Source organism: Phyllostomus hastatus, unplaced genomic scaffold (genome assembly GCF_019186645.2).
Source record: "Phyllostomus hastatus isolate PE091 unplaced genomic scaffold, TTU_PhHast_1.1 phas_scaffold_46, whole genome shotgun sequence".
Taxonomy (NCBI): domain Eukaryota; kingdom Metazoa; phylum Chordata; class Mammalia; order Chiroptera; family Phyllostomidae; genus Phyllostomus; species Phyllostomus hastatus.
Genome location: NW_025334032.1, coordinates 35,716,582 through 35,788,670, shown reverse-complemented (window position 1 = coordinate 35,788,670; position 72,089 = coordinate 35,716,582).

Below are 72,089 nucleotides of genomic sequence, written 5' to 3'. Positions count from 1 at the left end.
CATTTTTGTATCCGTTAGCCATCTGTATGATTTCACTGATATGATATCATATGTGATTTCAAATAGCTACCCAAATCTTTGCTTATTAGAATCAGGCTATTTATTTATTTTTGCTGTTGAATGGTGGGAGTTCCTCACATAGTTCGGATATTAACCCCTTATTAGGTAGATGGTTTGCAAATATTTTCTTCCTTACCACAGGTTGCTGTCTTGTCATTGTGTTGACTGTTTCCTGGCTATACAAGAGCTTTTCAGTTTGGTGTCAGACCACTTCCCTATTTTGCTTTTGTTACCTGTGATTTTGGTATCATATCCCCCAAATCTTTGACAAGACATTGAAAGAGTTTCTAGGAAATTTACAATTTCAGGTCTTTAATCCTTAAATCCATTTTGAGTTGGTTTTTGTGTACGATGAGCATAGGCTAAAGAGACAATTTCATTCTTTAGCATGTAGAAATGCACTTTTCCCAACACCATTTATTGAAGAAACTATCTTTTTTCCATGTATTTTTGGCATCCTTGTTGAGGATTAGTTGACTGTGTATGCACTGATTTATTTCTGGATCTTCGAATCTATTTCATTGGTCCATGAGTCTATTTTTATGCCATTATCATACTCTTTTGATTATAATTGCTTTGCAATTTTGTTTGAAATCAGGATGTGTTATGCCTATAGCTTTGTTCTTTGTATTTTACATGTAGACAATTTTTATTGTATTTATTTAGCATATCATCATCATCATTATCATCATGATTACAATAATAATATCAATGACAAGGAAATAAAGTGAAAATAAATTTGTCCAATAACTACTTTGTCAATTTCAGGTAAGAAGGCTATGTTCTTTTCATCTTTCAGCTACATTTATATTATTCCATTAAAGGAAGAAAGTTACTTGACATTAAAGGAAACATTAAAATAATTAGAGGAAGCCTTACCAAAAGTATGTGATTTAGAAAAGATATCATCATCTTTTTTAGGTAAAGGTTTTTAATCATTCTCTTCATTTCTGGAAAGTGTCACCAAATCATACAGTGATATAGTTGAAAGGTCTCAACAATTTATAGTTGATAGTGTAAATGCACCATAATAGAAAGCAACATAGGAAAATAATATACTTTTTTTGCTTTATATAACTATGATACTAATAATATAGTGGCACTTTAATGAGACAGTGCACATTAAGTGGAAAAAGTTTTGACTTTCATACTATATTATTTGTTGTGTTAACCTGTAAAACTATACATATTTTTTTGTTTCTGCATGGTTGGTCTCATTGCTATTGATTTAATATGTCCTGGTATTTTCTCTCCATTTCAAACACTATAAATATCACCTACATGTTAAAATTTCTGTACACAGTCACAATCCATTACTTTGTCAGTTGTTTTAGTAAATGTGTCTTATCTTTTTAATTAAACCCCAAGATCTTGGAAGCAGAAACTCTGTCTTGTGTGATAGTGTCTCTGTAAAACTTTGGAGGAGAAAATTGAGTGAATCATTCTTTCGTAAAGCTATTATGAAGTAAAAATATTGCAGCGTGATGAAAGCAACATTAACCTGGAGTTTCTACACTGGAGTTCAAGCTCTGAGCATGCCGTTTCATCAATTTCGATTAGAGCTGGGGATTCAGGCCAAGCACCCATTTCTCTAAACCTTAGTTTACTCCCTTTTAGATGGGGTGATTTGATCAAATGATCTCTAAAGTTTTCTCACTTTTAAAATTGCATTAATTTTCAAAAATGAAGTCTATTTCAAAATAAAGAATAGTTCAAAATCTAAATTTGCTCAAATAAAAGGAGAATTAAGTTAAAACATCACTTCATGTCTTTTTAAAAAGATTTTATTTATTTATTTTCAGAAAGAGGGGAAGAGAGGAACATTAATGAAACATTAATGGTCATTAGAACATTAGAGAAACGTTAATGTGTGATTGCCTCTCACACGCCCCCAACTAGGGACCTGGCTCACTACCCAGGCATGTGCCCTGACTGGGAATCAAACTAGCAACTCTTTGGTTCACAGGTTGTCACTCAATTCACCGAGCCACACCAGCCAGGACGTCACTTCATGTCTTATTCATGTCTTTTCCATGTGTTGACATTTACTGCGTATGTAGTAGATTATAAGATGATTCATCTCTAGGACGATTCAGTGCCTTAGGATATATTCTTGGTAATCTGCCTAATGAAATTTGACTCTTAGTAATATATGTCAAGTAAATTCTTTTGTAATATGATTTTAAATTTTCAAATAATTAATATTAGATGAATACAACAGAAGACAGAAACAAATCACATGCTGATCAATTTTAAAAAATACTTTTAAATCAACTTTACACAGGAGTCCTTAGAGTTTAGCCACCAAAATAATAAGCATTTTATCAAATCTCTGTCTTTATAATATGCACTCTTCTAAGAATCATGGCTTTCTAATTACATTCTCAAAGAGCCACCATACAGGCTATTAAAATTCAAACTATAGCGAACATAGCCGGAATATAAAACAAGCGCAAATCGTCACAGATCACCTACATCCATTTGCACAATGCATGCATTTTACTTTACAATTAACTGATAAATTAGTGGAAATAATATTCAATGTCTCATCATTCAAAGAAAAGGAAAGTTTGCCTTCGATCTCCAAGGAAAGCATTTCCCAGATAGTGTTAATCTCTAACATTTGTGCTATCAAAAGACCTGTAATTTTATGTTGCCAGCTATTTGACATTTATTTAGGATTTATTTGAGGATTCTTTGATTGAAAAACTGCTTGCAAATTTTGACATTTAAGTATGCATTTAAGCTATGTTGGAAGTGACATTTGTAGAAAATACTTTCTGTTTGAAATAGAGTTGAGGTTAGGGAAGGTCTCCCTGAGGCCGGCCATGAGCAGGGACTCCAGTGAAGTGGGGGTCACCCGTGGGGACATCCAGGACACACCCATTGTTGGTGATAAAAAAAAAAGGGTGGGAAAAGACCAGGAAGTGGGTCTCTACCTGTTGAATTCAAGCAACAACAAAGAACAATGTAGCAGGGGCAGAGGAACAAGGAAATTTGGAGAGGAAGCCAGAGGTCCGATCTTTAAAATGTTAGGTCCGTAGTTAGATTTGGTTCTAAGAGCAACGAGAGACCACTGGAGAGTTTTAAGCAAAAGGCAGACCTAAGGCTTTAAAAGATGCCTCTTCCTACTGTCGGGGATCAAGGGTAGGAACAGGGAGAAATATTAGTGTCAGGTACCCTTAAAACATATTTGTGTCCATCTGGGTCTTCTGAGAAGCAAATGCCAAGCAGGATTAGGTGTTGCAATATCTATCTAAATAACTGTAAAGGTAAAGGGGCAAGGAGAGCCTTCGGACCACAATACTAATACGATACCTGGGAATGGAGAGGGGAGGCCTGACACCCTCCAGGCTGTAGCATGGGCCTGAGAAGTTATTGGCCAGCACAGTGAGAGTCCCTTGTAGAAGCTGCTGTTAGAAGAATCCTATGTCAGCAGGATTTAGCCTGGTCGAGTTCCCTTTCCCTGACTACTGAACCAGGCATTGGAAGAGCCAGGGAGAGCAGTGGCTTCATCCAGACTCAAATATGGCAGCTGGAGGCTGTCAATCACTGTGCTTCTGGAAGGGAGATCTAATCAGCAGACTTCCATCCCCACTGCAGTGTGGATGCCTTGGACGAGGGTAGTTAGTAGTAGTGGATGTGGTGAGGTTTGGTTAGAGGTCTAGTATATTTTCAGGAGAGAAAGAACAATATTTACTAAAGGATAGGATGTGCATTGTGAGAAACTTTGGCTTGAGATCCTGGATGAATGGTTGTGACAATTCCTGAAATGGAAAAGCTTTGGCAAATGTGGTTTGCAAAGTCAAGGAATGAGCAGGGGGTTGCAGAAAGCAAACTCTTCAACACGTTAAATCTGAGATGATTATCATGCATGCAAGTGGATAAGGTGTAACAGACAGTTGGATACATTTCATTGGGTGACTGTTGGGCTGTGGTTATTAATTTAAGAGCATAAGTGGATAGATGGTTTATAGGATATAAAGGTTATCTAGGAAGTGAGTACAACTGGAGAAGAAAACAGGATAATTCATGAGTCCAAGGTACTTTATAACATCTGTAAATGAAATAAGAAAAAAAGGATTTAGCAGTACATTAGACGTGGCCAGACTGAAGGAATGGTGGTATATATTAAAATTGAGGATCTGACTCAGAGTTTAAGCCATGCCAATGAAAAAGAAGGGGCAGACTTGAGAAATATCTGTGTAGGACTATATGGGCGAGAGAAGACTTGGAAGAAGGAAAGAACAGTCCATTTAGAATACTGATGAGAGTTTAAAGGGTTGATGACCTCAAGTAAATCATTGAACGTAGCAGCGTGGAGGTCAGCAGTGACATTGACAAAAGTGGCTTCAGTGAAATGGTGGAGAAAAACCTTATCGGTGAGAATAAAGGAGAATGAGAAGGAACAAGTGGCGACCATGAGCATAAACACTATTGCGAGGAAATCTGATTGAACAAGAAATGGGGAGTCGTACTGCCAAGGCAGAGGTTTTCCTTTTAAGATAGGTGATATTGCAGCATGTTTAGAAGCTTCTAGCAGTCATCTATTAGAGAGAGCGAAACTGATGGTCCAGGACAGAAAAGGGAAAACTGCCTGAGCAAAATTCTTGAATAGATGGAAGGGAATGGGACCCAGAATATAAGCGAGACTGGGCAGTTCATCTATTTCAAGCAGACTCTACAGGTGAGACCGGATGCATTTAAACTGGTTCATCTGGCAGTGGAAATTGGTCAAAGTTCTCCTCTGACTGCTTTGAAATTTCTCAGTGAAATAAGGGTCCAGGTCATCATCAGGGAGAGAGCTGTGGAGTAAGCATGCTGGAGGTTTGAGAGGGCGAGTTATGAAAGTCCTTTAAGAGGGAGGGACAGCAAATTGAACAAATAAAAGTAATAATGTTGAAGAGTCCTGAGTGTCCACTTGAAGTTTATTTCCTGGCATTTAGTGTGAGACCACTCAGCATGGGTAGGGTTTTGCCCTACTCACTCCCATTTCCGCGGGTGTTGACAAGGACTTGGCACAGGTGGTTTTGAATCGTTGTTGCGGTTTTGCTAGGCAGATGTAACACAGGGAAAGGGCAAGGGAATGGAGAATAAACGTAAGGGAGTGATTACCATGATGGATGTGAGATTGAAGCTGGGTGTGAAAGAAATGAGAGCATGAAGAGTAGCATAAATGAAATATGGTCTTGGGGGTTCAAAATATTTGGCATGGAGGAATCAAAAAAAGGGAGCTGGACAGCAGGAGGTTGTTTCAGGGAGTGGCACTCTTCACAGTAAGACTGTCGAGGAGACGAAACGAGTTTGCAGCATGCAAAGGCGTCTAGGACACAGCCCTGGGAATAAAGGGGAAGGCTAGATTATTGGAGTCGAGGGAGGGTGAAGTCACGTGGCGGGGCAGGAAATTGGATAAGTAAATGTGGTAACACTGTTGAGGGTCCTGGATATGGATAAGCGTTTCTATATGAATAGAGAGACCACCAAGAGCAGTGATGGTGGGAAAAGCAGCAAGCCAGAGGCCACCTGATGGAGAGGATGGTACACGACTAAGAAGTGTGACAGCGAGTCTAGTCTCATGCCATAGACTTGGAAGGAATCAGAACTTTGAGGCAGGAACCAGGGAAGATGGCCCTTAGGTGCCCAGTGATATGTAGAATATGAGAGGGGAAAACGACCTTCCACGGAGAGCGTACTGGTGTCCTAAGACTATTGTAGCAAATGATCACAAACCTGGTGGCTTAAAACAACAGAGATGTGTTCTCTCACAGTTCTTGAGGCTAGAAGTCAAGTCAGTATCACTGGCTCCAAGTCAAGGTGCCAATAGGGATGTCCTCTCTTCCGTGGCTCAGGGGAGAATCCGATTCTTGCCTCTCATCATCGGGTGACCCCCAGCATTCCTTGGCTTGTGGCCGCATCACTCCAAACTTTAAAGCCTTCCCATCTCACGCTGTGCCATCTTTGTATCATTCTCCTCCGTGTGTGGTCAAATCTCCCTCTTAAAAGGATATACGTGATTACATATAGAGCCCATCTGGATAACCCAGATAATCTACCCATCTCAAAATTTTTAAAATAACTGCAAAATCTTCCCCTCCCCATAGGTTAAGGTCACCTACAAAGGCAGATGGACACCCACCTAAAGTTTGGCTTGAATTTCTAGACTGATGACACCGCACACACACCAAGAGGGTATGAAAACGTTTACTACCTACAGAACTGAAGTTTGGGGAGATCAAGTGTGAGATGGTCAGAAACAAGGAAAGGAGACTGGCCTGAGTCATTACCCTGTTAAGGGGTTGGGGTGGGGGTTGAGTGAGGGTTTCTGTGTGCGAGAAGGGGATTGTTTGGTTTGGCTCACTCACCGGCACCATAGGAGGAGCACCCAGATTGTTATCAGCTTTTCCAGATGTGGGCACAAGTAAAAGAATGAAGGGTGAGGCTGAAAAGCTGTCAGCAAACATTTAAAAATGAAATCGAGCCCTCATTACACTGTACAAGGTCACAGTCACAGGGTTCAGGGTTTAGAATGCAGACAATGCAGGGGAGCAGTATGATTTCACAGCCTGCCACAGGGGATTCTGCAACATGTCCTCTGGGGCGATCTATATTCAGGTGCAATCAGAAATTGAAGGAAATATTAAAGAAGTTAGTGCTCGATGGGATGTTTAACTAGATGCCAAATGAACTGAAGCCTATTTGTCTATTTTGTTCCTTTTGTTCATTGCTTTGTTTCCCATTTGTACCACAGTTTCTGTAACATAGTTGGCATTCAGGAAGTATTTTGTGAATGAATGAATGGAAATTAGACATCATTTCTAACATCAGACATCATTTCTAATAAGCAGAACTCATTGGAAAATTAGCTGTGCTTTTGCCGTCATTTGGACTTAAAATGTAAGCATCTTGGCAAAGTACAGACACATTAATATTTTTAAATGTTGTAGAGTAGAGGAAAGAGGGAAGGAAAAAGTTTGGAGGTGGCCAATCGCTTTGTGGAATTGGCAAAATATGCTCACCCATATGCTGACCTGGTGAACGAACAATGCGTCTTTCACTCTGAAGGCCAGGTCTGGGATCCTGAAACAACACCTCCGCCCCACCTGACACGGCTGTGCTCCTCTTACCGTTTTCTGGCCCCGTGTCTCCACACAGAGGGCTTCCTTGTCACTGTTCTGATGTCCCAGTGACGCTGAACATTGTATTTAATATATCCTACAAAAAGAAAAACTCCCCCCAGAAGTAGTATGGAAAGAAAAAATATTTTAAAAGCTATTTGTAAGACATTAACTGAAAGAGAGAAAGAGGGAGGTGAGGAGAGAGAGAGAGAAAGACAGAGAGAGAGAATGAATAATAGAGATACAGTAGCAAAGACTGTAGCTATCTGGTGTTGGACCCCTGGAAGTAAGGAGAGGAGAGAGATGACTAGTTATAACGATAAAGCAAAATCAAAGATGTTTCTTTTACATTCTCTTTTGACTCTCTAGAGAGTAATTGCCACAGAATATAGCCCCTGTCTCTTTACATTTTCCCCCACTGGGCACCAGTCTGCTACATGTTCCCCTCTGTTTCTTTCCTTTTCAGAAATATCCAGGAAATGAGGGATCCGTCGCCCTTAGCCAGTGGTTTACACCAGTCCTGAGCCTTGTGAGATGGCCCATCTCGAATTCTTCTTATTCATTGACTTATAACAAACAAGCGCCTAGCAAACAAGCACATCATCTCAGACATCCCTCCCCCAATATTCAGGGAAAGAGAGAAAGGACTGTAGCACTGTCAGTGAGCTATTCGCCACATCCGTCTCGTCTTCCCACCCTGCTTTTCATGATGCCACGGTTTGACACATCCAGACCTGATGAAAGGAAGAAGATGGAAGTCGGAGAGGCTTGCACAGAACTCTCACTTTCATCATCTGATGGAAAAGGTTCTGACACTTCTGGTTTTGTTCTCCCATCAGTGTGCACCTGTTTGCTCAGGTGAATGCCTTGGTCCGTAGGTCAGGCCCGCACTCGGCCGGGGTGACCAGAGAGAAATGTCCTCCAGGGCTCGCTCAGGGGTCTGAGCTTCCTTCAGGCCCTTCCAGGTCGCAGTGCTCTCTCTCCAGTCCTGCTCTGCCCTCTCTATCAGTTCGCCACGATTCTGGATCTGCTCGGTGTGCATTATCGCCTTTCCCTTTGCATGTCGGCCTGCGTGTGTGTGCGACAGCTTGGGGTTACCTGAGCTCCGGTGTTACAGTACAAAAGGGGGGGGCAAGGGCAGCCGAGGCAATATACTATTACCCTAAAGGAACCCCCCCAGGCCCGTTCTGTCCACCGCCAGAAGAAAGACATAGCTCAATGCCCGAGATTCGTGAAAAGGAAAGGAATTTATTATTCATTTGAAATAACACAAACTAAAGTTCCCCACAAATGCACACAGTCCTCCCAGCACTCCCCACGTGGCAAAAGGGAGCACTTTTAAAGCCTTGTGGTCCTGACTCTCACCCAAGCCTCATGATTCCAACCGAGACACCAAAGCCGCGTGGTCCTAAACAGACTCGTGGTCCCAAAAAGAGAGACGCCCAATGGCTGCTGTGCCTCCGTTTAAATCCCAGCGCCAATCTTCCCCTGCAGCCCCATGTCTGGCTCCTCTCACAATTGGCCACAGCTGCCCGCATTCTGGGCCGGTGTGGCCCTGTGGTGTGGGGCCAATCATCTCCAAGCTCTCCTGGACCCTATTACAAATCCCTATGTGGGGCTCCCCTCTTGGCCGCACCCTGTTGCACCAGCGCTGGCTCTCAAGTCCCGATCCCCTGATTCGTCTGGCATTGCGGGTGCGTGGGGCGAGGCTGGGGCAGGACTTCTCAGGAGCTGTGATTCCAGGGTAGCAGCGATGAGGCCCACTCTGGGGAAGAAGCAGGAGTGACGCGGCTGCACATGTCCAAAGGGCAACGGTCCCTGCAATGCGGTTCTTTGTGGGCAGCGCTCACAAGTTTCTGCTCTTACACTGTTGTATGGGAAAACAAAGTCGCTGCAGATGGTCATTTCACAATATAAAATGTCCTGTTTGTCCTGGTCTTTTAGTGTGCTTTGACCACTGGCTATGGACAAAGATTTTGGCTACTCTATTTTTAAACAACAGTCTAACTATCAATTTAATGGCGCCAACGACCATCAAAACAAAAAAAAATTACACAGTAAGTCTGTCTTTCTCTTATAAAGGGAGTCATTTCCATTTTATTGTGGTACTACGCACAGAATTTTTTCCAGTGCTTTCGTGACCACCATTCATACAAGGGGGTGGATCGAGAACGCAAAGGGAATTTTGTTTTCACTGTTTTTGCTTTCACTGGGGGAACACGTTTCATCACATCACTTTTCTATTTGGAATTTTTGTAGAACCAAGTGGACCAAGTAGACAGTAATGTCTTTCTAGAAAGAGAAAGGGAGGCAGCCTCCTGCTGGTGGTGAGTAATCTGCACACGGGAAAGCAGGCACACCAGTTGGCAGGAGAGGAGGAAGTTTATTATACCTGGATCTCCATGAAGTGTTCGTTCGGGGAATTTTAAAGTGCTTTTTAGTAATACTTGTATGAAATAAAGAGAAAGGGAGCATGAAAGAAAACTACATTCATTAAAAAGTAAGGAAACAAAATGTCCCTTCACTCCAACTGGATATTTTAGGGCAAAATTATATGATTAAATTGTACCAGTGGAAGTTTGGTTTAAAATCTCACGACCTAAGATGGATGAACAGTTCCAGGGTCCTAGGCTATGTGGCAGGAAAAAACAACAAATGACAGAAAACCAAAAACGTCTAATTGCACCAAAAGAAATGAACGCGTATATTGTTGTCGTTAGTTGTTGGGTGTTTCTTTTAACTTAGCAAGGAACTAAACTTGATTTTAAAAAATAGCTTTATTATAAGGTGTTAAGAGACTATAAATTTGAAGTTCGATTAGACAAAATTAAACTACTTAACTAAACTATCTTAATAACTTGGTATAAATGTCATAATTTTCTAAAATTAGAACTCTAACATAATGATTTGAATGTTCTTGGTTCTTACTGTAATTTACGACTTGATTGCCATGTCATGTAATGGTATCTACCCCTGTATCTCTATCATCTCTATCTATCATCTATCTATCTATCTATCTATCCATCTATCTATCTACGTCTATCTATCCACCCATGCATCACTGAGCATCACCAAGAGTTACCTCTATACATTTTTAAAATTTACTCTCTTTCTACTACAAAATGTTTGCTTACTTTGACAATTTCCTCTTTTTATCCATCTTAGAAGAGTTATTGATCTTATATTTCAAGAGTAATTCTTCCATCTAAGGCTTCCAGACCTTCCTCTTTCACCACTTTAGAAATCTTGTCTAATTATTTCCTCCCTCTTTTGCACCTTATCTTTTTTATACCCGGGGTCTGGCTCTCTTTTCTGCCTCACCACAGACTTTGTGATAAGCAGCCTCCCCTGCCTCCACTCTCCCACCGTCGAGTCCCAGAGGAGCCACAGACAGTCTGGCTTGCAACATCCATTGTCCCGAAATCAAAGTCACGTGCTCTACCCTCATCCTAAGTTGGAGACTTCGAACATGGCCTCCAGAGCCTGATGGACTACACTGTCATCCTGGCTCCCGCACTTGTAATCTAGGAGTACCAGAGCAATTGATTTGATCTTTCTCGCTTCTGTCACTTCCATCTGTGCCCTAGCACGCATATCACGATGGCCAGCAGGACCTCAGTTCTGTGATCTAGCCTAGCACTTCAAGTTGCCTTTGGACATGTTTTCCTGAGTATTTGAACCCATAGTAATCTACTTTCGACATGACTTTAACTGATCTCAGCCTTTCTCCCTAAGGCTTTTAGCCTCTATTCAAAAATCAGTTTGAGTTACTTTCCTTAAACCACCACCAGCTCAAATTGTATCCTTGGTAATAGCTGCCTCCAGACATTTTTGATTATGCATCCATTTTAGTAAAACTTTTTTAAACAGTCAGCTCTAATGTAGCAACATGCATTTATACATTTCATACATATTCTATCATCTCTCTGTGTATTGGATATTAGCAATTAATTTCCTTTTGTAGGCTGCATGAAAATATGTTAAATTTCTAATATGTTTTCTATATCCCAATTGTCTCCTCACTCCCTGAAGGATATGTTGGTTGTTTACAGGTTCTAAAGGGGGAGTGAGGTAATCAGGTTTGCCTTTTCAGTCACTCGTTCTGCCCAAAGTGTGGAGGGTAGAGTTGAGGCAAACAGGGCTGGTGAAAGGAAGACTCAACTATTATTTGCAATGGACCAAGCAAGAGAAAGTGAGGATCTTATTCCAAACAGCCATGGACACGAAAAGGAAGAGGCATATTCGAAGACTATTTAGGAGGTTGAATTGGCAAGACCTGCCCACTGCAGGGGGGTAGGGAGCAGATCTGAGAGGTGGGGATACAGGGATGGAGAAATAAACATGTACAAATTTCATTTGGGTGACTAGGAGAAGAACAGTGGTGATGTTTAATGAGACTGAGACTTTGGCGGATAACTCTGTTTGGGGTTAAGAAATGAAACTCATCCTTAAATAAATTTATTCCTTTCAAGTTACCCATAGTCTTCCAGCTTTTTTTTAAATTTATTTTTGGCTATATAAATAGTATTGTTTTTCTTTCTTTTCCAAATCTCTACATTTTGGCCCAATCTGTGCTCCTTGGTGAATACATTATCCTTCTCTTGAAATACAAAAATCCTCTTTCCTACCAGCCTTTTTTTGTTATTTATAATATGTTTTTAATTCTAATTTTATGGATGGCTTTTTTTTTCTAATATATTATATTTTAGGCAGTACAGGCTGTTACTTTTTAAGAACAAATGACCTCATAGTTTCATAGTAGATTACTAAAAATAAAGTTTGTTTCTTGCTCATGTAATTTCACTTTATTTCATGTACTTTTATCCCAGAGTACATTACAATTTGGGACCCAGACCAAAACTACCATTCAAGTGCCAGTGGTTTATTTTATCAGTGAGCCCAAGAGAACAAAAAAGTGAGACAGGGAGGAAAACAAAGGCTGAAAAGGCTTCATTTTCAAGCAACTGATCACCATTGACAATGGGAATTTAACCTCCCTGTGGAACTCCAGGAGTCAGGGCAGAAAGTGCACCCGAGCACCCCCACCCCGGGCTCAAGGGAGTTGGGCGATATTTACAGATCAATTCCCACCCGCTATTGGTTGAGGCTGCAGCTGTCAATGTTTGTCCTCCAGTGTTTCAATTCCAGAGTAAAGTGACCAAGACGGCCCAGAGTGAGAAAAAGCTCCCTTTCAAAACATGTGTGTACTGACACTTTCAAGTCAGAGAGGCGTGCACTCGTGTGGTAGGAATGAAAGGATATGGAGAGAAACCCTCTAACTCTGTCAGGGAATAACCAAATAAATAGGAAAAAAAATGCTATTGAGTTAAAGTTTAATAATTTTCCCACTATTTATTTCAAAATGTAGCTAACTCCTCCTTTTGTGATCTACTTGTGACAGCTAATGTCAAAAATGTACAGCATACATTAGTTTGAATTATGTATTTGTAGTCACGAGAATGCCCCTTATTATTTATATCTCTGTATTGTCCCCTGATCTACCCCTGACTTCTCTTCATATGAAATCTGACTTGTTTGTGAAGACCCACCTCAAATGATATATTTTCTACTTATGCTTTTTCTAAACTTCAGTCAAAATCAATCACTTCCTACTGGATAGGATTTTGCCCATACTTTCATTTTGTCATCTTATTATATTGTATGATGATTTGTAACTTGTTTCTTAAAGCAATTGTGAATATCCTCAAGATAGGAATTTTATCTTACTCATTTTTACTCACCCTGCAACTCTCCCTCAAAAAAGGTTTGCATGTGTAACAAGCAAATACATCAATAGACACGGCTCTGACTCCCTTGTAATAAAATTTATCTTGCTTTGGAAAAAATAATAAATGCCTCACATTTCTTAATTTACTTTTAAAATTTTCTTAAATGTGTTTTGATACAGGGCATTATTATTATATATGTTAAGGAATTTATAATACTGTTGTATGAGCATCTCCTAATTCTTTTAGAAAAAATAAATTTTGAATTTCTAATAAATATTACAATGTCCTTGGGCAGAAAACAGGGATGAAATTAAAGGTATTGTTTATTATTTTAAAGACTAAGAAGGTCTAATAAAGAAGTGTCAGGAGTAGCTCATAACTTAAGAACAGTCACTTCAAATTATAGAAAAGAATGAACTGCCCTGGCTGGTGTAGCTCAGTGGATTGAGCATGGGCCTGTAAAGCAAAGAGTTGCCGGTTCGATTCCCAATCAGTGCACATGCCTGGGTCATGGGCCAGGTCCCCAGTGAGAGGTACACGAGAGGCAACCACACATTGATGTTTCTCTCCCTTTCTTTCTCCTTCCCTTCTCCTCTCTTTAAAAATAAATAAATAAAAATCTTTTTTTTAAAGAATTAACTATGTTATCACTTAACCTTTTATATGAATAACAAAATGATATAAATAAGAAACTTGGAATATTTGTAAGCACAATATTAACAAACACTTCCTGTTTGCTATCTGCATTCTGTTAAAATGTTTTGTCTCTGATATATACATATGTGTATATATATATATACATATATATGTATACACACACACACGTGTATATGTATAGCTCATGGCAAAATTCTTTTAAATTCTGCATAATTTAGAAAGCAAATTCAATGTGTGTTGCAGCAGCATTTTCCTTTGAGACAATTTGCTATAAGAGGAATTTCACTGCCAAGTCACATGCAACAAGTAAGTTAAGACTTGTTAAGACTTGTTAAGACTTGTTAAGACAAGTTAAGACTTGTAAGTTAAGTAAGTAAGTAACAAGTAAGTTACAGAGCATTCTGTAAAGTTAGTTTTGGATATAGTCATTGAGGCTACAGTGCCATGATTAAAGTTCTAGGCTATTTTGCTAACATCTTCTTAAAAGCAGCTTCGATTGTTCCTTTTATAGCAGAGCTTGCCATTTATAAAAATGTGTATCAACCTTTCTTTTCTATGATGCAGTTGGTCAAGGTTCATGGCCAGAACAGACCGCCTCCAGAATTTCTGCAGGTGGTCTTTGGGCCGCAGCAGAGCTCTGCCGGTGGACTTGGTTTTCTATGTTACAGCTAGTTTTACTCGTCTTGAAGCAGAACTGCATGTGCTGGTCTCGATTTTGATGAATGAGGTGTGGTACACAGATGGAGAAAAGGCAAATATCTTCCAAAGCCAGGCCTCTGAGATTCATAAATTATTTATAAAATACTTCAACGTGCTCTGCAGCGGTCAGGGCCAGCTTCTAATATGGAAGCGAGAGCTCTTTAATCACACCCTTCCCCTCAACAGAAGAGGATTGGCACTACGCGCAGCACAATGAGCCAAGAACCGGGTAGGCGTGGGACGGCCTTCGAGCAGAATCTCCTTCTGGCGAGGAATCTCTTATCATTCACAGGCCTCGAGAGCTGGTTGCCAATTTCATGAACCTACATAGCAATAGCAGTGACATCTTAAATTCATCTAGCATTTTCTGTATGATATCCTGCAAATATTACCAGCACTTTCTATAGAGATTTATAACAATAAGTACAGTATGGGCACCCACCATACCTATATCTTCCATATCCAAAATCTACCACCATTTTCCTGGGTCAAAAATATGTACATTTAAAAATTGTAGTGCCAAGCCAGTAGTCAAAGTTCACTAATAGCATGTTAAATTTGAAAAATATAGTCAGTGGCTGCACCATTGGCTAAGAAACTGAAACTTCAGCATTTGCTAGTATGGAAGTGCTCTGGTCCAAATACACAGATGGGCCTAAATAATCAGATTATTCCTTACCTTACCTAATATTTACAAATTTTATTCCTCCATGAGACAAGTTAAATCACCAGTGTGTCCATGCCATAACTGATAAGCTACTTAGACTTTCCAACAGCATGCATAGGAAATAAATAATCTTTGCTGACACAGATTTAAGTCAATTTTTAAATTGTTGATTGCGGAGTTCAGGTTTAGGCGTTGTATTGCATCGGTTTACATTTAGACTCCTTTAAAATGTTCGTTTGAGTGAAAGCATATGGAGAAAACTAATCAATAAACATACAGTTTATTGCGTAATGGTTTTAATAACCCTTAAGAGTTAGGTTTTATTAGGTGCACAATCTGCGGGCACAGGAAAGCTTTACACTTTTCTGCTCAAACAACCATGAGGAGTAAGAGTTCCTAGGAGGCGACGGTGCACAGCTGTTCTGTACACCCTAGTGAGCTGGGGACGGGGACAGGGCGTGAAGAGTTAACTTCGCCTTATCCTTGTGGACCTCTCCTGGAAGTTCAAGTACTTGTGGTGACCCAAGGGGCCGGAGAACGCCTCCAACAGAAAAATCCTCCTGCTACCAGAAGTCCCAGAAACAGTTATGGCTCCAGGACCACCTGGGATGTCACAGCCTGTGGTTTATTTGGGTGATAAAAGAGAATTACATCAGCTTCTTGAGGGCAAGGGCCTTGTCTGTTTGTCATGTGGAGAGGATACTGTCCTGGCATTCATGTGGCTCTGAATAAATATTTGTCGAATGGACAAATAAGCAAATGAATGCTATCTACATGTTGCTTTTTTTCATATATGCCCCTATGTTGATTTTCTGATTAATTCTCATTGATATTCTTGAACTCACAAATAATCTGGTATCCTAAACTTTGAGAATATGTATTTGTAATGTTATATTCTTTTAAAATAGGGTTTAATAAAGTACTGTATTTTTTTTAATTTATTATTTTAGGCCATAAACATTTTTTTTCTGGAATTGGTCCATTTGCCTAAAAATTTACACACCATTAGCTTAGCACAGTGATGATTAACAAGAGGTTATTTTTGCCACCAAGGGGACATTTAACCATGTCTGGACACATTTTTGGCTGGCACAACTTGGGGAGGAGGTGCTTGCTACTGGCATTCGGTGGGTCGACGTCAGAGACACTGCTGCACGTCCCACAGTGCACTGGGCGGCCGCACAACCAAGACTCCTCTGGCTCCAGGTGCTGGTACTGCTTTGGCCTAGCAGAACTCGGATGCTATCCAAGGAAACAAAGGTGCGTTTGTTTCCTATGGCCGCCGTAACTAACTGCCGCACCACGGGTAGCTTAGAACAACAGAAGTCTATTCACTCCCACTTCTTCAGGTCAAAGGTGTGCATCAGGGTGCTGGCAGGGCCACCTCCCTCTGTGGGAGCATCCTCCCTTGCCTCTCCCAGTTTCCAGTGGTGCCAGGCGTTTCTTAGATCCCTTAGCTTGTGATGCTATGCCATGTGGGACCTTGCTGACACGGGGGAGGGATACTTGCATGTCCTTGAAATCAAAACGTTGTCTGAGACTATGTAGTCCAGCAGACGTGACCCATCCCTCTCTCGGATACAGTCCCTCCATCGCCTGGAATCATGCAAATGCAAAGCCTCTCTCAGCTTCTTGCATGAAGTTAACCTACATGACCTAGTCCAGATTTCTCTGCTCATACGTTACCTTTCACTGACTTTTTACTCCGTGCATTTACTCCATGTATTTTCTCTACTGTTCTGATTTTTTAATAAATTAGTTAAAATGTTTATTATTTTGTTATTTTTCCCCAAAGGAAGCCTTCGAATTTTTTAAATAATTAATGCTATCTTATGTCAGTTACAAGTTCTGAAATTACAAGCTATGACATTTCTTGAGTGTAGGTTTACCTCTGTATCTTATAGATTTTATATGCAGTTTAGATTATAATTCTTTTAAAGGTGTTCTGCAACTTTTATTGCTTTGGCTCTTAGTCATCTAGGAACACAAATATATGTTTTACAGTATTTTTCTGAGTCTTGTTTTTTTTTATGTCATTGGATTTAATTAGATGATATTGTTCTCCACCCCCAAACAGACGTTACATGTATATTTCCACAAGGTGATGTGAGATTTTGCTAATGGTATGTGGTAGAACAGATACCTTCAAAGAGAAAAAACAGTTACAAACCAACAGAGTTCAGTTCGTACACTTTTCTTCTAACCTAATAAACTCAACATTTGACATCACTGGGATTTTGAGATGTACCCATCACTCGCTTGTCCTTTCCTCCCGAAGCACCTGTTTCAATGCCTTGTTTTATCACTTTCCTTTAATGAAACCCAGTTCTGCAGCCACAGATCTGCCAAGTGCCAGCTGCCAGCATGGTCCTTCCTGTGGTCATCTTCGTTCCACCTGCTCAGCTCCTCTCTCTGGAGACACCCCAAGCCAAGGTTATCACCCTCTCGTCATGCTTCTCCTTTCCCTCCATTTGAACTCTTTTTGTCCAGTGGGGGTATTTCAAATGTGAATGGCTTTGGCCGCAAAGCCCCAAGTCCTCCTCCCCTGAAAAGCCTTTCATCTGCATCCTGCAGGGACTGGTCCATCCTGGGCGGCACCGTGGCACCTTCCTGCGTCCGAGTCTGAGTCTCCGCTCTTCAGAACGCACCCTGCCACCCTCACATCCTAACTGCAGAGCGCCCAACAAAAACAGGTATATTCATTTCTTTGTTGGACTGCCCCTCTGTCTCCTAATCATTGCAAAGGGGAAAAGGAATGGTCAGTCTGGAAGTACATACATAATTTTTCCCTGGCTTGATTTTAAAATATTAATTCCAAGTTCTGCAGGAATTTGAGTTGGGAATGTTGCTTCCTGCATCATAACTCTCTTACCATAAGCATCCCTCTCTAGAGAAACTCTTGGGAGGCAGTGCGGTATGTTGTAGAAAGAGTGTACTTTTTGAAATCAGGTTGCTTTGGGCTTAAACATGGGCCCACCTCTCACCAGCTGTATGATCTTGAGAAAACTCGCTTTACTTCTTTGTCTGCAAGAGGAGGATCCTGTCTCCAAGTGTTGTCGAAAGGATTAAATGAGAAAAATGTTTTTAAATTTCCTTGTAGATCAGAAGCACTCCATAAATAGTGACTGTTTTATTATCATGCAGATGTTCAAGTTTGCCAGGCTATTTGGGGGTTACATATTCTGTGATTCAGGACTATTTTCATCCATTTACTCTGGGTAAACTTCCCCAGAACTGCCTGAGACCCACTTAGATACTGTTCAGCTGTTCTGGCTTTTAAGGAGGAAAAAAACAATTTAGATTTTTAAGAAGTATTGGCTCATTTATTTCTCCTGTTTACTCTCCATATCTTAGGGGAGACCCCACAGATCCCTCATCTACAGCTGCAAATAACCACGTGATTCATCGCCGTGTCTAGAGAGGAAGGGAGAGGGCTAGAGACTTGGCGGAAACCAGGGCTTCCTGGTTTGTTTTTTTTCCCAGTGTTCCTCGGCACCGATTCTTGTGAACAATCTTGAGGGATTTCAGCTTCACGCTGAATATTGGGTCCCGTTATAGTGAACTAGGTCCTATTCCACTAAAAGGTTTCATCTTCTGATTTCAATATCTAGGATGCTAAGTGGCATCTATAAACCCCAGTTCAGAATGTAATGAAATTGAAGATGACCTTTTCCCAAATGAGTCATCGCGATTGTCACGGCATTCGGAGAAGTCGAAGAGCCACATACAAGCAATTAGTAGATGGGTGTGCGTGTGAGTGTGCATGGGTGTGTTTAATTGAACATTAGATATGCCATTTCTTTAAAAAGATTCCCATCTCTGTAAACATTTTCCTGCCTCAGGATTGAAAGAGGTTTAACTCATTTCCTTTTAGGGCATAACCCATATTTGACACTTTAAAATAGAAATACCATTTTTAAAAAAATACTCTTAGTTTTAGTTCTTTAAAGAAAATTCTGCTCTTTGGAACCTAACTGGTACTATTTTTTTGTTGTTATTGTTGTTAAATCCTTACATTCATCTTTGGTATTTCCATATTTTAGAAAGCATATTTGAAATTTGAAACTGTATTTACTTCAGGTAACTAATTTGCCCTCACCAATGAATGAATGAATAGTTGCTGTGTCCCATGTGCTGGTTCAGTATTTTTGCTGATTTCTTTTAGGAGACTTGGGTATTTTCAATACTGTGTACATGAGATACACTCATGTACACAGACTTATTCATCGTGTCTTTCCAGGCAAGTCCGGAGCCTTATATTTTCTCACAGTCATGATCACTGTGCCACGGGCTCACCTCCCTGTCTTCTTCAAAAGAGCTGGCCAGATCTTGACTGTCACGTAAGATTTATTGTCTTTGAACCACTACCACTTCTCAGCAGCTCACACCCACTGACCTGTCTGACTCACTGTCCCCGGTGCTGCCTGGAACTGTGTGCTCGGACCTGGTAGGCTGTAGCGAGAGTCCATCCATTCCATTTTTGAGCTCTAACTTCTCTGTACAACCCCGTTTAATCACGCTGGCAAATATCTGGGGTAGCACTTAGCCCTGAGGGGTCTGTAAGGGAAAGTTCTAAATGCGCTCGGATTAGACACCCAATAACTCAGAGCTAAATCTATGAAAAGGTTCAGATAACACTTACAATTTGTAGGCACTGCAGAACTGTCGATGTTAAATAGAGAAAGACAAGCCATCTGATGGTATTCTGAAATCGTAGAAAGCTAAAACAGTCGACACCCAAATTCAGTGTCTCTTCCCCTTGGATAAAGAGTCAGACTTGCATAGTTGCAATTTACCTCATTCACCAGGGGTTCATTGTTCTGACATCTAATTAAGTTGATAAGCCACAATAATCACTGAAGCAATTGTTTGCCAAACATCACTGGCAAAATAAACTTAGCTTATACTTGTGATTTCCTTTATCGTTTCTATCCAGAAGTGGAAACAAATAAGGAATAAGAAACTGAATATAATTTGAATTAGTAAACTCAAGTGTATATCATAATTTGTACCTGTCTAATAACCACTGTGCATTTGCTTGTTTCTTACTTTCTGTGTGTCCATAATACTAATTTTAGGAGGCTCACATTGTTACAGTTAATTCGATTTTGCCCATGTGTTCTTTTGACAAACTTGCTATCCACTTCAAGTCTTTATGAAAAGAAATGGAAAGTGTCACCTTTCAAGTCACAATACTTTCGTTAAAATCAATCTTTGTTAAAACAAATACCATTTGAAAATTCAAGCAACATACAACTTGAAAGCATTTGAGTAAAATAGCTTCAATAATGGATTTTTAGCTTAACTATTTCAAGACTTCTCGTGCTTATTCAAGGTAGACTCTATAGGCAGACAGTCTTCTTGAGAGGAAGAGTTAAGCCATGTTTTGTGCCCCTCTGAACTTAAAGTGTTTTTTGTGACTGATCTCAATAAGATTTTTTTGAAGGATTATATTCTTCCAAAAGCAGCCTGTGCAACTGAGGTACACACACACACACACACACACACATACACACGCACTCATGTAAATATGTAAATCCATTGAACTCTTCTTTCCAAATTCGGTAATTTTATAGTAGCTGATTTGAAAAATAAGTCAAAATTTCTGAAATTCAAATGACTTTCTATATGTTACCCATTATTTCTGTAGACTCAGTGGTCATGACGCTTCCAAGGCTTCCCGTCTCCCCTCCCTCCAGTCCCGAACTCGTACATGCGGGTATGTAGCTTCCAGTCAGCCTGACGGCTTTCAGTTCCTAAACGACAACGCGGCATCTCCTGTATCGAGGGGATCTACTCTTCAGGGTTTCAGCGCCAAGGGAGGGGCTGTGTGGCTGGACTGGGAGTGTCCTCTTTGTCCTCCAGGCCGTCATTATGGATACATGGGGACACTGCTTTAAATGCATGTACTCATTCGGTCTTCACAACAACATTCTGAATTTGCGAATGCACATTTTTAAATGAGGACACTTGCCCCAGATCACACTGCTCAGTGGAGGGACAGGGATTATACCCAAGGCCATTTGGACCTAGAATCTGTGCATTTAACTATCGTACCATGTTTCATGGCTGGATACTGGCCTGTTGTCTCAGAACCTTAACACAAGGACTCTATTGGATTTCATCTCCGTTTCAACCAGGTTAGGTATTTAGTTATTATTTTCCATGCTGGTTTATGGATGGGGCCTTATAGGAGCATGAAGTGAATTATAAAACAATAAAAGAGGAATTAATTTCCTTTAAAAGTATGTTTTCTGTATATAAACATACATACAGGATGGGCAAAAGGAGGTTTACAGTTGTGAGTACTCAAAACACAGAGTTTATTCATGTATTATTATTTGTTAATCATTACACTAGATATTTATATTATAACTATAAACCTTCTTTTGCCGACCCCGTATATATATACACACATATCCAATATATGTCATGTATGTTTATATGTGCTAAAACATGTATATACATGCATGTATATATCTATACATGTAGATATATATACCCACACATACACACAAATGCCCTGAATTTCCTGTACCCATTAAAACTCTTACAATTTGTGTGCTTGTTTAGGAAGAGAATAGTGAGCAAGACCCCCAGAGGAAGACCACTGTCTGCACGGGCCCCTGAGTCACCAAGCGGAACCCTCTGGCATCACAGTTAAACTTCAGGGTGAATGTTGAGTCCCCTGTTTTGTGCATAATGTCCTGGCAGAGTTCAACAATGCAACTTACTTCAAAAATACTCATTGAGCACCTATCATAAGATGGCGGATTTCACCCCAAGAGTCCAATGTAGGAAGACAGACAGTAAACACAATATAAGATAAATTATAAAGAGTTTTAGAAGGCAATGAGCACTACTGAAAGAACATAGGAAAAGGTAAGGAGGAAAGAAACTACAGAGTTGGGGATTACAATTTCAAATAGGGCGGTCACTTTAAAAACATTTCTAGAGTGTCATAAATGTATTTGACGACCTTTGAGCATAAATCTGGAATTCTAATAAATAGCTGTAAAGAAAGAAATGAAAATTTAAAGTTAATATATTGGGAATATTTTGAAACTTTAAATTGTAGCCGGGGCACTAGAATACCTTATTTTCATAAAGGCTCCTGCTCCATTACGTTTTCAAGGGGTAGGCTAAAGGATGTTTAAACCTTCAAAAAAACAGCATGGCTCAGTAGAAATAAGGAAGCGATGCGCCCAGTTCTCGAGAAACAGAGTGGAGTGCGGGAAGAACAGGGCCCTGAGCCAGGGCGCAGGGCAGGGCCTGTAGTAGATGGATTGCAGCTACGGCTATAGTTTGCTCTCTCCTCTCTGTAGCCACACATGCACGTGGGAGAGCCCTCTCTTGCAGATTCCAGGACTGGATATCTGATTGCTTTGAAGGTGGGACATTAGCAAATACGATTCCTGCAGAGACTTGAAAAGTGCTTGTACATTCAGGCTTGCTTAGTGCTGTTCTTAGAGTCTGGAGACCACTAAGCAAGCAAGCCCTGACAGTGCTCTGGAGAGTGACAGACATTCGCCCCCAACTCCCTGGATAACACAGATCGTCCACCAGATATCTGGGAGGCCAAGCTTTTTCAGCTGACCCATGAGCTAGCCAAGGTTATCACAGCTGCTCCAATGGGTCTACCTGGGCCCAGAACTGCCCCGCAAAATCCAGCCCAAATGGTCTACTCAGAAAATAATGAGCTAAATAAATGGCTGTTGTATTTTAAGCCAGTGAGGTTGTGGTGGTTCGTTACACAGCAAAAAGCGAATTGATACTTTAAGGCTGATAACCCATCTAAGATATTTAATCCAAGAACTACTTAATCTTATTCACAGGATTTTATATTTTCCTTTATGTAAATATTTTATAGAGGCCAACTACTTGCTATGTAAATAAAATGATACATCATTATGAATACATTTTTCTTTCCTATGTAGACAACAAGCAAACACAACTGTTTTGAAGTCCTAGGAACATTCACAAATCCTTGGTAGGTATGTATCACATTTTCATTGTTGTGTCTGGGTACCTTCTTCCCCCACTACCTCCAACACGGTTACCTGCCTCATGTACATCTCTGGAATACACTTGTCAACTATAAGGAGTGAGGCTGACAGTTACGCTTGATTATACAGAAGGAATACATAGTATGAAAATTGAAATTAAACATGCTTATTATAAGATGTCATGATTATTTCTATACCAGAACTAAATTGAATAAAATGCCTTATTGATTTGAACTGAATTTCAGTTCGTTAAGGTTGGTGCGAGCCACTTTCTGTCCAACAACATTTGAATAGAAAGGCTTGCAGGGCCGATGGCCTATTCATTGCAAGTGATTTTTTTTTTAAAAAAAGGAGTCAATAAATTACTTTTTACTACAGAGAAATTTCTGCTTTATATTCCAACAAAGAGTTGAAATGCCAGCAGCAGTTGAGGACTAAATTACGAAACACTTATTTTATCACATCAGAATGTTAATGCCAGTGCTTGATTACAACCAGCAATCCAACTACATGAATTTGGACTGCAAGGCACACAGGCTTTTATATTCATTAGAAAAGTTATTGATTCTGGAAAGTTACTGCTAATAAAACTACACTCTTTTTTCAGTCCAGTTATATGGGCACGGACAGATTATTTGATCAATGACATTGAACAAGAAAAGCACTCATGGCCTCTAATCTCTTTTCCTTCCCTCCAGCATTGTACAGTGGTCCCAGCACCAGCATATGGGGTGAGTATGGGTCCCAGGCTGGCCCTATGCGGGCTCCTCTGTCTACGACAGACAGTCCTTGCTCGGCTTCCCACAGCCATATACAATTTTGGTAATACAATTGCATGGTGTTGGTAAAATATTAAGCAGAATCTCAAGTAAAAATGGGAATAAAATTATGTTAATAAAACATTTTAAATTTAGACAAAAGTACTTTTTCTTGTGATTTGGCTTCAGCAAAACTGTCTGTGAGATATGTAGTTGTCAGTTATCATCTATTTGAACTTCTATGATAGTGTCTCATTGGTAAAAAAAGAATAAAAAACAAAAAACAAGATATAGTTCCACCGTTTCTATAAAACTATTGCTATAATAATTAATTTTAGTCAAAGAATATTGTTCCACAGATTTACTGAATGAAATTTTAATAAAGAAAGTTAATTAATATGAAAGTTGTAGTTACTTTTCATGTTTTTTAGAAAATTTGGTGTTAGCCATTCTATGGGTATTTGTAGTTCCACTTAAATATTAGAATCATCTTGCTAATGTTCACAAAAATCCTCCTGGTATTTTGATTAGAATTGCATTAAATTTATACATGAATTTGAGGAAAATTATCCTTTTAAAAATAACGAGTTTTCTAACACATGAACAAGGGTATCCCTTACCATCTGATCGGAAGTTTAATTTCTCTCAACAATGTTTACAGTTTCCAGTGTGAGCATTTTTCATAACTTTTGTTGAGTTTATCTGTAAACATTATTTTCTATGTCTTATACAAGGTATACTTAAAACTTAGTTATTTGTTGCTAATATATATAAACTCAATTGAGTTTCATGTTGCTATTGTATCCTGTTAAATGTATCTTGTTAAATTCACTCATTAGTTATAATAGGCTTTTTCTAGAACCTTATGTGCAAAAAAACATTTAAAATATATAGTTTTCAGAAAATCAGTTAAGAAATGAAAAGTGAAGCCACCAACCCAAAGACAATATTTGCAACACATATATCTTACAAAGGACTTGTGTCCCAAAGCTATCAGGGCATTTTACAACTAATAACAATAATAATAGTAATGGTGACAATAATATGAAGAAAAATAACAATTTCAAAATAGGCAAAAGATGGAGACACGTCACAATATGATACACAAACCACAAGAAGATGAAAAGTTTTCAATATTATTATCAGAGATATGCAAATTAAAACAACAATAAGACATCAATACACACAATAAATTTACTAAAATTAAAAAATGCTAATATCGGATTTGGCAAGGGTGTGTAGCAACCAGAATTCTTATACATTGCTTTTTTAGCAGTCTCTTACCCAAAAGAAATGAAAACATAGGTCTAAAAAAATACTTATACAGTTGGTCCCTGACTTTTAATGGTTTGATTTATAATTTTTCTATTTTATCATGGTGAAAAAGTGATCTGCATTCATTAGAAACTATACTTTGAATTTTCAATTTTTTACTTTTTCACAGGCTAGCAATATGGGGTGCAGTATTCTCTTGTCATTCCAGGCAGCCGGCTGCAAGTCCCGGCCAGCCTCCAGATCACGTGGGTGAACAGCCCGTACTCTACAGTGTGGCATTCAGTGCATTTCCAGCTTATGGTATTTTCAACTTGTGGTGGGGTTATTGGGAAATCACCCCATCATAAGTCAAGGAGCATCTGTATAGAAATGTTCCCAGCAGCATTACTCACAATAGCCCCCAACAGGACACACCCTGATGTCTGTCCATCACATCAAGGGTGTGGAGGAACAAACCATGGTATACGCATGCAGTCCCTCCTTCACTACCATGGATGCCTGAAACCATGGCTCATACTGAGCCCTATATACAGACTATTCCTATAGTGCACATCTTTTCACCTAAAAACAGCACTTCCCGGCTTCTCCTTGCTATACCCTAAGTGCCAGTATCCCTGCTCTTGTGCTTCGTAGCCACTGCTAAGCAAAAAAAGGGTTTCCTGAACAAGCCCTGAAGTGCCATGACAGTGCGTCTCCTCCTCTTTGTGGCTGCTGAGTGACTCGTGAGTGGGGGCACCTACAGCGTGGAGATGCTGGAAAGAGAAAGAGGCACGTCCTGGGTGAGAGGGCAGGAGAATTCATCACACTGCTCAGGACAGCCCACGATTTAAACTCATTAATTGTCCTTTTCTGGAATTTTCTGTTCTGGACTGTGGTTGACAGTGCGTAAAGGGGATACTACTGTATTCTGCAATAAAGAGGATCCAACTATTGATGGTTGTGACAATGTGAATCTTATGTGGTTTTAGATGAGTCTATTCTAAGCAGATGGATGTTTTTTATTTCCTACTCAATAAGAAAATCTTTGCTTGAATCCTGGAAACTTTAATCATTATGTTTATTGAAATTTTGATATAATGATATCTATGTTTAAATCATACATTTTGGTGGTATTTTAAAAGCACTGACTTTTGAGGCAGACCATCTAGCAATAAGGCTTGCCTGCTCTCTGGCACAACCATTTAATGTCTGTTTGCCTAAAGTTGTTATTTGTAAAATAGGATAATAGTTTCTTGTTAGTATTAAATGAATTGGTATATTTAAACATGTTTCAGACATCAACAAGTACAAAATACTATGTAAGGCTTGGTTACTAATGTGGGACCTCTATATGTCTCCTGCCCCCTTGTATTTCTTGCCGCTCTATCCCCACCCCTTCTGGCTCCATAACAAGTGATTAAAGTTGTGGATTTCTTCTCTTTTACTGTTTAGAAGTTAAATCTTGTATTATATCATTTTAACAGTTACTCTTACAATTGGAGCATGTATATATAACTTCTAAAGTTAGAAAAATCTTTGCTTTCTTCTCCCCAAATCCAAAGACCTTAAAATCCTTTATTCCTCAGAACCCTTCCCCTCCCAGAGCACATTTACAATGTCTCTACTTTTCAAATTTCTAGCTCACTTTCACAACCCACAAATTAAATGTTGTTTAATGTTTTATTCAGTCAAAATTTTCAGGTGTATCCTATACCCTTTCCTCTCCCTTCATACATAGATTTCATTCAGACCTTCCTTCTGGGACCCTTTCCCATCGCTCTGAAACAGAAGTTAATTTATTGAGGGCCATTGAAAGATAAGTTCTTCCAGTTTCTCCTCATTTGTCTCTTTTTTTTTTGCTCTCAGTCTTGAGGAATGCATTAGCTATGCAAAAAAAATAGCTTTGCTATTAGTTTGTGTCATTTTATGTCAATCCTCTCTGTCGTCACCCGCAGCTTTTTCCTGTTTTACCTTTTTTTCTCTTGTCCCCACTTGCATCCTTTTTCTTTGATGCCCTCGGTTTCTTAGGTTTTTGCTAATTGAATGACGTAATTGCATAAACAACTAGTCAACCAACACGTACATTTTTCTTTTCAGTAAATCAAGGAACGCGCATTGCACTGCATGAGGTGTTTACGTCTTTTTAGTCCCATTGTACAGTTACTACAGCGTGGCATGAGGACGCTTCTCTGATGTCGGATGCCTTACTAGGACCAGCCCTGCCTGATGCTTGACGCTGAAGAAAATCTGGCTCCTGGAAAGCTGAGCTATTGTATTTGGTATATAGAATTAGATTTAATTTAGATTTGATATGGTTTGAGTATTGTATTCACACCAAAAGAAAGATGATATCAAAATCAACGTTTGTAATTTAATTGTTTTGTTAGGAGATGGAAGAATTATAATGTATCGGTGTACATTCATACAAATTTGACAGTTATAACCCATCCTTTTTTTCCTACTTAGCTTGCTCAATCTCCTGCTTGCAAATACAAGCGTAAATTTGAGAATACCCCTGGATTCCATTCCTCCTTCCCATGCAATGACTAAGCAGCCTCTGAGGCAGTGCTTCGTGAAGACTGACCCTGTGGATGAGAAACAGACTTGATTACTGGGGACTATGTGATTAGCTGCCACCCAGAAAAACTTTTAACCACCTACATTTTCCAAAGGCTTATGTTCTCTTTGGGGGAAAATAGTTAGTGTTGTTGTTGCTGTTGTTTTCACTAGCATTTGCTGCCTAGACAAACAGTGGGACTGACACAGGAAGTGTGCTGACCACAAATGGAGGGCCGAAGAACCCCTTGCAGACACGGGCGTGTCTAGTGCTGCCGTCAGCATCCTTGCTCGCACAGCCCTGGAGGAGCGCCCGGAGGGCTCTCACTGCATGTTCTGTGCTCTGTTCCCTTCTGTATCCTGAAGCTGGCCCCATCCCTCGGCGGGGGGGGGGGAGGTCCTCAGGGAAATACTTGAAAACACTGAATACACTTTTAGGCCTTTTATTGACTTGTTGATAAAAGGAAATTTGGAATTTGTTGACTTATCTTGACTAAATGGGACAAATGGTAATATTTTTACAGCTTTTTAGTAGACACTGATTTGCAGATTAAGGTGCCACCATGAAATGGTGTTTTTTTGTTTAATTTTTCTAAGAAGGAACACTTTTGTTTTCACAAATGAGACCTTCAGTTTATAGTCCAATTAGTGTATTATTGAAGTTTATGCTTTTTAAAAAACACGGATTTTTTGAAATCTATCTTAATTTTGCTACAATGTGTGACTAGAGCAATCGTCAACAGATACAGTGTGATGACCTCATAAAATGTAATTCCAAGAAATAAAATATTTTTATTAAAATTAAATGAAGTCACAGAAACTCAGTGTTTTCATTTTCTAAAAAAAAAATCTATTGAACTCCATGGACCTAAAATGTAGTCTCTTGTTTTAAAAAGTCTATTTTAATACCCTTTTGAAATATTTTGTCCACACAATATTATCATTTTATGAGGATAACTTTGGAGAGAGTCATCTTTCATGAAAAAAATTCTGCAAAGAGTCATCGTTTTCTTCCCGTCGACAGTTACATGGTTGGAAGCCACATCTTTATTGTGTTCCATTCATTGGCTTGTGCTTATGAAGTTCACCTATGAGGAGTATATGAATAGTATTTAAAAGATATTATTAACAAAATCATTGATAGGTTTTTAGAAATTATTAGCATATAACAATAGGAAGTTGTTTATTATATGTTAAATATTTCCAGTTTGTTATTAGTTAAATAGTAAATCTGCTGAAGTTTTTTCCAGAAATTCATTATTGCATTGGCTTCCTCTCATCTGAGTATAGTTTAGATGCATTATTAAGATGTTGGGCAAGACAATTTTTAGTAGCCTATTTAATCCATACTAATTAATGATTGCTTATGTTCCAAATGTGTTAAATCAATAGGACTTCCCAGTCTCCAATTCAATTATTTCATTCAACAAATATTTACTGCATGTCAGGCCCTGTTCTGAATATTGGCGAAAATGGCACAAATATTCAAATCCATACCTTCAAGGAGCCTATATTATAAGGCAGGAGATAGACAATAAACATACATGTATATGACAACAATATCAGGCCGTGATAACTTTTAAAAGAACACTAAAATAATATGTGGGGGTAGATGGGGAAAGAATAAGAATATGGGGTGGCCAGAGAAAACCCTTTCTAGGAAGATTCCATCCGAGTAGAGAACGAAAGCGAAATCAAGAGCCCTGCAGGTATTTGGAGAGAGAAGTGAGTTCGGGATGAGAAGTTGTCGGGTCGGAGGCTGGGGAGGAGGCCGGGGTGGCTGGTGTGGGGAGAGAGGACAGCAAAGCAGCAGTGAGATGAGGTCGAAGAAGAGGTCAGTCAGATAAGTATATGCGTGTATCTTTCTTAGTTGTGGTCAGCTTGTTGGATTTTATTTCAAATGTGATGAGAAGCTATTGAAGGATTTCAGCAAGGGAGCAACGCAATCTGATTTACATTTTAAAAGGATCACTTTGGCTGCTTTATGGGGCAAAGAGTAGAAGCCAGAAACCCAGATAAGAAGCTATTAGACTAGCCAGGCAAGAAATGGTGGTGTTATGGGAGGTGAAAAGTGCAGAGATAGGATATACTTTGCAGAGTAAAATTGGTGAGCAAAGCGCAGTCCATTCTAGAAATTGCAGAAGTATAATGTGACTGAATAGAGTGAGGAGGTGGGGCAGAGGAGCCCGAGACGAGACCCAAGACGTGTGCGGGGTCAGACTACAAGGGGCCTGCAGGGCTCGGGACAGTTTTGTCTTATTTCAAATACTCATTAGAACTCACTGAAGGATTTTAACTGCAGAATAACATAATCGGACTCTCATTACATGAAGATTATCCTGTCTGGTTTGTGGGGAACAGGGCATAGAGGGGATGTGTGTGGACACCTGGGATCAATTTGGGAAGCTGTTGCCAGGGGCTAGACAAGAGATGATGGCGGTGCGGGCCAGGAAGGCGAGGAGACAGTGGAGCTGGAGAGAGCGACTCCGACGAGGTGCCCTTCGGAGTCGGAGCAGACAGGATAATTGGATGTGAGGTGAGAGGGAAATGGAAGAGGAAAGGAGTTCTGGTCTCGGTAACTGGCTTATAGCAGTTCAGTAAATAACAAAACCATGTATGTAAAGTAATATGTACATATAGACACTTTTAATGTTCCTTTTTGTTTTGCTTTGATTTGGGGCTTGGACTTGAAGGGATTGTTTTATATATATATATATATACAAAACGATATATATATACATTATATATAACGATATATATATAACTATATATATATAACTATATATATATCTAAGCATGATTTTATCACTTAACATTTTGAACGCTTGATGTAAAGCAGGCTTACATGATATTTTATCAAACTGAGCTACAGCGATTCCTAGATATTGCTCTTACTTCAAGGATATCCCATTTCTAATCCGTTCTTTGCAGAGCATGAGCTTCTAAAACAGGTAAAGACGTTAAGTCGTGCTTTTATTTGAAACCCATCAGCAGATCGGCACTGCTCTCAGAGTAGGATCCCAAGGCCACAACCTAGCACACAAGTGCCTTCATCTCAGTAGTTTCTTTAAACTTAATCTTTATTGTAGTTTTTCCATTACCATTCAGTCCCCTTAAACCTCCCTCCTGCCAGCCATCACCACACTGTTGTCCGTGCCCATGAGTCCTTTCTCCTTTGTGCGGGACCCCTCCACCCCCTCGCCCCTCCTCCCCCACCCCAGCCCCTCAGGACCTTTATTTTACAGCTCTCTGCCTGGGCCTCTCCCTTTCTCTCTCACTCAGGACTGCAGATGTCCTGAGCTAATTAGGGCTTCACCACATGGCACTTGCTGGTTTGGAATGCCCTACCGCCCCTCTTATTGTTATTATCACACAGCGGTGGTTGTCTTCCTATAAGAAGCATCGCTAATCAACCAAGTCTAAGTTAGACTCCCTCCTCCGTGTGCCCTGAACCATGAGCACTCCTCTGTCACAGCAAGTTCATTGCTCTGTAATTGCCTATTCACTTTTATGTTCCCGCTATTGGACAATACATCTCTGAAAGCCAGAGATTTTGTTCTTCATCATTTTATTCTCAGGACATAGTAGGAACTTGATAAATGCAACGTCACTTGAATAAATGAAAACTATTGCACAGCAGAGAATAAAGTTCCTATAGCAAGTATGTAGAGTAAAAAGAGCTCAAGGCTCAGGGAACACTAATATTTAAGGAATGAGGAGGAACAAAAAACAGGAGGAAAAATGCAAAAGGAATGGTCATAAAGATACAAGAAGAATGTGCAGAGTATTGTTTCACAGTGGTCCAGGCAAAACAGAATTTCAAGAAATGCATGATTGATACTATTATCAAACAGCTATGAAAATCAAGAATAATGACTTTGAAATATTTGATAGCTCGGGCAATGAGAAAGTCAGTGATGACCTTCTGGGAGCAGGTCAGCATGCTGGTGGACGCAGAGGCCAGATGATGGAGGGGTGCATTAAAAATAAAACAGGAGGGGCTGGTGACAGCACAGCCCTGCTGTGACGGGGCAGGAAACGCTCGGGGTTCTGTGTTACCTTCCTCCTCCCCGCCTTCGACGGAGGCAGAGTGCTGGGAACTGGCAGATGTGCAACTTCCCGAGTGCCGACAAAGTCCTGTCTTTAAATACACCTGAAAGTAATGATGGATGATGCAAATTTGGATGAGCCTGTAGAAGACACTAGAGAAGGGAAGAGAGATGAAAAGGCTTGGAAGGTGGATATTTCTCACGTGAGGGAAGTTTTAAAGACTACATGGAAGTAAGGTCCATGGGGCAGTGGGTGGGGTGTCACAGCACATCCCAGAGCGGAGAGCCTGGGAAGAGATACTGTAGTGGTCATGAGACTATGTCTCACAGCCCTCCAACTTCAGGGAAGGTTACTGACCCAGAGCCTGGCTGATGTGCTTCACATTCTGTCTCAGCTGTGGGCTGTGGCCTCGCTTCCCGTGGGCTGCTCCCAGCAAATGACCGGCAGACACAGGGATACTAAGGCAGCCTGTTCCTGGGAGGCATGCGCTCCTCAGGGCTGACTTTGGCTCAGGGACTGCCCTGTGGTCTTGCTGAACTTTTCTGGGACTGGACGGGAGCCTCAGATGCTTCCTCTCCACCTTCTCTGGCTCCTGTACCATTTTCGTTCACAGGAATTTTTCTGAGTAAAATCCTCATATATTTAACCCTATACCACTACCTGCTTCTCAGAGACTCCAGACCAGCACAATATCTGATGCATATTTTTATTTGTGAAAGAAGGTGAGTTGCTGTGTCATTTGTGACATACTTGCCTGCCCCTCACCCCCAAGATATTTCTTCAAGAGATAGTAAAATAGCTCTTTCTCCCTGATGCTCATTGAAGCTGGTTCTTCTTTTTTTGGGGGGAGGGATAAAGTGAAATGATGAGCACTGCTCAGGAACATCGCAGGTTGAGGATAAAAGCTGATCACAGCACAGAGTCACATGTGGTATCAAGGCGATGCTTATTAATGCTGAAGATGTGCCTGTCACTCAGGAGTCATACTCTACATCTCAGAAGAAATTGTGCACTCCTGATTTAAACTATCCTGAAAGGGAGGAAGCAGATGATAGTTATACAGAAATAAAACAACAGTGTCTAGGATTCACCCTCAAAGATTCATGGGATGTTAAGGCTACAAGGCACTTTTGTGACCACTTGCCACCATCGAACTATATATATGAGGACTGAACAATGTGTTTATGACTTGTTCCAGGCCGACTATAATTAACAGGCCAGAACTACCAGCCAGCACTGACCCCGTATCTCGCAGACATCTGATTCTAGTGCTTATTTGAACATCCCAGTGAGGGAAACTGTAGCCCATTGAGATCCCACGAGATGAGATGCACAAAAAGAAGAAATACAGGTGGATGCAGGCAAATAGAACTACACTCACGTAGTTTTCCTTCTCTGATGATGGTGGCCGTTATTAACTGAGGGAAGGCTGTGTCTCGCCCTTACCTTCCACGGGCTCAGAAATTTCTTACAAGACTCATGAGAGGCAAACAATAGAATTCTATTTTAATAGCTGAAAAAATGAAGCATATAGATTCCCAAGATTCTGTAGTTGCACCCACTTCTTCCAAACTCCAACACACGGACTGGCTCTTAAATTGCAGTTATCTTTTGAATCTTCCTAATTTCCTTCCTGAAAGCCCATCTACACTGGCTTTAAATGATTACTTATGCGTAATTATTTTTTATATAATTTGTTTATCCTGGATAAAGAAGTAACAGATGCTTTTAAAAGCTTGGAAAACATTTAAACAGGTGGTCCACAAAATATGTGAAATGAGCATATTATTGTTATCTACTATAGTTTCCATCTTTCTATTCTTGCTAAAAACATCCCAGGCCTTTATTTAGACACTTAAAAAGTGAGTGTTTATATTATTATCTTTGTAAATATAAACATTTTTTAAAGTGTTGTTTTCTGCAGTGACCAAAATGCGAATTCTGAACAATGAAGGCAGATGTTACAAATCCTTGACGAGATCTGGTAATTGTGTTGAACTGTCTTGCAAGCCAGCGGCCTTATTCCAAAACAAATGTGAAAACTGGTTTTAAAACTTTATTTTAAAATACACTTTTGAGTTAGGTATCACCAATAAATATTAATACCGTGTCTAACAGTCTTAATTTTCTTTCCTCAACTGCCTTGACTGATACATTTTATTGAAGTATGCACTGCTACCAAGAGGAAAAAGAGTGCAATTATTCGTGTGTACAGAAATGCGCGACCACAGGCCAAGAAGCTAAGTCAACTAAATCTGTTTCTTTTCCTTCTTCCTTGTTCCACTGCCTTCTTTAATTTTTCTTGCTTTTACACTTTATGGTGTAGTGAACTAGATGTACATTCTGAGTGATAGATGAGAATTTCCTACCCCTACTCCTCCTGCTCCTCCTTCTCTGCCACGACCTGTTCAGTTGTGTGTCCTCAGCTGTAGCGGTCTAAGGTAATAAACATGGTGCTAAACATGAGGAAAGAACTAGAGAGATAATAATGTCCTGAGATTGTGTTATGAGCAAGAGGAAGTTCGTTTGCTTGGTAGGTGTGCTCCTAAAAGTTTGAAAAGGAAGGGCCAATCGCTGTCGCATTGTCGTGACAGGGGGTCTGAAACCAAGGTCTTCAAGGCCTAGCAACGAAGTCCCCAGATGAACCTGAAGGACAGGCCTTCCGAGAGGAGAAAACGAAAAACCAGAGAAACAGTGTGAGGAGAGCCAAGGGGCCACGGGCCCAGAGGAGCTGTGAGCTCGGAGAGGAAGGACCCGGAGCCGATCCCGTAGGTCGGCCAGTGTCTTCTGTGGGGGACACACACACAGAGAAAAGGCCGGTTGCTCTCCATGCAGTGTGATTTAAAGGTTTGAAATTATCCACCGGCTCCCAAATATGGCTTAGATTTAATAGCTGTGTATTATCTGGTGAAAGAAATATATATAAGCTATTATATTTCATTATATCTATATATGTGTATATGCGAGTTTAAAGAGCTGTTATACAATGTTTATTAAATCATACAACCAAAATAATTGTGTGCCATTACATAGCCATAGGTAGGTTTTATCTTTAATAAATCTTATGGTGATATTATTATGAGAGAAGGAGAGACAAGTTCGGTTAGTGAAGAAGAGGGCTAAGAACAGTCAGTCCAGTGAAGGGACTGCAGGCAAAGCTTGGGGCGGGGGGTAACTGTCTGAGGGGACAGAGGAGGGGCAGACCCATGGCCTTGATGGAGAGGGGGTGACACCTAAGGTCCCCACCATTAACAACACCCCTTTATGTTTAAAGCTGCCTTTTTTTTTAATTCTGAGAAAGCCCATGTTAAATAACAGGATTTTATATTGGGGAATAAATAACACATTGTTTTAATCCATTTATACATAAGAAATTTTCAGGTAAAGCAGTATTGAGCAGATTGCAACTAGGAACAGAGACAGCTGGGTCCTGAACAGTGAACTCAGAAAAAAAAGAGGAGGAAAGAGAAGGGAAAGGGCAAGCTGGGTAGGTAAGCGGAGGTGTCTGTCCCTTGGCTACCAGGGATGCTGCTAGATCACAAAATTGTGACTCGAGTTGTGTCCTTATGTACACGTAATCTTCATAATGTGTCTGTATTATCACCAATTAAAATTTTTCTAGAACTAGAATTAAGTGTGCTTAGAAGGTGTATATGCATGTGTACATATGCCCTACATGGGGAGGGGGGGAGGATATGTATTTATCAGATTGACAGGTCACTTCCAAGTGCTCTGGCAGCAATATACCATATGAACAAAAAAAAGGAGGTTCCTGGAACCGTTTGCTTGGGCTGTATGTAGGTGGCAACTGAAGAAGTTTGAGCATTATTACAATATAAGAAGTACAGAGTGGTTGAGCTTTATCTGTTGAGGGACACAGAGAGGTGGTAAGAGGCACAGAGAAGTCACTTGTGGAGCCAGGAGTCAGCACTGAGGAGCATGGGAACCTGGAAAGGATGAGGGAGACCCGTGAGAGAAAGGACACTGAAAACCCAAAGGGGATGATGGGAATCCGGCCCTGTTCAGTTCATCCGTGTGCCTCAGCATAGACAAGTGTGTGTGGAAGGCATGGTCAAAGTTATTTTTGGGTGTCAACTCCAGTGATGTTGATGATGATTTTGAAGACAAACATATCACGATTATAATGATCTATTCAAAGATTGTGTGAAAAAAAGTCTGGTGTTCCTCATAAACTTGAGGTTAAGAAAACTCAGTATACTCTGCAGCTTACCTTTTTGTTGATGGAACAGTTGAAGAGCAATCAGTATAAAACCTAATTTTTAAATCCTTCACAACCATGATAATATTTGAAAAAAATTTCATACCAAATTATATTCTATTCTTCATAGTAATGTACTGAATGAGTTTCAGGTATTAATGAATATAAAGAAAGATGTGTAGCTTGAAATACATATATGTCTTATATTATTGTGTCTTATTTCAGAAACAAATAACCCAAAAGGTCCTAAGAATAAAGTAAACTTGATGGTGCATTTTGAGCTGCTCCATTGTTTCAGGGCCCTGGAGGAGGCCAGGTGAATGGAAAAAGGAATATTCCAGAAGCTCAGAGAACCTTAACTGCCCACGCATGCTGCTTTCTGCTAAGCCTGCTTTCCCCTGCCAAGTCCCTTCTCCCAGATCTGTATCTCTCTAACAGAAAGGGCAGGAAAGAATTTAGGTTGGTACCCGTCCACACAGGGATAAGTGGCTTGCTTTGTTCCCAAACGTTCCAGGCCTTCACACAGAAGAGAGGTAAACGGGGAAAAGCCAAAGCCACAGAGCACCTCCACCTGTGTCTTCCCCTCCCGCCCATCCCAGCACACACCTGGCCCCTTGTTCCTGGGCGATGGCATGCTCTCCTCTTGCCATTACCATTTTTACGCACGTGCTGGGGAGCAGGGCTTGAATGAGAAATTTCAATGGAGTAACACACGAAGCAGGCCTCAGTGAGGGACGGAAAGCAGAGAGGGGCAGTTTTACTTGTTTTGCCCTGGAAGCGGTCAGAGACTTCACTTTAGGGATTTTTTTATAGCATCAAACCAACTTCCTCTCTCCACTGGCTCCGACCTCAGCTTCTCTCTGGGCACCATGTTTCGCCACAGTGTGTGTTCGTCGAGAAAAGTCTCCATGTTGACCCACTTGAATGACATTCCTGTCTGTACCTCGTTAAAAGTGAGGTCAAAGGTCAGGGAAGGACATGGTGACCCTTCACCCCAGGGTGACTGCATTTTCCTCCCGGCTGTGGATGAACACTTCCAGGCCTGTATTGCCAGCATTTTTACTACTGCACTTCGCTCCTGTCAAATATTTCTAGGAAGAACAGAAGAAGGGTTTTGGCAACCTTGACTCTGTGTGACTTGTGAGATCAAGGGCGGCGTTCTGTGTAAAATCCTAACATGTATTTTCTGGGGTTTGAGTGTGTGTGTGTTTAAGCTCCAATTTTATTCTCGGAATTGGTAGTACAACATCTCAGAAAGCCCTCAAAACCCTGTTTTCCTGCCAAGGTAACTTACAGAAGATGTCTCCCATTTGTTATTCGGAGAGTTCTATTTGCAATTGCTGTGTGCTGATCCCATCTGTTAGAGGTTTTCCTTGTATCCAATGGCAGTTGCAGCAGATTGCGAATGTAACAGAAAATGTATTCTTGGCATAGAGAGGGAGTATTTGTTTTAATCGACAAGGTGTAACATTTATGAGATAAAAGGGAATTTTAGCCATCTCATTTATTTTACTTCAGTCTACTCAAGACAATTTGGGGTGTCTGGGTGCATGTACAGCAACCTCAGGAAAATGCAGAAAAGACAGAAAAACAGCTCCAGGAAAGTCAATTCAAGCATGCTGATTTCAAAACTTTCAGGGAGATGGCCGATTTGGAGAATTAGGAAGGTGGTGGAAATTCTTAGTGTGCTACTGTCGTCTATTTTTTAGAAAATAAAGCAGTGTTATTATTTCAAAAGAGTAATTCTCCCTGCTCAGTGATGATAAATAAATCATTTTGTTTACAAATGAGGCTGAAATCACTGTTTTCAAATGAGAAAAAAAATCGATCCCCTGTTTCTCCTTAACAGTGATCATATATTTGATAAATATCTGTCATCTGATAATGATTCTTAAAATCTTATTTCTTAGTACCTTCATGAGCAGTAAAGATATATTGAACACAAAATGTTCAATAATTTTTTTTTAGGTTAGACACTGTTTCTGTTAAACTTACTGTATTTAATAAGTGAACTGAATGTACCCAATTTATAATGGATTAGACTAGCTTAAAGGGACTTTGGGAAGATGCCCCCCAAAGTAGCAAAAAACAGTGAAGTTGTAAAGTTGAAGCAGGGAGTATAAAGTTGAAATGAACTCTTATCAATGTAAAGACACCGTATTTCCCCAAAGGAAATAAATGTGATAGCAGCATTCCCAGGAGGGCATTTGATCAGAGAGAACAGGACACTACTACGAGGAATGTGTTTCATGCCATTTGTAAGCCAGGGCGCCTCATTAAATCTTTATATGAGGCCAAAAGGAGGAAGAATGTCTACAGCATGCATCCCACTTGTCAATTTGGAAAATATTCGTTGTGATTTCAAACAACCCAAGGCTAAAGGTAATTACTATGGTTATTAAAGATGAATTTAACTGATACTAGCAGTTTTAAGCCTCAAGGGACACAAGTGTCTCTTGAGGGTCACAGGATAGGAAATCGCCTTCTGTATACGCTGTTTTCTTGTAACCATGTTGTCCAGCCATTTCTCAGGCTCCTTGAAAGCTTTGCCTTCTTGGAGATACCATATGCCCAGGGCTTTTTCCAGTCCCTTTCACTCGCTCAGGACTACTGGTGTGACGAGGGCGGGGAGGGCGTGGGCCCTGGGGAAGCCACTCTAAGACGCGTCCCCTCCACCATCACTACCATCTCTGGCCTAGTGGGACAATGTATTGGGCTCTCCTGCTTTCAAATTTTCAAAAACAAACTTTCTCATACTAAAACAAATTTTTATAAACAGTACAAATTCAGAACTTTTTTCCCCTGTCCATTTGATTAATGCCGTTTGGACTCCAGTAAACCACCTAATCGTTGACTGGGGTCAGAGGGTCTGCAGGGACCACCCTGCGCATGCCCAGCGTGGCTTCATGGGGTGCTGGTATTTAAGAACACTCTCAGATCTGTTTTTCATCGACCTTTTAAATCCCGTTAATTGCCTGTACAGTAAGCATTAAAAGTCAAGCCTGGCAAAATCAAGGAAGCGCAAGGGAGAAGATGAAGTTCTCACTTAGAAGGGCACAGTCGGGATGAAACAAGGAGCAGGAACCGTGTCAAATGCGGACCAGGGAGAGAACGGGGAACATGTGTTTGGAGACTTCAGTAGGAAGGACGTGCGATCACTCAGCTCGACCCCAAGGGGAACGGCGAAGACAGCGGTCATCTCCGCGACCCCTTTTCGGAAACTCCTGGGACCTCTGACACTTGAGATGTCTGAACACAGGATAAACAACAGTTCACTGGACTCCTCTCAACGAGATTCAAGTATCAAATGGCACTGGACGAGTGAACATTGACTTCTAGTCTCTGGGTTCTCTTTCCTCTCCCGGAATTTCTATTTACCATGCAACTTACATCCTTTACAAGTCTATTGACAAAAATCAGAGATGAGGTTGCATTTCAATTTATAAGAAGAAATAAACCACCAGTGACTCCCGTAAAAAAACCACAGAGCCCAATCCCTGATATTTGCTGCATAACGTTTAAAATGTTCCTGCCTATAAATTGACCTTCCATATTCTCTTTCTTTAAAGGGAGGATTAGTGATTTTGCTACTAAATTATTTGGGGCTTAAAGTCTGTTCTGCCAAATTGGAAAACTCAGAAAAAAAAATTAACTTCGGCTGTAGAAAGAGGAAAGCTATTGATAGTAAGCTATTGAGAAGAAATGGAAAATTTACCAAGCAGAAAAGCCTTTCATCTTTTTCCTAATAGCTATTTCATAAAATTCACTTGGCGGCCACCATGCCCTTTCTTGTGGGCAGGAAAGGAAGGTTTTCCACTATTAGTAATGCTTCCGGAGTTGTTATCTGAACCTTCAACTGAGCAGAAGAACCCCGGGACAGGATTCTGACGTTTACACATAATTAGTAATGTATATGGGCTCAAAGCAGTTCGTAGGGATTTTTTTTTTTCATCTGTATGAATGGAGCAAACAAATGAGATAAGGGGAGCTGGAGCATACTCTTAAGAGGAAATGGTAAAAATTGGGGAAATACCCATATCTTGTTCTATTAACACCATACTACATTATGTATACAGCCTGAGCATACATTTGCAGAATCTAGTATTACAGTCAAATAAGTGTACTGTTTGTCTGATATACATGCAAGGCCACATACTAACTGTCGCAGCATGATTGAGTAAATAGACTTGAATGGCATGGCAGCTCACATGGGCGCCGCCACTACGTTGTTATCCAACACCCAAACCATAATTTCCAGTTTTGTCCTGTTGCCTTGCTACAGGGACCGAGCTCTAACAATGCAGATCTGTTCTTGTCGTTCTCCCCCAGGATTGGACCAGTCACTGTAGACCTGCTGCCCAGTTCTGGTCCTACTCACTGGCTTGGTCTTACCACTCTTGTTTTCTGCTCCAGCCATAAGGATTGCTCCCACTGTCTCTTGTCTGGGGGACTTCACACACACCATAATGCTCACCCCTCACCCTCCCTGTCATGGAGCTCAGTTACCCCTCAAGTTTCACCTTGAACACCACCCTTGCGGGGGACGTGTCCTCTCCCAGAGCAGACCCAGCAGGTCCTCCTGTGAGTGTTCTCGTGGCAGCCCTTTATTTCCCTGTAGCACAAGTTATATTCACTTAGTAGATGGCTTCCTTAGCTTTAAGCCTCCGAGCTGCAGGAGGGCGGATATTCAATACATGCCTGTGGGGTAGATAGATGCACACTAGACCTATTCTATGTATGATCATTGGTCCACTTATAGTCTCAGAATCAGCTGGAGATAACAGGTACAATTTAACTTCTCTGTTTTTTTTATTCCAATGCACACACACGCACACACGTACAGATCCTGCTCACAATGTTCCAGAGGTGAAATTCCAGAGCCGCAGGCCCCTCATCGCCCCACTTGCCCCACGTTGTCGCTGCTCTGACCTCCTTTGCCACCCCTCCCCAGCACCTGAGGATGGCGAATCAGCGCCTTCAGGAGCTCCATGCTCCCCCGCCCCCTGCAGCCTGGTGCCAGCGACTGGGAGCCACTGTCAGGAGGTAGATGGATGGCTTTGTTTCTGGTGGAGGAAGGATGGAGCATATGCTCATGGGGCAGGGGGGCGATCTGGACACTCAGACAGAGGACTGCAATTGCAGTGGAGCTCAGAAAACAGTACAGCTGCAGTACAGCTGTCCTGATGCCACCCCCTGGAGATCCTGCTGTGCATCCTGGGTGTATAACAAGTGGGTGAAGGAGGGATCTCCTTGGGCACTGGGGCCTGTGGTCTGGGAAAGTTGAGGTGGAAAATGAACTGTGACATCGGGCTCTGGCCTGAGTGCAGACCTTCCTCCATCCCAACTTAGTCAAAAGTGGACACAGAAGAAGAAGGAATGACAGAAGTCCCACAACATTATTGCCTACAACTGGCTCAGTTTATCTCAAACACTTGAACAACAGAATAAAGGTCTTGGGGAAGAAGAGTTGAAGCCTTGGCATGTTCTGGAGGCCCTGGCTGCATCAGATCTCAGCGAGTCATGCCACCCAGTGTGTCTGGTGTGAGAGACGGGAGCTCCTTAATGCAGCCAGTGTTAATGGTGGTGCTCCCAGCAGATGAAGGCACCTTGACAGACATGTAGACGATGGAGAGGAAGCTGCATAAAAGAACCTCTCTGTGTGCAGTGGGTTTCCAGTGAGGTGGTGGACAGAGCAGTAAGTGTAAGAAAGAAAGACCGAAATGCATGCCACGCTCCTGGCACAGCAGTAAGCCCCAGGTGAGCAGAGGAGGGAGGCTCATGCTGACCGAAGCGATGGCGGACAAGTCAGAAAATGTGCCCCTTGAGATGGAGCTCGCAAGGGGATGTCGAAGAAAAACGATCAAGACAGAGCAAGGGAGAGCTTGAGCAAAAGAGGAGTTGTGCATCATCTTAGCATTTAAAAAAAATAAGTTCAGGAAATAAAAGTGTTCTCCCGTGTCTGGAGCACAGAATGTGTAAACAGAAGGATTTGGAAAGAAATTTACACAGGTGGATGTGGGCCAGATCATACGAAAGTACAAGACCTTGAAAATAAGACTAGAACTTCTAGTGCTATGCTCCAGGCAATACAACGCTACTGCAGGTTTTGTGGGTAGGCGTGTGTTGAGAATCGAGCTAAGCTACCCCCTGGCATGGCTGCCTCGGCATTCATTTTGTTTGGCCAAGTGAACCGCAGAGACCCTAAACCAATAATAACCCACAGAGTCACAAGCAAATGTGAGTTTCTGATACATCACCCTTTTGCTAAACAGACTCCCCCGTCTCCCAGACCTGTAGGCCTTATGCGCCCCTTTGGTAAGACCCACCCCCTGTGGCCTGGGTAACTTTCCAAAACCTTGCTCTTTTGGTTTGAATTGACCAGTCCAGCCTTAGCCCCTGACCCTAATAAAGATATGTACCCAGAGTCCTGCCTCTCTCTCTGCACACTCTCTTGTTCTCCTTGCATTGCCCCTGGAGCCAGGAACTTACCCAATGGCTGGTGAGTAATAAGCTTCACTACTGCCATTTCTCTTGTGGTCTTCGTTGAACTCTGCTCACCATCCTGCACCTTGTGTTCTGCTTAAGAAGGATTCATAGCAGCGTGCGTGTGTGTGTTTAGGAAGACAGCATGTTTTATTTTTTTCTCCAGATCATTGAACTCACCCCACCACCAGTTTTTGATGAGTAATTACGGATCAGACAGTTTTCTAAGAAGATACATAGGTTTGCTTCTTACACTCTGTGAAGGGGACAGTAAGCACACAAGACGAGCACAATAATTACAGTGGTTACACAGGAGTGACAGGGGCAGGCTGCAGGCGACTTCAGACACGGTGGTTAAGAAAGACCTTTGGGGAAGGTGATCATTAGCAGGAGCTCAGGTCCCTGAATTCATGAGTCCGTGAGTACATAGCCACTGAGTATTTCTTCCAGCTGCAATTATCTTCTTTCCCATGTACCCCACCTGGAGTGAGAATGACTTCAATTATTAATTAGAAAACAGAACGTCTTATCTTAACTCCTCGTGTTTCTTTATTGACCCAACCTGCATGATGCTTATGCTGTCTCACTTTTTCTGCTTCTTCCATGAAATAAGCTATTCAGACATCCCTTGCCCTTGAGAGGTCGAATCTACGGTAAAGCCTTAAATTTTGGGTAAGCTTAATTTAGGTTGTGGGAAAAGTTGGATGCCTGATTATAGCCCTTAAACAAGCTGAGATTTCCTAAAAGTAAAGATAACATTTTTATTACTATCTCCTTGTCTGCAACCTGGTTCTACTTTGACTGACCAGGTTTTCTATGTTTTGATAAATTAAAATCCAGAATTCCACGCAAAACTCTTGCTTTTTCATCGTTGGCAGTTGACTTGAACATGTAAAATACACTGTGCCCACCCAGAGAACAGAAATGAGACGAATCAATCAAGGCTAACAGCTGAGGGCCGGGGGGAGCCCTCGCCAAGGGTGTGAAGAATTGATTGGAGACAGGAGTCTGCTAAGGGCCCCTTAAGCAGGACACCTGTTCAGTCCTGTAACAGACCAAGCATGGGCCGCCAAGGACAATGGAAACGTGGACATGAATACCGAAGAGAAGTCCGTGTTAGATAAATCGGATATGAGCCCCAGAGGGGAAGAGTGATGCCGAACTTGGGTTTGGTGCATGGGAGAAGGGCGGTACCAACAACTGCACCGCTGAAGAAGAAGAAAGAGCAGGCCCGAAGAGGAAGGTGATTCATGAGCAGGCCCATCTCCCTCACACGCGTTTCACTTGCGTTTAACTTGCTCTGGGGTGGACTGAGCACCCGCATATCACGGGCACTGGAGCCCCCTGTTGGTAAAAAGAGGCACAGTGACATGGGGCCTACATGCTCGGATAGACTATTTACGTAAATCTCAAAAAAGTAAAGAGAAATGTGCTCAAATATTAAGAAAGAAGACTATTTGCCTAATAAGAGAGGTACAACATTGATCTTAGAGCGACTTCATACTGTTTAGGAAAAAAAGAAGCTACAATTATTTTTGGTTGTTGTTATTGAAGAGCCTTTTAAATGAGACAATATTGAAAGGAGTAGGTCTCCTCAAAGCAAACCAGAGATACACTAATCTCCCGCCTAATTAAATGATTGTATAATTTTATGAGTGACTAAAAAAAGCAGGAAAAAAGTTCTACTTTTCAATACAGCTGCTGGTAGTATGATTAGGATCCGGGTACGGAGTACTTGAAATAAAAAGTATCAATATTCCCAATTCTATAAAATTTCTCTCACCTGATTGTAATAATAAAATATTTTGTGTTTTTTTTCTAAAAGAAGGTGATTACCAGATGTAACAACTATTGTCAAATTAGCCAAATTTACACTCTCGGTTTTCAATTTTCAGGTCCCACCAGAGGTGATTATTCCGAGCAGCGAGGAGCGTCAGTCTCACAGGATACATGCGAGTCTTCGCTTTGATTTACAAGCTTCGGCGTTAATTAAACCATTGCCAACCCTGCTAAGCGTCTGGAAATCCTTTGACAAATACCAAAGTAAATGACAGATTGGGCACATGCCCACCCAGACGGAGGCTTGCCTGATTTTTAAAAGCTGTTGTGCAGATTTGGCTATATAATACTTAATCTATAACTGCTCATTTTAGCCTGGAAAATGCTGTCTATAGAATCCTAAAGAGAAACTGCCCTGGAATACAAATGGGTTTCACGCAGGAGTAAGTCAATTATTGCTGAGAAAAGTGTTGCTAGGCTGAGCCAGGAAACGGAAGACGTGAGCTTAGTCGCATCTGCACCCGCTACCCATGGTACATTTGCATACATTTAGTCTTCCCTTAGGGACCTCCTTTCCCCGGAACCCCTTTCTAACTTGTGGGTCCCTCGTCTTCCCAGGGGCCTACACATCAAGGAAGTTTGATGATTTCCATTGCCCCAGCTACCTCTTAAACATAATCATATCCAATGCAACTTGATTTTACTTTTTCAACAGCCTAGATCTTACCATGCCAACACTTAATATGCAATGTGATGGTGCAGATTCTAAAAATGGGTTTAGAAAACTGCATATACTGCATATTGGGTGGTGGAATCATTTTTAAGTAGAAAATAAACACTTTTATTAGTTCTTGGGTGTGCCACTTGCTAGAGGTGTGATTATGTCTGTTCCATCAATCTATATTTTTATTTTGTCCTGTTGATACATTTTAAGCTAATAGATTTAAATAAAAGCAAAACATAGTAAAGTTAATATAATTATTAGTGAACCCCTGAAACTACTAGCTGGTTCTTTGAAAAGATCAACAAAATTGGAAAATAGTTACCAAGATTGATTTTTTAAAAAAGAGAGGACTCAACTAAAATCAGAAATAAAGGAGAAGCTTACTAATATTTTCATAAAAATAAAAAGGATTACAAGAAAGTACTATGAACAAGTGTATGTCAACATATTATACAACCTAGATGAAATGGACAAACCAACCAAGGCTGGATTATGGAGAAGTAGAAAATACTAATGGACCTATGAATAATAAGGAAATTCAGCCTGTAATTAAAAACTTCCCAACATAGAAAAGGCCAGGACCAGATGATTTTACGGTTGAATTTTACCAAACATTTAAAGAAGAATTATCACTAATCCTCCTCAAACCCTTCCAAAAAAATTAAAAAGGAGCAAATGCTTCCAAAATCATTCTATTAGGCCTGCAACCCTCTGATATCAAAGTTAAAGACACTACAAGAAAATTAAACTGTGAACCAATATCCCTGATAAATATGAAAGTAATAATTCTCAAAAAAATCTTGTCAGACAGAATTCCAGAGCACATTAACATGTCTATACACCAAAAGACAAAGTGGGATTTATTTCTGGAATGCAACAATGGTTCATCATATGAAAATCAATCAAGTTAATACACCACATTAACAGAAAGAAGGAAGAAAAAAAAAACACTTGATCACCTTAACCGATACAAAGGATTTGACAAAATTCAACAGCCTTTCAGAATAAAAACAATTTACAAAGTAGGATTAGAAGGGAACTACCTCAATATAATAAAAACCATCTGTGAGAAACCCACAGCTAACACCACACTCCAAGGTAAAAGATCAGGAACAAGGAACAATACAAAAAGTCCTAAGTCTTAGTCAGAGCAATTAATTCAAGAAAAAAGAAATAAAAAGTGATCCCAATTGAAAGAAAGAAATACAATTATTTCTGTTCACAGATGACATAATCTTATACATAGAAAATGCTAAAGACTTCAACACAATAACAAAAACTGTGAAGAACTATTAAACAAATTAAGCAAAGCTGTAGGATACAAAATGAACACCCACATCAGTAGCATTTCTCTACAGTAAAAAGAAATGATTCTATAACAAAAATAAAAACCAATTCCACTGACATTAGCATAAAAAATAAAATGCTTAAGAATAAACTTAACCAAGGTGGTAAAAGACTTGTACAAAGAAACTACAAAGTTTGCTGGAAGAAACTGAAGACACAAGTATGTGGAAACATATTCTGTGCTTATGGGTTGTCATATTTAATGTTGCTAAGATGATAATAGTATGCAAAGTGATCTATAGATTTAACTGAGTTATTATCAAAATCCCAATGAGTTTTTGAAGAAATATAAAAATTCATCCTACCATGTATATGAAAACTGAAAAGATCCCAAATAACCAAAACAATCTTGGAAAGCAAAAACAAAGTTGGAAGTCTCACCTTTCCTGATTTCAACCCTTATTTCAGAGCTACAATAATCAAAGCGGTGTGGTGCTGGCACAAGCGCAGATGTAAGGCCGGCGGGGTAGAATAGAGCCCAGAAGTAAACCCTCACATATACAGTCAAGCCATATTCAGCAGGGGTGCCAAAACCTTTCAACAGACAAAAGGAAATACAGTCTCCAATGAGTGGTGCTGGGAAAACCGGGTATTCACATGCAAAAGAATGAAGCTGGACCCTTACTTTATACCATATACAAAAATTAACTCAAAATACATCAAGGAGCTAACATAAGAGTTAAGCCTATAAAGCTCTACAGTGAAGACGTACAGGTGAAGCTTCACACCCTGCATTTGGCGGCATTTCTTGGCTATAACTCCAAGAGCACAGACAGCAAAGACAAATTGGATTACGTGAAAATTTAACATTTCTGCACATCAAGAGACACAACAGAGTGAAAAGGCAACCCACAGAATGGGAGAAAATATTTGCAAATCATCTACCTGATAAAGGGTAGAATATAAAAAGAACTCCAACAACTCAACAACCAAAAATAACCCAATTAAAGAATGGGCAAAGAACTTGCAAAGACATTTATCCAAAGATATACAAATGTTTAATAAGCACCAGGAAAAAATGTTGAGTTTTACTAATCACCAGGCAAATGCAAATCAAAACCACGGCAAGATACCACCTCACATCTGTTAGGAAGGTTACTTAAAAAAAAACAAAACAAAACAGATCATAACAACTATTAGGGAAGATGTAGTGAAATTGGTACCATTGGTGAGAAGGTAAAGTATAGCTACAATAGAAAACAGTGCATAATGCTTTGGTGGTTCCTCAAAGTATTAAAGACAGAATCACCATATTATCCAGCCATTCCACTTCTGAGAACACACTTCAAAGAATTGAAAGCAGGGACTCAAAGAGATAGTTATAAATCCATGTTCGCAGCAGCATTACTCACAATTGCCAAAAGAGGGTAGAAACGCAAGTATCGGGGACTGATGAATTAATGAGAAAATGTGGTATAAATATAAAAGGGAATATTATGCAGCCTTCAAGAGAAAGGAATTCTGCCGTGTGCTACCACATAGAGGTTCCTTCAGGACACTATGCTAGGAGAAATAAAACAATCACAAAAGGAGAAATATTGTATGATTTCACTTATGTTGTAACTAGAGTAGGCAAATTAATAGAAACACAAAAGACAACAGGGGTTTCCATGGGCTGGGGGAGGGGGAAATGGGGGGTTCAATATGTACAGTTTCTGTGTGGCATGATGAAAAGTTTCTGGTACTTGGGATTTGGTGACAGTTGCCAACAATGTGAATGCTCTTCACATAACCATACACTTAAAAATGGTTAAGATGTTAACTTTCATAACTTTTACGTCATGTATATTTTACCACAGTTTTAAAGTCTTTTAAAAATTATAAACTTCAAGAGACTTAGTCAATACAAATAGATGAGACCACATGGTGTTATGAAAAGCACAAAGTCCTTTAAGCTAGAAATGATTGACATGATTCTGCTACCTTCTAGTGCTGTCAGCTCGGAGACATCACCTAGCCACTGTAACCCTCGAGTTTATTACACTCCGCCCACCATGCAAGTCTGTGATAAGGCACGATTGGGATTATGTATTTATGATCACTGGTACAGCACCTGGCTCTATGTAGATGTGCAGTACGGATGAGCCCTTTGCATTTGCCCCAGGCACTAGCACGGGGTGATCTCTACAAATACAGGCCTCTATGATTCAGGTGCAAATGCCACCTAACTTATATGAGCTAATACACTTTTATAGCATATTATGGTTTACACAGGGATATGATATAATATTTTATTTTCATAAGCTTTCAAGGCAGGCATTATCAGTCTTTACCAATGAATGATCTGAAAATGAACAAGGTTAGAGGATGTGATTAAGATCACACATTGCTATGATTCAACTCAATATTTTCCTATTGTACCTTTAGTGCCATGTGCATTAGACAACTGGGAAAGGAGAAAAATCTGAACCCTATACTAAACCACCCCTTGGACAGAAAATTAATTTTTCTTCCCAAGGTTTTAAAAAAATGATAGAAATCTATTTGCATGGATAACAGTAATTTGAAGTCAGGGATTATATCTCATTTGTTGTTCAGACTTACTCTATAGCCTATATTTTAAAGCTTTGGCTATATTATGTACTCTCTAAACATTTGCTAAATTGAAATGGTAAAATTTATTCACTGGCACTACTTTTGAGGCTTGGTTCTTTATGCTTGTTTTATCATCTTGGTTTTTTGTTTGTTTGTTTATGTAGCATCCTATATCATTTATGTGGCAATTTAAATTCTTTATTTGGCATCTTGACTGTGTTTTCAGAAAAAATCATTTGAATGCACCAATTTAGCATCAATACATTGCATTTTGGGGAAAGACCTTAACAAATATATCTTTGCCTGATGTAATTACCACAACTGCAGAGTCTTTGTCAATAATACACGGAATGCAAAGAAGTTCGGACAGGGGTCAGGAGAGCTGGTTTCCCATCGTGTTTCCGGATCAGCTCTGCTCCCACCCAGCTCTCCACGAGCAGAACATTTAACTGCCTCCTGCCCACGGTTCTCCATGTGGCCAATGGAGAGTTTTTAAAGACAGTGCTAAGTTGGAAAGAAAAGTCTGTTGTTATCATTATGACAAAGACGAGTTTACGCCATAAAATTAATCTCTTTCTCTCTCTATCCCCCCACCTCTCTCCCTCATGAGTTTTCTAGAACCATGTTCTCCATTTCTCACGTGGCATTTTAACACCCCCTCGACCTCACTTTTTCAATTAGAGTATTTTTCTTTAGGCTCTGAGGGCACTGCCATTCTCAGAGAAACTGGCAGTACATTCAGGGTCTGGAAGATGATGTTTTTGCTCTTTGTACTTCTTCCATTTCGCCCAGATATCCCTGGATTTGGATGGTAATTCTTTATAGTGCTTCTTACTTTTCTTTTTAAATGTTCTTGTTCTTTTGGCTTACATGACAGCTATCAGAGAGAGGATATAGAATACAACATCTTATTCTTCCAGAATACCATATATAGTGAGGTCATTAAGGTTTGTGCAGATTTCTAGAAGGAAAATAGTCTCATGATTTATGACGGCTTGGAATCATAAACCAGTGGTTGCTTTGGTTTCTTAAATTGCCATTGGGAAGGTACTTATTTAGTTATAATCGTCTTGGTCTTTTCGTGGTTAGGTAATAGAGGGAAAAGAGAGGCATAACTGACTGGTCAAGCTTGAAACTATCACAGGAGATGTACGCAGAATGTGCTGGGTAGCTGGTTACACTCCACGTAGCTTCTGCTTGTAAACTCATGCAATGCAGAGCTTCTCCACAATCAAAGAAGGAAACAGGCACCAGTTCTCAATGCCGACCCAAACAGCGCCCACTTTTCTGCTTTTTCCATCTGAAGCCACCATTTAGAGCCCTTACCTTTCCCTCTCAATGGCAAAAAATCCAGAGACCTCTAAAACGTGAGTAAAGTTCAAAGATGGTCAAATTCCTGAGGGCACAGCATTATTTTTCCTCCCAGCCCTGCTACATTCGGCCACACATACTTACATTAGCCTGTGCAGCAGAGAGTAAGGGCTGCGATTTTCATTACAGTCACTAACTCCTCACGAGGGCATTTAAAGAGCTGTTGGCCTTTTAGCATCAAGAATTAAGGAGAATAACAGAAGGCAACGTGTCAAAAGGCCATACGCAGGCCCCAGGCTATCCGTGCAGCACCAGTTCTGCAGAACATTTCCAGGTGGCATGCAACCATGCATAAACTCAAGCTTAAAAGCACAAAAATCTAGTTTTTGACTATCCTCAAAATCGTACCTGCCGTTTAAATGTACTTAATGCCTTTGAAAATGGCATTTTAAAGGCCCAAAATGTATACAATGTTCTGTGTTTTCAATACTCAGAAATAAACCTTATGAATATAAATATAGGACTCACTGCTGATCTGTATTCATACCTACCATGGATTATGTAAATACGGTAAACTATCAGAACATCATCTAAACTTCAGACGTGATTCCGTTTCCTAATGCCATATAGGTTCAATTGTTTTGATTTTAAAAAAAAAAAGGAGCTGTGACAATCATTGGAAAAGAAAATATGTGTCTAAATTCTTTAACAGATTCTTTAACATTTGACACTTGCCTACAGCTTCAGAAGACGCCAGCACCAGAAGATTATGTGGCTAATTGGAGGCTTTGGGTGGGAGCAGGGAGAAACCACAGTGCTCTGAAGGTTGTCCTGATAATCTTCACGGAATCAGAAGCCACCTCACTCACTGAAGGGACACAATGCTGACAAAAGGTAAGAGACTGGAGGAAGAGGAGCTCTGATGCGACATCCGAAGGTGATCAGAGGTTACTAACCCAGTGCACATCTTTTGGTGAACAGCACCAAGTTCAGGGCTCCGACCGAAAGCCGTGCACTTGAAGCAGCAACATCAGCCACAGCACGGGTGCTCGGTCCCTCTGTGTGTAGCATCCCGGAAGCTAGGAAAGGGAGTAGAGGCGCTGACATTCACGGAGCAGCTGCAGTGTGTCCAAGACTGCAGAATGGGCACACGACCTCCTCACAGTTCATCCCTGCGACATCTCTTGCAATCTGTGAATGATAGAGAGGAGCGATGGCAAGAACTTCGCTCAATACAAGGGCATGTATAATCCTGGTTCGTTTCACTCCCAAAAATTCTCCACCTTTAAGCATGCTGGCTCCAGGACTGGGAACTTGCAGGAAAGGGACAGTGAAGGACTAGGGACTTGATGGGTTCCAGGTTGTGCTGGATCAGGTAACACCGGGGCCATAAGCCCTGGCAGGGCGGAGAAGCAGGGGCTGCAGCAGTGGTTTCGCAGGCTGGGATGGGACACAGTGGGCTAGAGGCTGGGGGACTACATGAGTTCACAGAGAACAAACAGGCACATGAAAATCGAAACAGAGTGTAATAGTTAAGAGGCAAAACCATGGAAAGTGGTACAGCGATCTGAAGTGCGATTTTGGGCTTGGGTTGCCGAAGAAGAACAGATACAAAGTTCTTTAAAATAAGTGGAGCTGGTGAGGTTCTCATCCCATGTGACTCCTCTGGGAGATAGCTCAAGAATTCGGGTCTTTTACAGTGTATAGTTAGTGCTTTGTGCCATGAGAATGCTCAGTGCCCCGTAATCCATTATGTTTACTAAAATACCATTGTGCTTCTATCTGGGTGGTGCCTGACTATTATCTGTGGAATAAGTAAGTTGCATTCTCTCCACTGTTTGGGAGGTGGAGCTTGAGTCTAGTACCCTAGATCGCTCAGACATCCTGATGTTTTCTTACCGCTAATCTGGGATATGCTGATTTTGTGTCCAAATTCTTAAACTGACAGTCTTGATATTTGCTTGTTGAATATTTAAATATGGGCTACATTTTAAAATTGCCATTTTAAAGTTGTCCTAACTGGTTTGTCCACAACCCATGTACAAATTTAGGATACCCTATCAAGCCACTTTTTGGATAATTTCTCATGGGCTTTCTCTCTGAATATATGCATTTTGCCACTTAATGCAAAGAAATTTCAACTTACATTTGCATATTTTAATAAAAATATTTAATTTCCAGATGTTCTATTTCTAGATGTAATTTTATGTAAAGGAATGCAAAAATATGTCCGGCTTAAACCACTGTTTTGCTTCATCTGTGGGCAGTGTGTTGAAGAAGTCAATTTGTGAAACTTTGTGGGAATATTTTTTCAGGTGAACTGTTTATCAAGTAGCCTTGTGGTTTTTGAAGAAACATTTTGGCATGCAAGACCATTTCTCGTGCTGTGCAAAGCAGTCCTTAGTGCTTTCCCAGGAGCACACTACTTCATATTCATATGGGCCCATTAGATGTAATGGGGATATTTGGAATAACCACTGAAGTATTAAGTATTTCCCTTTTTAATTGGGATGGTCTATGCTAACTCACACTGTAGACATTGCCAGCTATCTTCAACCTATCATTATTTCTTTGGGGGAAGTGGTAAAATCTCTGCTTCAGTAAATGTTGTTACTTTCTTGATGCAGCTCTTTCCCCTCTTTCCAGTTCTGTTAGTGGCAGAGAGAGAGCAAGAAATGCCAGCTGTGTGAACGCAGGTATGGCAGGAGGGGCACACACACACCGCCCCCCTGCAACCAAGTAAGTGGTGATGCTCAACTGCAGTAACTGCCAAGTGGTGACCCCTGTACCCATTGTCTTATTTCTGGTGTCATGCAGAGTACACACCCTCCCACAGTCAGGAAACCAAAGCCTGGATGGCACTCTGGTGAAGAGGCTGGAAATGCAGGGTGGTAACTCTGTGGCCAGCCACCTGTGTCTCCTCTTCAGCTCCTAGCAATCTGCAGATTTACCCCTTTTATGGATGGTAGACAGGCTTTCCAATCAGTCTTCCTGGACAGGACCAAGATGAAGCCTAGACTGGCACATTGTCTCTCTGCCCTTCTGCCACATCCGGGCTCAGTATGAACAAGACTCAGACGCATGTCAGAGAGAGAGGGGCATGGGCTCCAATGCAAGGTGTCAGCAGGTTATGGCAGAGGGTTAAATTTGACCAATCAACATCCCCCGGAGTAGACACCTGCTGTGAACTGAGTGTTTGTGTTTTCTCAAAATTCGTATGTTGAGGCTGCAATCCCCAATGTAATGGCATTTGGAGGTGGGGACTTTGGGTGATGATTGCTTTTGGACAAGGGCGTGAGGGTGTGGCCCCCATGATGGGAATGGTGCCCTTATCAGCAGATGAAGAGTCCTAGTGTTCTCTCTCTTCACTCCCCACCCCCCACGTGAGGATTCAGCAAAAAGGTACTGTTTATGAACTGGGAAGAGAACCTTTCCCAGACATCAAATCTGCTGGCACTTGATCTTGGATTTCTCAGCCTCCAGTGTGTTGTATGAGCCACCCAGTCAGTCTACAGCATCCTGTTACAGCAGCTCACACGGACGAAGACCACACCCCAGGACTTCAGGTGGATTGGAGGAGCCCTTCACCAGCTGACACTGGTATAGTATGAATCCCTCCCATGCAGCTCTGGCCATTGGCAAATTCCTGGAGGCACAGCTGTGGGGCAATAGCCCACCAATACCTCTCCTGTGAATAAATCCTGTCTAATACTCTCCCCCAGACATTTTTAAAGAGCAGAGGAAGGTCTTCTAATGGTCACAAAGGCAAAGTCTGCTTTGGTGGAATCACAGCCAGTTTTGCAATGTGGGCACGATTGATGGTTATGATCTAGAGGTCTTAGTCAAAGCTGAGAAAAGGGATGCTCATTGTAACATGCACTGCAACTACGGCATCCACAGAAAACACAGTTTTGTTCTTGGACATGACCGTGGTCTTGCTTACAAGCTAACATTTCAGCAGGTGGCGGAGCAATTTAGAATTGCCAGTTAAGAGTGAGTTTCTTTCCGTCTCAATTGTTTCCCTTTGGTTTAAATACTGAGCATCTTTAAAATACAACTCCCTAGTAGAATTTAAATGATTGCTTTGAGATAACTGAAGGATTTTTTTTTAGGTAAAATCTTTAATATTTCACTTTTCTCTCATTCTCCTTCTCCCCCTCCAGCTCATGGCTGTGTCTATGAGAAGGACTCTATGTCTCTGGCAGGAAATGAGTGGGTCATGCAATATACCCAGTGCCTTTGGTGGGGGCGGTCACTCTGGAGTTCCCATATTGGTATCATTTAATTTTTTAACTGCTGGAGCCCTTGGCCATGCAATTGAAGTCATTGTCAGTAGTATCTCTTTGTCTTGACCCCAGGCCTTGGCTGGTCTTCATTGCCTTAGTAGTTCATGTGAATTTTTTCGTTTAAATTGTGGTAAAAAAACATTTAATATAAAATTTATCATCTTCAGCCATTTAAATGTACAGTTGATGGTGTTACGTATACTTACACGGGTGAAGCAGATCTCCAGAACTTTTTTTATCTTGTGACTGAAACTCTATATGCATTAAACAACAATCCCCTTTCTCTTCTGCCCAGCCTCTGGCGACCACCACTCCACTTCCTGTCTCTAGGAATCTGACTGCTTTCCACACCTCATCTAAGAAGAATCACACAGTATTTACCTCTTCGTTACTGGTTTATTCCACTTAGCATAACGTCCTGAAGGCTCATCCATGTTGTAGCCTGGGGCATGATTTGCTTCTTTATCAATATCCCATTGTATGTACATACCACAACGTGTTTATCCACTCATCAGCTGATGGACATCTAGGCTGATTCTACCTTTCGCCCATTGTGAAGAATGCTGCAGTAACTGTGGCCACACAATGGTCTCTTGTCTACTCACATTTTACTTCTAAACAAAATGATGTTTTGGCTTTTGAGGGTTCTTCTACTAATTCCCATTCATTCAGGATTGATTTTTTCCCTGTTACCTCCCTCAGGAATCTGGAAAGTCTGGTATGTGCTTTGGGCCGTATATTCTACATGAACAGCCCAGAGGTAAGCACTAAAGGCTTCTCCAGAAAGTATGGCTGCCCGGGGTGCGTGGTTTCTGGGAGCAGGGAGCTGAGCGCAGTGTTTTCTGGAACACACTCTGCAGTGTGGGCACCATCCAGTCAGAAGAAGCTTCTGCTAATCATCACTCCTGGCCAGTGTTTACCCACCGATGATGGAAATATCCTCTTGGGGGTTTTCCAGGCTTGTTACTGTGGATGTTGTTTGCGAACACTGGCTGTTTCCACTGACTGCGCAGAGAAACTCCATGCTGCCACCCATCTGTTCTCTCATCAAAGTAATGTTGGGCCAGCAGTGACTTCAGACATCGTTTCCATGATTTCAGAGGTTTCTGCACATAACCGTACAGTGTCCTGAGACTGTGATGCACGGAACCTCGGTGCGGGTGGAAATGTCCAGCTCCAACTTTTCTTCTTCACCGACAATATAAGAAAACGTTACTGTGTGTGTGAAGATTTTTAAAAATGAGGTTACACAGCCTGATTTCTCACACTTCACTTTTGTAACACACTGTACTAAACATTTCTGGTTTAGAATGCTTATTTCTCATTATTAATTCCTCATTAATTTGATAGGTGTCTTTTTAATGTCTATATCCAAGGGGTGGGTACAGTGTCTAGTACATGGTAGATACTCAATGAATGTTACTTGAATGAATGAATGAATGAACAAATGGGTTAATGCTGTGCCTCTTATTACCTTCACTTATTTTAGGCTTAAGACCAATAAAACATTTGCTCTTTCTTCCCAATTTTCAATCTCTTCCTCGTTGCTAGATTAACCTCCTCAATATAAATCAAGACTCTTTTTAATTATAACAATTCAGCCTTTTTACCTTATCGACACAGTCAAGCTCATCTAAGGAAGAGCCTGGAATCCTTCCTTTCCTCACTGCTAATGTGATCTAACATCCACTCTGAGTACTTTTATAGAACGCCCCCCTCCAAGTATAAATCACCAGCATAATTTCCACCTATCCCCGTGAACATGTGGCGGCATACATGCTACTTACACGTGAGGCTGATTATCAGCCTTCCCGTCGAATACTCTCATTTGCCTTCTCAGGCCCTTTGTCTGTGCTCCCTTTTCTTCGCTCACGCTTCCAGAGTTTGACATCCATGTGTGGAATTTCTCCTCTGCTTATTTTATGTAATCGTCGGAATGATTTCATCCATTGCCACAGTTTCAACTGCTGCGAATGTGTTTATTAGTCCCAACTCTCTTTCCATAGCTGTAGTTAATTAACTGCTATTTGGGAAACTGCCATTAGGTATCCCAAAGACAGTTCTGTCTCAACATATGCAAAAGTGAATGTATTCTCCTTCCTTAGGTTATGATGCCCACGCTTTCTCTGTTTTCTAAATCAGTGAAAGATGCCATCTCCTACTGTGTTGTCATAGGCAGTAGTGCAGGAGATAGCTCCTTTCTCCTGCCTCCATGCAAAACCATCACCTCTCATTCACCATTGCCCTATCCGTCCCTAAATCGTCACATCATTTTCTCTACTACTCCTGCCATTACCCATATGGTGGCCTCCCTAACCTGGCACATTGAGTATGAAACGGTTAGCTGGAGATCACACGAAGCTACAAGTCTTTCAAAAGATAATGTCTATGGGGCAAAGCCAAAATTTGGAACCAAATGTGGATGAGTATCAATTTAAAGACCTCGGGAGTGGTGTAGATACTGTGCAGGTGATAACAGGAAAAGGCGTGTCAAGCGGGTTTTGAATGTAGCTCTGGAGAACTGCAATGAGCTGTTTTCAGGATCTCTGTGGCCTGGCTGTTAAAGGCTTTGAGGGAATGGGGCCCTGGAGAGTGTGGGTCAGTGGACTGAGCACCGGCCTGTGAACCAAAGGGTCCCCGGTTTGACCCCCAGTCAGGGCTCATGCCTGGGTTGTGAGCCAGGTCCCCAGTAGGGGCCGTGTGAGAGGCAACCACACAGTGATGTTTCTCTCCCTCTCTTTCTCCTTCCTCTTTCTCTAAAAATAAAATAAGTAAGACCTTTTAAAACAAAATCATTGAGGGTACGTGGATGCGTGGATACTCACATATCTGCCCTGAGCCCAGCTCCTGGACATCTGATGATGTTTACAACGTTTCCTCCTGCTTCCTAACTGGTCTTAGTCTTTGACGGATACTCTCCCGCTGTTGTCAGAGTAACGTTTGATCTAAACTTCACTAATCACTGATCATAAAATTAAACTTTTTCCAAAGCCTTCAATGGCTCCCTAATTAAGTAGAGGCTAAGGCTCAAATCCTTTCCGTGTCTTGCAGTGGGATCTAAAGTTTGGCCCCTGCTTTGTTTTCAGAAGGCTTGGCCTTTCTCAAATCATTTACAGAATGATCTTGAGCAATAATGAATGCCTTTCAGTGCCTCTAGGGTGCTGTACTTTCTCTGTTGTCATTTCCATCCCCTCTCTCTGGAATGCTGCTATCACCCTGCTAGCCTTGCCAGAATCAACTCAGAAAAGCTTTCCTAAAGAAAGCCACAGTTGTAGCCCATCGCCCTCCCCACCCCGCACCCAGTTTGAGTTAGGTTCTCTCCTGTGACTTCTCATCCCTCACTGTGCCGGCCGATCAGCTCCTCAGCCACACTGTACATTATTGAGGACAGGGATTATATCTAATTTTATCTATCTGCCTATCTACTTACTTATTTTGTGTGTTTCCAGCACCCTGCATGGTGCCTGATGCACAAAAGACACTCAGTAAGTGTTTGCAAAGAGATCGTCACACATCCTTAATGCTTTGTGTAGAGTTTAGTCAGTAGAGAGTAGCAAGCCAAGCTCGTGGACAGCAAGAATGGGTCCTAATTGATTTTCCTCTTCTCATAGAATGTAATAGTATTTCACATGCCAAACCTACTAACTAAACAAACTAAAAATTAAATGTAAATGCATAATACTACAGCTAATGGAGCATAGGTTTTGGTGACAGAAATCTGAGGGCAAATCCTCCTTTCTGTCATTGGTAGATTAATTGGAACTATAAATCCTCCACATAATTCTCTCCATCCATCTCTTCTTTCCATACAATCTTTATTACTCTTCTTTATTTACTTTGAGCTTGCTGATTACTCTTTTAATTTTACTGTATTTTTTCATCACTGGTTTTGTCTTTCTTTTTCTTCCTTTTAGTATGTATGTAGACATGTACATATGGCACATATGTGTGGTTCACATGTGTGGGAGTACATAAGTGTGGCTGCTTTGCCAACCACAAGGTTCTGTGTGTATAAGTGAGAAAAGCTAGAAGTGAATTCGAATGCGGGCCAACAATGCACATGTAAATAAAATGATACAAAAACCTAAAAACAGTTCAATAGACACAAGCATGAAAGTAGTTATAATTTGACTTTTTCTTCTTTTACGTTTTGTACATTCTTCTCCTGTTTTATTCTTCCCCGATCTTCCCTGCTTCCCTCTGCTTTTTCAGTCTCTTTCTTTTCCACAAATCCCCCTTTCAATGCTACTTTAGCTGGTTGTTAAAGCTACATTTCTTGCAGCCTCTGAATGGTGGAGGAAATGAAAAATCTTTTTGGAAGAAATTAGAGCATGTGCAAAAGCTTCACAAAAATGCATCCTGCCAGCTATGTGGCCCTCCATCTCTGCGGGGTGAGAGCAGGGTGTAGGAGCCTAACTCCTTGCGACCCTCTTCATGGCCTGGAGGCAGGTGGGGGAATGGCGAAGAGGGAGGGGCAGTGAGGAGAAATCTGATTGAGTTTTTTTTCACTGTGTCCGGATTTCTTTCTTACCTGTCATGCCATTTATCCTTATACTTTCTTATGTCTGCTGACTGCTCCTTAAGGCACAGCAATCTCATTGTGTATCATTTTTTTTTCACTTTTCTTCCTACCTGGTGCCATTGGATGGGAAAACAGTGCTGTCGATGGTTTCCATAGATTAAATAAATTCAATTAAGCATTTCTCAATACACTCAAGGAGCTTTGAGAAATTGTAGGTTTCTATGTATTAAGTGACTGGTGAGTTCAGCCATGTGATGATAAAGAGCCCATTGTTTCAGCAGAAAGACAAAGGAGTCTTTCTCTACTCTTTTCATTTGATTGCACCCCTCACAATGTGAATCCCAGCGCACAGCGCCCTAGGGCATCCTTCTGAAAACGAGAACTCTCCCTTGGCTTTCTCTGAGATGGTTTCACCCATTTATGGTAACTGATGCTTCTTAACATTGCTTTAAACTTCATTCATAGGATAGATTAGCAACCTATGTTACTGCTTCTTTCTTTTTAAAAAAAAACTAGGGCCAGTAAAATGTGTAACATGTACTGAAGCTCATTTTGCTCTTTAATAATTATAGAAAGTTTAAAAATCTGTAGGCCATTTTCAGTTGCACCTGATTTGAAGAATCTAGCACGTGTATTGCACTCAGAACATGTATAAAGGACGCTACCTGGAAGCACCTGAGTGGTGAAACCCTCTTCGCAGTGAACATTAAGTGAACTTTGCTCATGTTATAAAAAAAGGTAAAATTGTCTACTAAAACAAGGAAACAGCTGTAAAATCCACTCATTGATAGTATAACATTACTCTGAAATAAAATACAATGTGTAATGTATCTTAAGAGCATGTAGGGGTTTTCCTCAAGCATTAATGCTGAGTAGAGCATGCCAGGGTGGGTGGGGGTGGGGGAGTCTGCTTTCACCCTCAGTGACCTTCCGGGCAAAGTCCCGCCAATGTCTCCCTCCCCTCACTTGCAGGGAGCTGCCGCCATGGCCCTCACTCTGGCGAAGGCCCGAGAAGAAGCCAACCTCTGCGGTTGACACAGAAACCTATGCCGGCCACATACTCCTATACTGCGGTTTTTAATGGCTTGGTAGCAAATGTTACCAACCAGCCAGGAAACACACGATGCTCAAGGAAAAGCAGTAGTATGAAAGAGAAGCATCAAAACTAACAACAACAACAATAGAAATAGTATATACTCACTTTGGCTATTTTTTCCCTACCTTGAGTTGAAACTGAGTAGTTGGCTTTAAAAGCAAATTTCAAAAGCTGGGAGAAAACAAGAACAACAGCTTACCGAACTCCTTTTTTTTTCTTTAATCCTCACCTGAGGGTATGTTTTTATTGATTTTTCGAGAGAGAAGAAATGAGGGAGGGAGGGAGGAGGGAGAGAAAGAGAGAGAGAAACATTGTTTACTTGTCTCCCATTTGCACCCTAACTAGGGATTGAACCTGCAACCTAGGTGTGTGCCTTGACCAAGGGTGGAACACGCAACTCTTTGGTGTATGGGACTGGATGATGCTCCATCCAACTGAGCCACCAGGCCAGGGAAGAACCTTTTTTCTTAAGAATCCTCTGATTATTTTGATTACCAGTTTAATTCCATTCCAGCCCCCAAAGTAGGTACCAGCTTCCTGGGGCAACTAATTGGATTCATAAGAGTTCACATCAAGGAGGAATTTTCAGTCTAATGCCAGGTCATTGACAACTATATATATAGTGTCAATCTTAATATTTATTTTTTAACATGGATTTGGGATTTGTAGTATTTACATAGCTTTCCCCTGTCTCCGTTGCTGCGAGACATGGGCCATCTATAAATCTCACTAACACTTGTCTTTGTTCTTGTCATCTGGTATCTTCATCAATGTCACAATAGGAATCTTAAAAGATGAAGATCTGCACATTTACTAGCCTAACAACAGAGGTTTCCCCGGATCAGCCCCAGCTCTGCGTGCCCCAGCGTGGGCAGCAGAAGCCTCTCTGACAGGTGTTGCATGATGGAGTGGGATAAAGGTCACTTCCTGCAAATGTTAGGGCTTTTAAGCCTCCCAAAGGCATTGGAGGAATAATTGAACTGGACAAGCAATCAATCACATGTGAAGCATGCGAAGTACATCTATGGACCAAAGGTCGGGATTTAATGTCCAAATTCACCTGATTGTTCAGACAGTTTGAAAATAAAAAGATTTAATCTCAGGGAAATTTACATTGAGTAATGGATGTGGAATTCAATGTAAATTAAAGAAGTTTTTTACATCCTCCTTTCAAACTCTTGGTAAATAAACACTAATGAGATAAATCGGAAACTAAAAGATGCCACTGGAATTTGATTTCTTACTACCCAAGTAATTAATATATTAAAGTTGTTAGTTACTTTTTTCCTAAGAAGGATTACTTCTTTAAGAAAATAAAAATTCATAATTTATTGGCTTCAGTTGATGTTACTAATTTTAGAAAGTAAATTTAGGAAGTAATATAAAAAGTGATAATATGATAATGACTATTTAGCATCCTGCTAAGATATTTAGTTGGAAATTTAATTCTAAATCATCTGGTTTTCCTCTAGATATATATTACTTCATATATTAGGAAGTACAATTTTGCCTAAACTTCCATACCAAGTGTTAGGGAAACATGAAAATAAAAAAAATGTGACCTTGTCCTTCAAGATACTTAAATTCCTTCACTAAGTGTGGCAGACTCCTCACTGTTCCTAAATACCCACTGTCCTATTTTTAATTACAACTTTTCATTTTGAAATATGTTGCCTCCAAAAGTTGCCAAATAGTAGAAAGAGTTCTAGAATATTTTAACTCGGCTTCACCCACTGAGTGTATCTTCCATAACCACAGTCCATGATCAAAACCAGGAAACTCATGTTGATACAATACTCCTAACTCACACACAGATTTCCACAGTCTTTAAATGCACTCTTGTCTTTCTGTCTTCTGCTTACATGGACACTTCTTTTGAAAATTCTCTCACAAGTGTAAGTTTGTTTAACCATCACCACCAAGTCCATACTACAGTTAGGATGGAGAACTATTCTATCAGCACAAGGACATACTCCTGTGTTAAATCAACAGTCACACCAACCCTGACCTCTGGCAACAATGGACTAGTCGTCCATTACTGTAATTTCATAATTTCAAGAATGTTATGTAAGTGAAATCATACCATATGCAGCGTTTTGAGACTGGCTTTTCTCATTTAGCATAAAACCCATAAAATCCTTCTAAATCATTATCTGTATCAATAGTTTGTTTTTTGTATTCGTTGCACTTCTGTTTGTTTACTTAGCCACCAGCTGAAGGACTTTTGAGTGGTTTCCAGCTTTTGGCTACTACAGATAAAGTGGCTGCGGACACGTGTGTGTCTGTTACCCTATGATCATGTTTTCCTGTCTTTAGGAGGAATGGATTATATTCTGTCTGTCGTTAATTATGTAGGAAATTACCGAACTGCTTTCCAGAATGGCTATGATATTTTACATTTCCATCAGAGTGTAAGAAATTCAGTTGCCCTGTACCCTTATTTTTAATTTGAGCCATTTTAATAGGTATGCAGTGGTATGTCATTGTGGCTATAATTTGTATTCCCCTAATGGCAAATGGTAGTGAACATCTTTTCTTCCATGTGCTCACTTGCTACCTGTATACCCTCTCTAGTGAACAGTCTGTTAAAATGTTTTCTCTATTTTCTTGGGCAAAGGACTTGAACAGACACTTCTCCAAGGAGGACATACAGAGGGTCCAGAGAAAGAATAAAAGATGCTCAGCATCACCAGCCATCAGAAAGATGCAAATTTAAACCGCAATGAGATACAACTTCACACCAGTCAGAATGGCTATCATAAACAAAGCAACAAACAAGTGTTGGAGAGGTTGTGGAGAAAAGGGAACCCTAGTGAACTGTTGGTGGGATTGCAGACTGGTGCAGCCACTATGGAAAGCAGTATGGAACTTCCTCAGGAAACTAAAAATGGATCTGCCTTTTGACTCAGCAATTCCACTGCTAGAATTATATCCTAAGAACCCTGAATCACCAATCCAAAAGAACCTATGCATCGCAATGTTCATAGCAGCATAATTTATAATAGCCAAGTGCTGGAAGCAACCTAGGTGCCCATCAGTAAATGAATGGATCAAAAAACTATGGTACATTTACACAATGGAATTCTATGCAGCAGAAAGAAAGAAGGAGCTCCTACCCTTTGCAACAGCATGGATAGAACTGGAGAGCATTATGCTAAGTGAAATAAGCCAGGTCAGTGAAAGACAAATACCATATGATCTCACCTTTAACAGGAACCTAATCAACAAAATGAACAAGCAAGCAAAGCATAACCAAAGACACTGAAATTGAGAACAGGCTGACAGTGACCAGTGGGGAGAGGGGAGGGGATTATAGGGGAAAATGGTGAAGGATTTGCAGGAACGAGTATAAGGGACACATGGACAATAACATGGGGGGGGTGGAAACAGGGAAGGGAGATGAGGGGGGCTGGCATGGTGGGGAGGGGTGTGGGGAGAAAGGCAGAAAACTGTACATGAACAACAATAAAAAAAGTGAAAAAATGTTTTGTCTATTTTCTAGTTGGAATGTTTTGGTTTTTCATTGTTAAGATTAGAGAATTCTTTGCATACTCTGGGTAAAGATTCTTTCTCAGATACGTGATTGGAAAATATTTCCACCAGTCAATGGCTAGCTTTTCATCCACTTAAAAGGTGCATACACAGAAAAAAAAGTTTTTAAGTTTGGTGTTCTATATTAGAAATTTTTGCCCTTTATACATTGTGCCTTTGGTGTCTGTGTAAGAACTCTTTGTCTAATGCCAGCCAGCACAGGACAGATTGTTTCTTGTGCTTTCTTCTAGAAGTTTTATAGTTTCAGGTGTCACTTTTGTAGCTATGATTTACTTTGAGTTAGGTTTTGTGTTAGAGGTGCAGTTTAGGTTTGTTTCTGGGGCGGTGGGGGAGGGGCAGTGTTAGGGATGGGTGGGAGAAGTGGTCAGATTCCAGGAGGAAGGATGCTGCTGAGTGAACAATGATGGCGGTGCGTAGAGAACAACTTTGAAACAGTGTCCATGTGATAAAGAAGATGGGATGGCAGTCAAAATGGTAGGGGCACATGAAGGACGGGCATGTTAGAAGGCAGAAGGGAAGAAAAAAGAAAGAGAAAAAATATAGACAGGGAGCATCATTTTGGAAGGAAATGAAAAAATGTAACAGTAAGCTCAAACTATCAAAAAGCTTTCTAGTTTTTAGACTTGCCCACAATTGGACTGGGCTGCCTTGGTTGAGAATTTATACATATTTTCTATCATACTTACATTCTCACATGAGCATTGTATAGGCAATGCTTCTCGTTTGCTCCAAAGAGCCATTCTAAGGGAGAAAATGCAACCCTGTTGCAGGATTCACAATAACAAACCTGAGAGGCAGGTTTACTGTAGCCTCAAAGCAACGTAGGGATGGAAAAATGTTGCCCTCAAGGTGCATTTTAGCGCTTCTGAAATTCCTTCATGTGGTGTTTTGTTCAAGTGAATCTAACCCAAATGCAAAAGACAGACAGCATTTTTTACATGTGCCCTGAGGGTACTTAGTAGGTTTGGAAAAGCAGAGAATAGCTTATGAAGCAGGAATGTCAAACTTGTTTTCACCGGGGGCCACATCAGTCTCCAGGTCGCCTTGAAAGGGCCAAATGGAATGTTAGGTTGCCTTCAAAGGGCCAAATGGAATGTTAGGACTGTATAAACGTAACTGCTTGCCTTAGGGGCAAGGAGCTCGGCGCCGGGTAGAAACAAGGTGGCAGGCTGGATAAAACAAGGGGGAGGGCCAGATTCGGCCTGAGGGCCTTGTGTTTGCCACCTGTGTTACAAAGCATTGGCAATCCCTACAATTGGACTAAAAGGCCGACTCAAACATTCTGTTTATAATTTTGGGAGAAATGCAATAACTAAGATTTCCTGGATCACATATTCTCAAAAGTAATTGTTCTGGAAAAAGTACAGTTATTATTGCTAGAGACAGTCAAGAATAGACACTTTGATCAGGAGTCACTTGGAAGTTAGTTATCCACATACCAGAAATATATGATATTTAATCAAGAGGTCATGAAGAAGTCACATTTTAAAGGCAGCGAAGTAAACCAGACCATAAAATCTTGGCAAATTTGTTGAAACAGCAACAAATGGAAAAAAGAAATAAATATTTCATTTCAATTTTAATATCTATTTTCCCAAGAACCACTAGCAACATTAGAAGCATAAAGTAAGAACTGATTAATGTTTATGGAAAACGTGACCAAAAACAATTTTTTGATTCTTCTTTCCCTCAGTAGCGTTACAGTGATGTATGTTTGTATTTTCTTAAGAGTTGCTTAACCCAATAAATTTCTATTGACTTCCCCTGTCAGATAGGAGCGTGATGATATCACGTATTGATTTCACCAGGGTTAATTTACTCCTAGAAACTAAAAACCAATAGATGTTGTGGAAATTTACACACACACAGGGTTTGTTAAGGATTAACTCTTTGTCTCGGGCCCTGCATTGTTTTCAGGAGAAAGATGGAAAGGGGGATGAGCTCATTGACTAGAAACTGCCCTTTATCAGAAACGCACAGAGATAATTCTTAACCTGAATATCTCCAATTGGTGTTTTGCTGAAATTTACTGATGGCATTCTATAAAATTTCCTTCTCTTATCTTTGAAGACTTGTGGAAAGCCTTTTCGACTTAATTTTTTTGTCAGTTTTGTCAAGACCTAACTGATATACATTGCTGTCTAAGTTTGAGTAAAACATAATGACTTACACAGAGTGTGAAATGGTTATACAGTAAGTTTAGTTAACACCCATCAATTTATTTAGATAAAAAAAGAAAAACATGTTTTTTCATCTTTGTGATGAGAACATTAATATCTATTTTTAGCAGCTTTTAAATATGCCATACGGTAGTGTCAGCCAAAGCCATGGTGTTGTACATTACACCCCTCAGACTTCTAGTTATAAATATATAACTAGAAGTTTGTACCTCTTGACCACTTTTATCCATCCTCCCTGCCCCGTAACCACCTATCTGTTCTCTTTTTCTGAGTTTTTTGCCGTTGCTTGTTTTAGATTCCGCATATAAGTGAGAGCATACAGTATTGGTCTTAGGTTACCTGACTTATTTCACTTCAGTCCACTGTCCTCGAGATCCATCTGTGTTGTCTCAAATGGTATGATTTCCTTCCTTTTATGACTAATATTGCACTGTGCATATATACACCACATTTTTAGTCATTAATTTGTTGATAGATGCTTAGGTTATTTCCAGATCTTAGTTATTATGAATAATGTTGTAATGAACAATAAAATGAACTTTGACATAGTGATTGCATTTCCTTTGGGTATCCTCCTAGAAGTGGGACTGCTGGATCATACGGTCTTATGAGTTTCAATATTTGAGGAACCTCAATACTGTTTTCCAGTGGCTATACCAATCTCACAGTGACAGGGATGACCTTTTCTCCATATTTTCACCAACATTATTTATCTCTTGTCTTTTTGATAATAAGCATGAGGTCACACCTTGTTATGGTTTTGACTTTCATCTTCCTAGTGATTAGTGATGTTGAGCATCTTTCATGTACTTGCTGGCCATTTGTATATCCTTTTTGGAAAAAAGTCTATTTAGGTCTTTTGCCTATTTTTAGCTGAGTTATTATTATTATTTGCTACTGGGTTATATGAGTTCTTTATGTATTTTATATGCTAACCCCTCATCAGATATTTGATTTCTAGATACTTCCTTCCATCTGTAGGTTGCCCTTTCATTTTGTTGACCTATTCTATTCTGTACAGAAGCTTTTCAGTTTGCTGTAGTCCTGCTTGTTCATTTTTTATTCTGTTGCATGTGATTTTTGTTATTATTAAAAATTATTACCCAGACCTGTGTTAAGGGGCTCTTTTTCTATGTTTTCTCCTAGGGGTTTTATGGTTTCATTTAAGTTATTTTTTTGTGAGTGCTATCTACAACATTTTAATATTTGTGATAAATGTAAATGTACAGAATATTATCCAGTTTTATCAGAGATCTTAAAGTTTAATAATCAAATCTTTAGCATAGCTTACTTTGAATGAGCAGTTCTCTTAAGATTTTAAATTTTGTCCTTTTCATAAATCTGAACTCCTAAATGTGCAAAGTGAAGCATAAATGTTAACACTTTTCAAAATATTATTTGAGTATTTTTCCAGATTAGCTACAATGCTCAGAAGTGGTCTCGTAACAGCTGGACCTGCTCCAGTATACTGCATACTCTTACTTTGTAAGATTTCTAGATTGGGTCTAGGTTATTTAAGAACTAGTTGGTATTGATTTTATTGCTATCTTGCTCACAAACCAAGAACACACTTTTAAATCTGCCAATAGGGTAAAAAAGAAGATAACCAAATTTTGCAGTGAGTGGTTTTCCTACGTTATCTCGACTTGATTTTGTTCTTCCAAATGCTAATACATATTATTTTGGAATAGAATAATACATGGAAATTCTGTAAATGTGTTTAGTTGAAAATATTATAAAGATTCTTAATTCAATGGAACATAAAAATGTATTTCAGAAATTCAGACTTCAAGTTCAAAGCTCCTCTGATTATATGATTCCCTCAGTTTTCTAAAATAATTAAGGTTCTGCCTTGACTATATAAATGACTTAATGGAAAAGTTATAAAGTTAATATACACATTTGAACTATTTTCCTTTTGCTCACTTTGAGAAGATTTCAAGTTAGCTTCTAAATGAATATCAAATTAGCAAGGCCAGATAATTTAAGGCAGGTATATCATCACTCTCCCAGACTGTTCAAACAGGTAAAAAAAAACACTTGAGAATCTGAATATTCTTTGCAACAGTAGCTTCAGTTTTCATCAGTCAAGACCAATCTGTGTCAGAGGGTAAAACTTGCTTGATTAGATCTGTTCAGCAAAGCCATTGAACAGCTTTCAACATTCTTGCTGTCTCACATTGGGGACACTAAACTTGTGCAGAGACAGACTGTGTGACGACTTCCTAATTATTTCCATTATTATCCCAGAAGGATTACAAAGGCTCAGCCTCTGCTGTAATTCTCAAAGTTCTCAGGGCAAATTACTTGGCAATCTAAGATGCCTTTCTCTGGCTTCATGACCTGCTTATTATTTAGTGTGTTTCCAGCAATGAACTTGAAGATCATGCAAATGTGTTTTTTGGGAAAGTCACTGTGTAGCCAAATAATTTGTTTTGTACAAAGCCAGCTCAAATTTATCATCACTCATGAAAATCCTTTGTCAATGATTTTCCATAAAGTAGCACTATTATTGTACTTGCTCCACTTTAGGCCTGACACAAAGCTGATCAGGAATTTATTATTAAGCCATAAATGCCTATTTTAAAGTATGTTGCCTTACTGTTATTATAGTGTACTATATTATTCATTCATGTAATATTTCCTTTGGTTTTAGTATTTTCTATGTTGTAATCAAATTGAAATAACTCTGGAAATATAAAGTGTATGTATATATCTAAATTTGAGAATCAGAATAAACATACAACTTAATTTGTGTAAATACGTACACATTCAACTGGACAGAAGTAACCTTCTACATTCACTATATGCAATATCCACAATGCTGAACAATGATAGTATTTGCCAAGATATTCACAGTTTATAGCGTAGTGAGATAAAATGTAACTCTAAACATTCATTCATTCATTCAGTATTTATGAAACCCAAAATTGTTAGATTATAAGGCATATGGATGGGTGAACACATTGAACTGTGTACACATATGGAACCCATAGGTGAGTGGGAGCAACACTAAGCAACAATTCCAATCAGTGAGATCAACTACCAGATGTGTTTTTCGGGGAAGGTGATGAATGACAGGTGATGCCTAAGCAGGGGCTAACTAGGCATAAGGTCGTGGAAGAGACATGGTGGTCCAGTCGGAAGGAGCTGTAGGCTTGGGACGGCCGCAGTACTGTTTTATAGTCATATCATATCAGACTTAATGTGGAGTCTGGCCTTCATCTGAAGGTGAGTGATATGATTGCATTTCATCTTAGAAAGACCATCCTGCCTCAAGTAGAAAAATATTGTATAGAGAAGTAACAATGCAATTAGACCAGTTCAGATAAAAATTAATACAGTCCCACATTGTGGTAGTGGTGGTAGAGGGGGAAAAAACACATAGATATATTTCTATCTCAACTTATCCAGCTAGGACTACTGTTTTTAAACAGAGTTCATAGGTGTTACTTTTAAAATAGTCTGTAATGATGAGGGACCATTTACTTACAGGCTCCTTGGATTATTTATAACCATATCGTGTTTATCTCTAAGCACATGTTCTTTGCCTATCATCTCTACTTCTCAGGTTGTTCGGTCTGATAAAAATTTCTTTTTATCTTCCAAAATGGGGCTAAATACTATCCTCAATCAAAGTCACATAATTGTCCGTACTTTTGTAAACATTTATATTTTTGTGCTGAAAGATAAATAAAAACAAACACTTAAATATTTGATTTTGCTGATGTTAAAAATGATAAAGCAAAGGGAGAGGTAAACAAAGATAAAGAGAATGTAAAATATACATGGTTAAACAGACATGTTCTCTGTAAAATGGACTGTTTAAGGGAATATAGATATAAGAACATGCGTAAGAAATGCAAGAAAGGTGATTAAATTAAAATCTAAACTACTTTAACTGTTGCCTACTCACAAGAATAGCATCATTTGAATTGTATTATATGTATGTACATACATATGTATATATATTTTCCCCAAAGTGAAATGTGATCATACGATATCATCATATATGATGGGATTGTTATTACAGAAAGCAGTATAATCTTGTAGACAATTTATTCAGTTGGAAAAGAGAAAAGGATATTCTACTAGTGATTTTAGTGCTTCAGGCAAAACACAAAACCTCTTTGGGCATCAATTTCCACATCTGTAAAGTGATAAAACATGCCCTACTATGGCCTCTTGTGTAAATGTATATAAATGAGATAATAGCTTTGAAAGTGGTTGAACAAAAATGTGCGAGCGATTCTCCAATGCTTCATTGCAGGGAGTGATGTTTTGCAAGGAGTCCCAGAAAGGCAGGGAGAACAAAATTCATTCCAACGAAATAGGAAAACAAATGACTAGAATCGTGGCTTTTATGATTACAGAAAGAACAAATTTTACATGAATACTCTATCTGAACCTATGAAGGTTCTAAGAATACAGGAATCCAGAAAGTTATATATTTAAAAGTTTTACAGCCAAAAAACCCCATTAGCATTACGCGCTTTCCACAGATATATGCTTTGCCCACGTTCCCTATCTCCCAGAGGAGGCCACTGTTTTCAGAGTGGGCACTTCCGTTGTCATTGTAACTGTTTTCTGGGTCTCTCCATAAAACTTGGCCTGGCACATTGATAACACATTCTTGCAATTACATTGCAATTTTCACTGGTAATTCTACATTTTTCAAATACAGAAATCACCTATATTTATTACATCATTGTTGTAATACCTCATCTACATCTTAAGACCATTAGAGCCACAAAAGATTAGCTCTAATATTCTAAGAGCCAAATGTAAATAATTCTGAATGATTTATCGAAATGGAAGGCTCAGATACCTTGCACAGTGTAAAAGTGCAAACAGTGCAAACATAGAGATGTTGGTCTCTACCCTCCTGCTACTCAGCGTTTCTGTGAGGCGCTGTCAGAAGCAGTGTTTACAGCGCTGCACTTTAATTCCAGTTTATCCCTCATCAAGATGCTAATTAAAATCAAAATGATAAAAAGTCAGTGAGAACTGGGGGTGATAAACAGAGTGCCAGCATAATTCAGAAACTGGAAAATATGCCCTTGAAAACATATTAGTTGGCTTAGCATGTAAACATGTAATGTGGGACATCAAATCGGTTTCCTGTACTCCCTGCTGGCTCAAGACACTGACCAAGAGAGCTGGCGGGGCCACAAACATATCCTCGTTGGGGTCGATCTAAAGAGTGTGGGAAGGCTTTGCAGAGCCCAGCGAGTGTCTGTCCCCTCTGGCAGAAACTCTCTGCTATCCCACTGGCTGAGATTGCACCCAGCACAGCACTCCCTAAGGCCTGTGAGTGCCAGTGGTTCTGCGAAGCTTACACGAGATGTCATAGCCATTTCTACCGCAAGCAAGTTTCCTTCTTCTCTGTGAAGAGTCAAAAAGAAAGAAGTGGTGTTTTGGGTGGAAAGTAGAGAGGAATGTGGAGTCCTGGCACATTTTTCAGAGAACAGAGGCCTGGTAGATTTTGGTGAGCAACAGGAAACATGAAGAATAGATGGGAAGAATAAAAAGATGATACCAGGTACTACATGAACATGGGAAGAGCAGGGGGATTAAACATCAAAACAATTTTTCATCTCCTTTTAAATTTTGCCCGATCTCAGTATATTCTTCATAGAGAAAGCAGCTTTCAAAAGTCGCCCAGTTTGTAAGGAAGATCAGTGCTCCCTCTCCCTAGCCCCACGACCTTGCCCGGCCACTGACCTGCAGTACGGGAAGAACACTGAAGCCCACTGCATTCGGGGAGGCACTTGCAGAAGCGCATCAGGTACGCACATCTTCCAAGCCCAGGACCTGCGAGTGGCTCTAGAACACCTCATCTCCTTTGCTTCCACATCTGTCCAATGGTCTAATTCTGTCGGTACTGTTACCCCAATACACCCAGAGAACCAGACCATCATGGACTCTGCCAGGGAGGGAGGCAAACGTGACGCAGAAGAAGAGGTGGCCGTCAGAGTGGACCACGTGTCTTTTTCTGGCTTGATGGTTTGTCTCTCAGAACACATCTTGCAGGCTGCTGGGGATATCCAAGTGACCGAAGGATTATCACGGGGAAAGGGAATCACACTGTTGGTGATAAAAACACTTAAAATTATAGATAGATGCAGTGTTTCCTCCCTCCCAGAAAATGCTATTATTCTGAGAAAACGCTGAAAAATGCCTGGAGTCATGGTGAGGAAGGGAGGGCTTGATAATATTCTCTACATTTTTAAAAATAGTATAATTTGTGCTAAAGTTGTCCTAATAGCCTTGTGAGATCGCTTAGATATAATTTTAACTACTTTTGTATGCAAGTCGAGTTCCCCTTAAGTCAGCTAATACAATCATGATCTTCCTTTTTTCCCTAAGACCACAGCTCCTTGAACTAGCACCCCTGAAAGTCTGACATAGTTATAAAGAGCCATAAAATATCTTGTTAAGGGATTTCACCTTGTCATCATTAATATGTAAATATGCATTTCCCTTGGGTATTTAAATCAACCT